The following is a 72,089-nucleotide window of genomic DNA, read 5'->3' as shown; positions in this document are numbered from 1 at the left end:
GAAATAATTAAGAGGGGCAGTTTAGGAAATAATTAATTTGAGGGGAAGTATAGGAAATAATTAATGGTTGAGAAGCGGTATAGGAAATAATTAATTTGAGGGGAAGTATAGGAAATAATTAATGGTGTAGGGGCAGTATAGGAAATAATTAATTTGAGGGGCAGTATAGGAAATAATTAATGGTGAGGGGCAGCATGGGAAATAATTAAGAATGAGGGGCAGTATAGGAGATAATTAATTTGAGGGGCAACATAGGGAATAATTATGAGGGGCAGTATAGGAAATAATTAATTTGAGGGGCAGTATAGGAAATAATTAATGGTGAGGGGCAGCATAGGAAATAATTAATGGTGGGGGCAGTATAGGAACTAATTAATGGTGGAGGGGCAGCATAGGATATATTTAATGGTGGAGGGGCAGTATAGGAAATATTTAATTTGAGGGGAAGTATAGGAAATAATTAATTTGAGGGGAAGTATAGGAAATAATTAATGGTGGAGGGGCAGTATAGGAAATAATTAATTTGAGGGGCAGTATAGGAAATAATTAATGGTGAGGGGCAGAATAGGAAATAATTAATGGTAAGGGGCAGCATAGGGAATAATTAATTATGAGGGGCAGTATAGGAAATAATTATGAGGGGCAGTATAGGAAATAATTAATTATGAGGGGCAGTATAGGAAATAATTGATGGTGTAGAGGCAGCATAGGGAATAATTAATGGTGAGTGGCAGCATAGGAAATAATTAATGGTGAGTGGCAGCATAGGAAATAATTAAGTATGAGGGGCAGTATAGGAGATAATTAATTTGAGGGGCAACATAGGGAATAATTATGAGGGGCAGTATAGGAAATAATTAATGGTGAGGGGCAGCATAGGGAATAATTAATTATGAGGGGCAGTATAGGAAATAATTAATTTGAGGGAAGTATAGGAAATAATTAATGAGGAGGGGCAGTATAGGAAATAATTAATTATGAGGGGCAGTATAGGAAATAATTAATGGTGGAGGGGAAGTATAGGAAATAATTAATTATGAGGGTCAGTAAAGGAAATAATTAATTATGAGGGGCAGTATAGGAAATAATTAATTATGAGGGGCAGTATAGGAAATAATTAATGGTGGAGGGGAAGTATAGGAAATAATTAATTATGAGGGTCAGTAAAGGAAATAATTAATTATGAGGGGCAGTATAGGAAATAATTAATTATGAGGGGCAGTATAGGAAATAATTAATGGTGGAGGGGCAGTATAGGAAATAATTAATGGTGAGGGGAAGTATAGGAAATAATTAATTTGAGGGGCAGTATAGGAAATAATTAAGTATGAGGGGCAGTATAGGAAATAATTATGAGGGGCAGTATAGGAAATAATTATGAGGGGCAGCATAGGAAATAATTAAGTATGAGGGGCAGTATAGGGAATAATTAATGGTGTAGAGGCAGTATAGGAAATAATTAATTTGAGGGGTAGTATAGGAAATAATTAATGGTGAGGGGCAGCATAGGGAATAATTAATTATGAGGGGCAGTATAGGAAATAATTATGAGGGGCAGTATAGGAAATAATTAATTTGAGGGAAGTATAGGAAATAATTAATGAGGAGGGGCAGTATAGGAAATAATGAATTATGAGGGGCAGTATAGGAAATAATTAATGGTGAGGGGCAGCATAGGGAATAATTAATGGTGAGGGGCAGCATAGGAAATAATTAATGGTGGAGGGGAAGTATAGGAAATAATTAATGGTGGAGGGGCAGTATAGGAAAGAATTAATTTCAGGGCCAACATAGGGAATAATTATGAGGGGCAGTATAGGAAATAATTAATTTGAGGGGAAGTATAGGAAATAATTAATGGTGTAGAGGCAGTATAGAAAATAATTAATTTGAGGTGCGGTATAGGAAATAATTAATGGTGAGGGGCAGCATAGGAAATAATTAATTTCAGGGCCAACATAGGGAATAATTATGAGGGGCAGTATAGGAAATAATTAATTTGAGGGAAAGTATAGGAAATAATTAACGGTGTAGAGGCAGTATAGGAAATAATTAATTTTAGGGGCAGTATAGGAAATAATTAATGGTGAGGGTCAGCATAGAAAATAATTAATTATGAGGGGCAGTATAGGAAATATTTTATTATGAGGGGCAGTATAGGAAATAATTAATTATGATGGGCAGTATAGGGAATAATTAATTATGAGGGGCAGTATAGGAAATAATTAACTATGAGGGGCAGTATAGGAAATAATTATGAGGGGCAGTATAGGAAATAATTAATTATGAGGGGCAGTATAGGAAATAATTAATGGTGAGTGGCAGCATAGGGAATAATTAATTATGAGGGGCAGTATAGGAAATAATTATGAGGGGCAGTATAGGAAATAATTAATTTGAGGGAAGTATAGGAAATAATTAATGGTGTAGGGGCAGTATAGGAAATAATTAATTTGAGGGGCAGTATAGGAAATAATTAATGGTGAGGGGCAGTATAGGAAATAATTAATGGTGAGGGTCAGCATAGGAAATAATTAATTATGAGGGGCAGTATAGGAAATAATTAATTATGAGGGGCAGTATAGGAAATAATTAATGGTAAGGGGCAGCATAGGGAATAATTAATTATGAGGGGCAGTATAGGAAATAATTATGAGGGGCAGTATAGGAAATAATTAATTATGAGGGGCAGTATAGGAAATAATTGATGGTGTAGAGGCAGCATAGGGAATAATTAATGGTGAGGGGCAGCATAGGAAATAATTAATGGTGGAGGGGAAGTATAGGAAATAATTAATGGTGGAGGGGCAGTATAAGAAATAATTAATTATGAGAGGCAGTATAGGAAATAATTATCGGAGGAGGGGCAGCTTAGGAAATAATTAATGGTGGGGGGGCAGTATAGGAAATAATTAATTTGAGGGGAAGTATAGGAAATAATTAATTTGAGGGGAAGTATAGGAAATAATTAATTTGAGGGGAAGTATAGGAAATAATTAATGGTGGGGGGCAGTATAGGAAATAATTATCGGTGGAGGGGCAGCTTAGGAAATAATTAATGGTGGGGGGGCAGTATAGGAAATAATTAATTTGAGGGGAAGTATAGTAAATACTTAATTTGAGGGGAAGTATAGGAAATAATTATGAGGGGCAGTATAGGAAATAATTATGAGGGGCAGAATAGGAAATAATTAACGGTGGAGGGGCAGCTTAGGAAATAATTAATGGTGGAGGGGCAGTATAGGAAATAATTAATTTGAGGGGAAGTATAGGAAATAATAAATGGTGTAGGGGCAGAATAGGAAATAATTAATTATGAGGGGCAGTATAAGAGATAATTAATTTGAGGGGCAACATAGGGAATAATTATGAGGGGCAGTATAGGAAATAATTAATTATGAGGGGCAGTATAGGAAATAATTAATTATGAGGGGCAGTATAGGAAATAATTAATGGTGAGGGGCAGCATAGGGAATAATTATGAGGGGCAGTATTGGAAATAATTATGAGGTGCGGTATGGGAAATAATTAATGGTGAGGGGCACCATAGGAAATAATTAATTTGAGGGGCAGCATAGGAAATAATTAATGGTGAGGGGAAGTATAGGAAATAATTAATTTGAGGGGCAGTATAGGAAATAATTAAGTATGAGGGGCAGTATAGGAGATAATTATGAGGGGCAGTATAGGAAATAATTATGAGGGGCAGCATAGGAAATAATTAAGTATGAGGGGCAGTATAGGGAATAATTATGAGGGGCAACATAGGGAATAATTATGAGGGGCAGTATAGGAAATAATTAATTTGAGGGGAAGTATAGGAAATAATTAATGGTGTAGAGGCAGTATAGGAAATAATTAATTATGAGGGGCAGTATAGGAAATAATTAATTATGAGGGCCAGTATAGGAAATAATTAATGGTGAGGGGCAGCATAGGGAATAATTAATGGTGAGGGGAAGCATAGGAAATAATTAATGGTGGAGGGGAAGTATAGGAAATAATTAATGGTGGAGGGGCAGTATAGGAAATAATTTATTTCAGGGCCAACATAGGGAATAATTATGAGGGGCAGTATAGGAAATAATTAATTTGAGGGGAAGTATAGGAAATAATTAATGGTGTAGAGGCAGTATAGGAAATAATTAATTATGAGGGGCAGTATAGGAAATAATTAATTATGAGGGCCAGTATAGGAAATAATTAATGGTGAGGGGCAGCATAGGGAATAATTAATGGTGAGGGGCAGCATAGGAAATAATTAATGGTGGAGGGGAAGTATAGGAAATAATTAATGGTGGAGGGGCAGTATAGGAAATAATTAATTTGAGGGGAAGTATAGGAAATAATTAATGGTGAGGGTCAGCATAGGAAATAATTAATTATGAGGGGCAGTATAGGAAATAATTAATTATGAGGGGCAGTATAGGAAATAATTAATTATGAGGGGCAGTATAGGGAATAATTAATTATGAGGGGCAGTATAGGAAATAATTATGAGGGGCAGTATAGGAAATAATTAATTTGAGGGGAAGTATAGGAAATAATTAATGGTTGAAAAGCGGTATAAGAAAAAAATAATTTGAGGGGAAGTATAGGAAATAATTAATGGTGTAGGGGCAGTATAGGAAATAATTAATGGTGAGGGGCAGTATAGGAAATAATTAATGGTGAGGGGCAGTATAGGAAATAATTAATGGTAAGGGGCAGCATAGGGAATAATTAATTATGAGGGGCAGTATAGGAAATAATTATGAGGGGCAGTATAGGAAATAATTAATTATGAGGGGCAGTATAGGAAATAATTGATGGTGTAGAGGCAGCATAGGGAATAATTAATGGTGAGTGGCAGCATAGGAAATACTTAATGGTGAGTGGCAGCATAGGAAATAATTAAGTATGAGGGGCAGTATAGGAGATAATTAATTTGAGGGGAAGTATAGGAAATAATTAATTTGAGCGGCAGTATAGGAAATAATTAATGGTGAGGGGCAGCATAGGAAATAATTAATGGTGGGGGGCAGTATAGGAAATAATTAATGGTGGAGGGGCAGCATAGGAAATATTTAATGGTGGAGGGGCAGTATAGGAAATAATTAATTAGAGGGGAAGTATAGGAAATAATTAATTTGAGGGGAAGTATAGGAAATAATAAATTTGAGGGGAAGTATAGGAAATAATTAATGGTGAGGGGCAGCATAGGAAATAATTAATGGTGGGGGCAGTATAGGAAATAATTAATGGTGGGGGCAGTATAGGAAATAATTAATGGTGGAGGGGCAGCATAGGATATATTTAATGGTGGAGGGGCAGTATAGGAAATATTTAATTTGAGGGGAAGTATAGGAAATAATTAATTTGAGGGGAAGTATAGGAAATAATTAATGGTGGAGGGGCAGTATAGGAAATAATTAATGGTGGAGAAGCAGTATAGGAAATAATTAATTTTAGGGGAAGTATAGGAAATAATTAATTTGAGGGGAAGAATAGGAAATAATTAATGGTGTAGGGGCAGTATAGGAAATAATTAATGGTGTAGGGGCAGTATAGGAAATAATTAATGGTGAGGGGCAGCATAGGAAATAATTAATGGTGGGGGCAGTATAGGAAATAATTAATGGTGGGGGCAGTATAGGAAATAATTAATGGTGGAGGGGCAGCATAGGATATATTTAATGGTGGAGGGGCAGTATAGGAAATATTTAATTTGAGGGGAAGTATAGGAAATAATTAATTTGAGGGGAAGTATAGGAAATAATTAATGGTGGAGGGGCAGTATAGGAAATAATTAATGGTGGAGAAGCAGTATAGGAAATAATTAATTTTAGGGGAAGTATAGGAAATAATTAATTTGAGGGGAAGAATAGGAAATAATTAATGGTGTAGGGGCAGTATAGGAAATAATTAATTTGAGGGGCAGTATAGGAAATAATTAATGGTGAGGGGCAGTATAGGAAATAATTAATGGTGAGGGGCAGTATAGGAGATAATTAATTTGAGGGGCAACATAGGGAATAATTAATTATGAGGGGCAGTATAGGAAATAATTAATGGTAAGGGGCAGCATAGGGAATAATTAATTATGAGGGGCAGTATAGGAAATAATTATGAGGGGCAGTATAGGAAATAATTAATTATGAGGGGCAGTATAGGAAATAATTGATGGTGTAGAGGCAGCATAGGGAATAATTAATGGTGAGGGGCAGCATAGGAAATAATTAATGGTGGAGGGGAAGTATAGGAAATAATTAATGGTGGAGGGGCAGTATAAGAAATAATTAATTATGAGAGGCAGTATAGGAAATAATTATCGGAGGAGGGGCAGCTTAGGAAATAATTAATGGTGGGGGGGCAGTATAGGAAATAATTAATTTGAGGGGAAGTATAGGAAATAATTAATTTGAGGGGAAGTATAGGAAATAATTAATTTGAGGGGAAGTATAGGAAATAATTAATGGTGGGGGGCAGTATAGGAAATAATTATCGGTGGAGGGGCAGCTTAGGAAATAATTAATGGTGGGGGGGCAGTATAGGAAATAATTAATTTGAGGGGAAGTATAGTAAATACTTAATTTGAGGGGAAGTATAGGAAATAATTATGAGGGGCAGTATAGGAAATAATTATGAGGGGCAGAATAGGAAATAATTAACGGTGGAGGGGCAGCTTAGGAAATAATTAATGGTGGAGGGGCAGTATAGGAAATAATTAATTTGAGGGGAAGTATAGGAAATAATAAATGGTGTAGGGGCAGAATAGGAAATAATTAATTATGAGGGGCAGTATAAGAGATAATTAATTTGAGGGGCAACATAGGGAATAATTATGAGGGGCAGTATAGGAAATAATTAATTATGAGGGGCAGTATAGGAAATAATTAATTATGAGGGGCAGTATAGGAAATAATTAATGGTGAGGGGCAGCATAGGGAATAATTATGAGGGGCAGTATTGGAAATAATTATGAGGTGCGGTATGGGAAATAATTAATGGTGAGGGGCACCATAGGAAATAATTAATTTGAGGGGCAGCATAGGAAATAATTAATGGTGAGGGGAAGTATAGGAAATAATTAATTTGAGGGGCAGTATAGGAAATAATTAAGTATGAGGGGCAGTATAGGAGATAATTATGAGGGGCAGTATAGGAAATAATTATGAGGGGCAGCATAGGAAATAATTAAGTATGAGGGGCAGTATAGGGAATAATTATGAGGGGCAACATAGGGAATAATTATGAGGGGCAGTATAGGAAATAATTAATTTGAGGGGAAGTATAGGAAATAATTAATGGTGTAGAGGCAGTATAGGAAATAATTAATTATGAGGGGCAGTATAGGAAATAATTAATTATGAGGGCCAGTATAGGAAATAATTAATGGTGAGGGGCAGCATAGGGAATAATTAATGGTGAGGGGAAGCATAGGAAATAATTAATGGTGGAGGGGAAGTATAGGAAATAATTAATGGTGGAGGGGCAGTATAGGAAATAATTTATTTCAGGGCCAACATAGGGAATAATTATGAGGGGCAGTATAGGAAATAATTAATTTGAGGGGAAGTATAGGAAATAATTAATGGTGTAGAGGCAGTATAGGAAATAATTAATTATGAGGGGCAGTATAGGAAATAATTAATTATGAGGGCCAGTATAGGAAATAATTAATGGTGAGGGGCAGCATAGGGAATAATTAATGGTGAGGGGCAGCATAGGAAATAATTAATGGTGGAGGGGAAGTATAGGAAATAATTAATGGTGGAGGGGCAGTATAGGAAATAATTAATTTGAGGGGAAGTATAGGAAATAATTAATGGTGAGGGTCAGCATAGGAAATAATTAATTATGAGGGGCAGTATAGGAAATAATTAATTATGAGGGGCAGTATAGGAAATATTTAATTATGAGGGGCAGTATAGGGAATAATTAATTATGAGGGGCAGTATAGGAAATAATTATGAGGGGCAGTATAGGAAATAATTAATTTGAGGGGAAGTATAGGAAATAATTAATGGTTGAAAAGCGGTATAAGAAAAAAATAATTTGAGGGGAAGTATAGGAAATAATTAATGGTGTAGGGGCAGTATAGGAAATAATTAATGGTGAGGGGCAGTATAGGAAATAATTAATGGTGAGGGGCAGTATAGGAAATAATTAATGGTAAGGGGCAGCATAGGGAATAATTAATTATGAGGGGCAGTATAGGAAATAATTATGAGGGGCAGTATAGGAAATAATTAATTATGAGGGGCAGTATAGGAAATAATTGATGGTGTAGAGGCAGCATAGGGAATAATTAATGGTGAGTGGCAGCATAGGAAATAATTAATGGTGAGTGGCAGCATAGGAAATAATTAAGTATGAGGGGCAGTATAGGAGATAATTAATTTGAGGGGAAGTATAGGAAATAATTAATTTGAGCGGCAGTATAGGAAATAATTAATGGTGAGGGGCAGCATAGGAAATAATTAATGGTGGGGGGCAGTATAGGAAATAATTAATGGTGGAGGGGCAGCATAGGAAATATTTAATGGTGGAGGGGCAGTATAGGAAATAATTAATTAGAGGGGAAGTATAGGAAATAATTAATTTGAGGGGAAGTATAGGAAATAATAAATTTGAGGGGAAGTATAGGAAATAATTAATGGTGAGGGGCAGCATAGGAAATAATTAATGGTGGGGGCAGTATAGGAAATAATTAATGGTGGGGGCAGTATAGGAAATAATTAATGGTGGAGGGGCAGCATAGGATATATTTAATGGTGGAGGGGCAGTATAGGAAATATTTAATTTGAGGGGAAGTATAGGAAATAATTAATTTGAGGGGAAGTATAGGAAATAATTAATGGTGGAGGGGCAGTATAGGAAATAATTAATGGTGGAGAAGCAGTATAGGAAATAATTAATTTTAGGGGAAGTATAGGAAATAATTAATTTGAGGGGAAGAATAGGAAATAATTAATGGTGTAGGGGCAGTATAGGAAATAATTAATTTGAGGGGCAGTATAGGAAATAATTAATGGTGAGGGGCAGCATAGGAAATAATTAATGGTGGGGGCAGTATAGGAAATAATTAATGGTGGGGGCAGTATAGGAAATAATTAATGGTGGAGGGGCAGCATAGGATATATTTAATGGTGGAGGGGCAGTATAGGAAATATTTAATTTGAGGGGAAGTATAGGAAATAATTAATTTGAGGGGAAGTATAGGAAATAATTAATGGTGGAGGGGCAGTATAGGAAATAATTAATGGTGGAGAAGCAGTATAGGAAATAATTAATTTTAGGGGAAGTATAGGAAATAATTAATTTGAGGGGAAGAATAGGAAATAATTAATGGTGTAGGGGCAGTATAGGAAATAATTAATTTGAGGGGCAGTATAGGAAATAATTAATGGTGAGGGGCAGCATAGGAAATAATTAAGTATGAGGGGCAGTATAGGAGATAATTAATTTGAGGGGCAACATAGGGAATAATTATGAGGGGCAGTATAGGAAATAATTAATGGTGGAGGGGCAGCATAGGAAATATTTAATGGTGGGGGGCAGTATAGGAAATAATTAATGGTGTGGAGGCAGAATAGGGAATAATTAATGGTGAGGGGCAGCATAGGAAATAATTAATGGTGAGGGGCAGTATAGGAAATAATTAATGGTGGAGGGGCAGCATAGGAAATATTAAATGGTGGAGGGGCAGTATAGGAAATAATTAATTTGAGGGGAAGTATAGGAAATAATTAATGGTGGAGGGGCAGTATAGGAAATAATTAATGGTGGAGGGGCAGTATAGGAAATAATTAATTTGAGGGGCAGTATAGGAAATAATTAATGGTGAAGGGCAGCATAGGAAATAAATAATGGTGGGGGGCAGTATAGGAAATAATTAATTATGAGGGGCAGTATAGGAAATAATTAATGGTGTAGAGGCAGCATAGGAAATAATTAATGGTGGAGGGGAAGTATAGGAAATAATTAATTTGAGGGGCAGTATAGGAAATAATTAATTTGAGGGGAAGTAAAGGAAATAAATAATTTGAGGGGAAGTATAGGAAATAATTAATGGTGGAGGGGCAGCATAGGAAATAATTAATTATGAGGGGCAGTATAGGAGATAATTAATTTGAGGGGCAACATAGGGAATAATTATGAGGGGCAGTATAGGAAATAATTAATTTGAGGGGAAGTATAGGAAATAATTAATTAGAGGGGAAGTATAGGAAATAATTAATGGTGGAGGGGCAGTATAGGAAATAATTAATTTGATGGGCAGTATAGGAAATAATTAATGGTGAGGGGCAGCATAGGGAATAATTAATTATGAGGGGCAGTATAGGAAATAATTATGAGGGGCAGTATAGGAAATAATTAATTTGAGGGGAAGTATAGGAAATAATTAATGGTTGAGAAGCAGTATAGGAAATAATTAATTATGAGGGGCAGTATAGGGAATAATTAATTATGAGGGGCAGAATAGGAAATAATTAATTATGAGGGGCAGTATAGGAAATAATTATGAGGGGCAGTATAGGAAATAATTAATTTGAGGGGAAGTATAGGAAATAATTAATGGTTGAGAAGCGGTATAGGAAATAATTAATTTGAGGGGAAGTATAGGAAATAATTAATGGTGGGGGGCAGTATAGGAAATAATTAGTTTGAGGGGAAGTATAGGAAATAATTAATTTGAGGGGAAGTATAGGAAATAATAAATGGTGTAGAGGCAGTATAGGAAATAATTAATTTGAGGGGCAGTATAGGAAATAATTAATGGTGAGGGTCAGCATAGGAAATAATTAATTATGAGGGGCAGTATAGGAAATAATTAATTATGAGGGGCAGTATAGGAAACAATTAATTATGAGGGGCAGAATAGGGAATAATTAATTATGAGGGGCAGAATAGGAAATAATTAATTATGAGGGGCAGTATAGGAAATAATTAATGGTGAGGGGCAGCATAGGAAATAATTAATTTGAGGGGCAGTATAGCAAATAATTAATGGTGAGGGGAAGTATAGGAAATAATTAATTTGAGGGGCAGTATAGGAAATAATTAAGTATGAGGGGCAGTATAGGAGATAATTATGAGGGGCAGTATAGGAAATAATTATGAGAGGCAGCATAGGAAATAATTAAGTATGAGGGGCAGTATAGGGAATAATTATGAGGGGCAACATAGGGAATAATTATGAGGGGCAGTATAGGAAATAATTAATTTGAGGGGAAGTAGAGGAAATAATTAATGGTGTAGAGGCAGTATAGGAAATAATTAATTATGAGGGGCAGTATAGGAAATAATTAATTATGAGGGCCAGTATAGGAAATAATTAATGGTGAGAGGCAGCATAGGGAATAATTAATGGTGAGGGGCAGCATAGGAAATAATTAATGGTGGAGGGGAAGTATAGGAAATAATTAATGGTGGAGGGGCAGTATAGGAAATAATTAATTTCAGGGCCAACATAGGGAATAATTATGAGGGGCAGTATAGGAAATAATTATGAGGGGCAGTATAGGAAATAATTAATTTGAGGGAAAGTATAGGAAATAATTAATGGTTGAAAAGCGGTATAAGAAAAAATTAATTTGAGGGGAAGTATAGGAAATAATTAATGGTGTAGGGGCAGTATAGGAAATAATTAATTTGAGGGGCAGTATAGGAAATAATTAATGGTGAGGGGCAGAATAGGAAATAATTAATGGTAAGGGGCAGCATAGGGAATAATTAATTATGAGGGGCAGTATAGGAAATAATTATGAGGGGCAGTATAGGAAATAATTAATTTGAGGGGAAGTATAGGAAATAATTAATGGTGTAGAGGCAGTATAGGAAATAATTAATTATGAGGGGCAGTATAGGAAATAATTAATTATGAGGGCCAGTATAGGAAATAATTAATGGTGAGGGGCAGCATAGGGAATAATTAATGGTGAGGGGCAGCATAGGAAATAATTAATGGTGGAGGGGAAGTATAGGAAATAATTAATGGTGGAGGGGCAGTATAGGAAATAATTAATTTGAGGGGAAGTATAGGAAATAATTAATGGTGAGGGTCAGCATAGGAAATAATTAATTATGAGGGGCAGTATAGGAAATAATTAATTATGAGGGGCAGTATAGGAAATAATTAATTATGAGGGGCAGTATAGGGAATAATTAATTATGAGGGGCAGTATAGGAAATAATTATGAGGGGCAGTATAGGAAATAATTAATTTGAGGGGAAGTATAGGAAATAATTAATGGTTGAAAAGCGGTATAAGAAAAAAATAATTTGAGGGGAAGTATAGGAAATAATTAATGGTGTAGGGGCAGTATAGGAAATAATTAATGGTGAGGGGCAGTATAGGAAATAATTAATGGTGAGGGGCAGTATAGGAAATAATTAATGGTAAGGGGCAGCATAGGGAATAATTAATTATGAGGGGCAGTATAGGAAATAATTATGAGGGGCAGTATAGGAAATAATTAATTATGAGGGGCAGTATAGGAAATAATTGATGGTGTAGAGGCAGCATAGGGAATAATTAATGGTGAGTGGCAGCATAGGAAATAATTAATGGTGAGTGGCAGCATAGGAAATAATTAAGTATGAGGGGCAGTATAGGAGATAATTAATTTGAGGGGAAGTATAGGAAATAATTAATTTGAGCGGCAGTATAGGAAATAATTAATGGTGAGGGGCAGCATAGGAAATAATTAATGGTGGGGGGCAGTATAGGAAATAATTAATGGTGGAGGGGCAGCATAGGAAATATTTAATGGTGGAGGGGCAGTATAGGAAATAATTAATTAGAGGGGAAGTATAGGAAATAATTAATTTGAGGGGAAGTATAGGAAATAATAAATTTGAGGGGAAGTATAGGAAATAATTAATGGTGAGGGGCAGCATAGGAAATAATTAATGGTGGGGGCAGTATAGGAAATAATTAATGGTGGGGGCAGTATAGGAAATAATTAATGGTGGAGGGGCAGCATAGGATATATTTAATGGTGGAGGGGCAGTATAGGAAATATTTAATTTGAGGGGAAGTATAGGAAATAATTAATTTGAGGGGAAGTATAGGAAATAATTAATGGTGGAGGGGCAGTATAGGAAATAATTAATGGTGGAGAAGCAGTATAGGAAATAATTAATTTTAGGGGAAGTATAGGAAATAATTAATTTGAGGGGAAGAATAGGAAATAATTAATGGTGTAGGGGCAGTATAGGAAATAATTAATTTGAGGGGCAGTATAGGAAATAATTAATGGTGAGGGGCAGCATAGGAAATAATTAATGGTGGGGGCAGTATAGGAAATAATTAATGGTGGGGGCAGTATAGGAAATAATTAATGGTGGAGGGGCAGCATAGGATATATTTAATGGTGGAGGGGCAGTATAGGAAATATTTAATTTGAGGGGAAGTATAGGAAATAATTAATTTGAGGGGAAGTATAGGAAATAATTAATGGTGGAGGGGCAGTATAGGAAATAATTAATGGTGGAGAAGCAGTATAGGAAATAATTAATTTTAGGGGAAGTATAGGAAATAATTAATTTGAGGGGAAGAATAGGAAATAATTAATGGTGTAGGGGCAGTATAGGAAATAATTAATTTGAGGGGCAGTATAGGAAATAATTAATGGTGAGGGGCAGCATAGGAAATAATTAAGTATGAGGGGCAGTATAGGAGATAATTAATTTGAGGGGCAACATAGGGAATAATTATGAGGGGCAGTATAGGAAATAATTAATGGTGGAGGGGCAGTATAGGAAATAATTAATGGTGGAGGGGCAGTATAGGAAATAATTATGAGGGGCAGTATAGGAAATAATTATGAGGTGCGGTATAGGAAATAATTAATGGTGAGGGGCAGCATAGGAAATAATTAATTTCAGGGCCAACATAGGGAATAATTATGAGGGGCAGTATAGGAAATAATTAATTTGAGGGAAAGTATAGGAAATAATTAATGGTGTAGAGGCAGTATAGGAAATAATTAATTTTAGGGGCAGTATAGGAAATAATTAATGGTGAGGGTCAGCATAGAAAATAATTAATTATGAGGGGCAGTATAGGAAATATTTTATTATTAGGGGCAGTATAGGAAATAATTAATTATGATGGGCAGTATAGGGAATAATTAATTATGAGGGGCAGTATAGGAAATAATTAACTATGAGGGGTAGTATAGGAAATAATTATGAGGGGCAGTATAGGAAATAATTAATTATGAGGGGCAGTATAGGAAATAATTAATGGTGAGTGGCAGCATAGGGAATAATTAATTATGAGGGGCAGTATAGGAAATAATTATGAGGGGCAGTATAGGAAATAATTAATTTGAGGGAAGTATAGGAAATAATTAATGGTGTAGGGGCAGTATAGGAAATAATTAATTTGAGGGGCAGTATAGGAAATAATTAATGGTGAGGGGCAGTATAGGAAATAATTAATGGTGAGGGTCAGCATAGGAAATAATTAATTATGAGGGGCAGTATAGGAAATAATTAATTATGAGGGGCAGTATAGGAAATAATTAATGGTAAGGGGCAGCATAGGGAATAATTAATTATGAGGGGCAGTATAGGAAATAATTATGAGGGGCAGTATAGGAAATAATTAATTATGAGGGGCAGTATAGGAAATAATTGATGGTGTAGAGGCAGCATAGGGAATAATTAATGGTGAGGGGCAGCATAGGAAATAATTAATGGTGGAGGGGAAGTATAGGAAATAATTAATGGTGGAGGGGCAGTATAAGAAATAATTAATTATGAGAGGCAGTATAGGAAATAATTATCGGAGGAGGGGCAGCTTAGGAAATAATTAATGGTGGGGGGGCAGTATAGGAAATAATTAATTTGAGGGGAAGTATAGGAAATAATTAATTTGAGGGGAAGTATAGGAAATAATTAATTTGAGGGGAAGTATAGGAAATAATTAATGGTGGGGGGCAGTATAGGAAATAATTATCGGTGGAGGGGCAGCTTAGGAAATAATTAATGGTGGGGGGGCAGTATAGGAAATAATTAATTTGAGGGGAAGTATAGTAAATACTTAATTTGAGGGGAAGTATAGGAAATAATTATGAGGGGCAGTATAGGAAATAATTATGAGGGGCAGAATAGGAAATAATTAACGGTGGAGGGGCAGCTTAGGAAATAATTAATGGTGGAGGGGCAGTATAGGAAATAATTAATTTGAGGGGAAGTATAGGAAATAATAAATGGTGTAGGGGCAGAATAGGAAATAATTAATTATGAGGGGCAGTATAAGAGATAATTAATTTGAGGGGCAACATAGGGAATAATTATGAGGGGCAGTATAGGAAATAATTAATTATGAGGGGCAGTATAGGAAATAATTAATTATGAGGGGCAGTATAGGAAATAATTAATGGTGAGGGGCAGCATAGGGAATAATTATGAGGGGCAGTATTGGAAATAATTATGAGGTGCGGTATGGGAAATAATTAATGGTGAGGGGCAGCATAGGAAATAATTAATTTGAGGGGCAGCATAGGAAATAATTAATGGTGAGGGGAAGTATAGGAAATAATTAATTTGAGGGGCAGTATAGGAAATAATTAAGTATGAGGGGCAGTATAGGAGATAATTATGAGGGGCAGTATAGGAAATAATTATGAGGGGCAGCATAGGAAATAATTAAGTATGAGGGGCAGTATAGGGAATAATTATGAGGGGCAACATAGGGAATAATTATGAGGGGCAGTATAGGAAATAATTAATTTGAGGGGAAGTATAGGAAATAATTAATGGTGTAGAGGCAGTATAGGAAATAATTAATTATGAGGGGCAGTATAGGAAATAATTAATTATGAGGGCCAGTATAGGAAATAATTAATGGTGAGGGGCAGCATAGGGAATAATTAATGGTGAGGGGCAGCATAGGAAATAATTAATGGTGGAGGGGAAGTATAGGAAATAATTAATGGTGGAGGGGCAGTATAGGAAATAATTTATTTCAGGGCCAACATAGGGAATAATTATGAGGGGCAGTATAGGAAATAATTAATTTGAGGGGAAGTATAGGAAATAATTAATGGTGTAGAGGCAGTATAGGAAATAATTAATTATGAGGGGCAGTATAGGAAATAATTAATTATGAGGGCCAGTATAGGAAATAATTAATGGTGAGGGGCAGCATAGGGAATAATTAATGGTGAGGGGCAGCATAGGAAATAATTAATGGTGGAGGGGAAGTATAGGAAATAATTAATGGTGGAGGGGCAGTATAGGAAATAATTTATTTCAGGGCCAACATAGGGAATAATTATGAGGGGCAGTATAGGAAATAATTAATTTGAGGGGAAGTATAGGAAATAATTAATGGTTGAAAAGCGGTATAAGAAAAAAATAATTTGAGGGGAAGTATAGGAAATAATTAATGGTGTAGGGGCAGCATAGGAAATAATTAATGGTGAGGGGCAGTATAGGAAATAATTAATGGTGAGGGGCAGTATAGGAAATAATTAATGGTAAGGGGCAGCATAGGGAATAATTAATTATGAGGGGCAGTATAGGAAATAATTATGAGGGGCAGTATAGGAAATAATTAATTATGAGGGGCAGTATAGGAAATAATTGATGGTGTAGAGGCAGCATAGGGAATAATTAATGGTGAGTGGCAGCATAGGAAATAATTAATGGTGAGTGGCAGCATAGGAAATAATTAAGTATGAGGGGCAGTATAGGAGATAATTAATTTGAGGGGAAGTATAGGAAATAATTAATTTGAGCGGCAGTATAGGAAATAATTAATGGTGAGGGGCAGCATAGGAAATAATTAATGGTGGGGGGCAGTATAGGAAATAATTAATGGTGGAGGGGCAGCATAGGAAATATTTAATGGTGGAGGGGCAGTATAGGAAATAATTAATTAGAGGGGAAGTATAGGAAATAATTAATTTGAGGGGAAGTATAGGAAATAATAAATTTGAGGGGAAGTATAGGAAATAATTAATGGTGTAGGGGCAGTATAGGAAATAATTAATTTGAGGGGCAGTATAGGAAATAATTAATGGTGAGGGGCAGCATAGGATATATTTAATGGTGGAGGGGCAGTATAGGAAATATTTAATTTGAGGGGAAGTATAGGAAATAATTAATTTGAGGAGAAGTATAGGAAATAATTAATGGTGGAGGGGCAGTATAGGAAATAATTAATGGTGGAGAAGCAGTATAGGAAATAATTAATTTTAGGGGAAGTATAGGAAATAATTAATTTGAGGGGAAGAATAGGAAATAATTAATGGTGTAGGGGCAGTATAGGAAATAATTAATTTGAGGGGCAGTATAGGAAATAATTAATGGTGAGGGGCAGCATAGGAAATAATTAAGTATGAGGGGCAGTATAGGAGATAATTAATTTGAGGGGCAACATAGGGAATAATTATGAGGGGCAGTATAGGAAATAATTAATGGTGAGGGGCAGAATAGGAAATAATTAATGGTAAGGGGCAGCATAGGGAATAATTAATTATGAGGGGAAGTATAGGAAATAATTATGAGGGGCAGTATAGGAAATAATTAATTATGAGGGGCAGTATAGGAAATAATTGATGGTGTAGAGGCAGCATAGGGAATAATTAATGGTGAGTGGCAGCATAGGAAATAATTAATGGTGAGTGGCAGCATAGGAAATAATTAAGTATGAGGGGCAGTATAGGAGATAATTAATTTGAGGGGCAACATAGGGAATAATTATGAGGGGCAGTATAGGAAATAATTAATGGTGAGGGGCAGCATAGGGAATAATTAATTATGAGGGGCAGTATAGGAAATAATTAATTTGAGGGAAGTATAGGAAATAATTAATGAGGAGGGGCAGTATAGGAAATAATTAATTATGAGGGGCAGTATAGGAAATAATTAATGGTGGAGGGGAAGTATAGGAAATAATTAATTATGAGGGTCAGTAAAGGAAATAATTAATTATGAGGGGCAGTATAGGAAATAATTAATTATGAGGGGCAGTATAGGAAATAATTAATGGTGGAGGGGAAGTATAGGAAATAATTAATTATGAGGGTCAGTAAAGGAAATAATTAATTATGAGGGGCAGTATAGGAAATAATTAATTATGAGGGGCAGTATAGGAAATAATTAATGGTGGAGGGGCAGTATAGGAAATAATTAATGGTGAGGGGAAGTATAGGAAATAATTAATTTGAGGGGCAGTATAGGAAATAATTAAGTATGAGGGGCAGTATAGGAAATAATTATGAGGGGCAGTATAGGAAATAATTATGAGGGGCAGCATAGGAAATAATTAAGTATGAGGGGCAGTATAGGGAATAATTAATGGTGTAGAGGCAGTATAGGAAATAATTAATTTGAGGGGTAGTATAGGAAATAATTAATGGTGAGGGGCAGCATAGGGAATAATTAATTATGAGGGGCAGTATAGGAAATAATTATGAGGGGCAGTATAGGAAATAATTAATTTGAGGGAAGTATAGGAAATAATTAATGAGGAGGGGCAGTATAGGAAATAATGAATTATGAGGGGCAGTATAGGAAATAATTAATGGTGAGGGGCAGCATAGGGAATAATTAATGGTGAGGGGCAGCATAGGAAATAATTAATGGTGGAGGGGAAGTATAGGAAATAATTAATGGTGGAGGGGCAGTATAGGAAAGAATTAATTTCAGGGCCAACATAGGGAATAATTATGAGGGGCAGTATAGGAAATAATTAATTTGAGGGGAAGTATAGGAAATAATTAATGGTGTAGAGGCAGTATAGAAAATAATTAATTTGAGGTGCGGTATAGGAAATAATTAATGGTGAGGGGCAGCATAGGAAATAATTAATTTCAGGGCCAACATAGGGAATAATTATGAGGGGCAGTATAGGAAATAATTAATTTGAGGGAAAGTATAGGAAATAATTAACGGTGTAGAGGCAGTATAGGAAATAATTAATTTTAGGGGCAGTATAGGAAATAATTAATGGTGAGGGTCAGCATAGAAAATAATTAATTATGAGGGGCAGTATAGGAAATATTTTATTATGAGGGGCAGTATAGGAAATAATTAATTATGATGGGCAGTATAGGGAATAATTAATTATGAGGGGCAGTATAGGAAATAATTAACTATGAGGGGCAGTATAGGAAATAATTATGAGGGGCAGTATAGGAAATAATTAATTATGAGGGGCAGTATAGGAAATAATTAATGGTGAGTGGCAGCATAGGGAATAATTAATTATGAGGGGCAGTATAGGAAATAATTATGAGGGGCAGTATAGGAAATAATTAATTTGAGGGAAGTATAGGAAATAATTAATGGTGTAGGGGCAGTATAGGAAATAATTAATTTGAGGGGCAGTATAGGAAATAATTAATGGTGAGGGGCAGTATAGGAAATAATTAATGGTGAGGGTCAGCATAGGAAATAATTAATTATGAGGGGCAGTATAGGAAATAATTAATTATGAGGGGCAGTATAGGAAATAATTAATGGTAAGGGGCAGCATAGGGAATAATTAATTATGAGGGGCAGTATAGGAAATAATTATGAGGGGCAGTATAGGAAATAATTAATTATGAGGGGCAGTATAGGAAATAATTGATGGTGTAGAGGCAGCATAGGGAATAATTAATGGTGAGGGGCAGCATAGGAAATAATTAATGGTGGAGGGGAAGTATAGGAAATAATTAATGGTGGAGGGGCAGTATAAGAAATAATTAATTATGAGAGGCAGTATAGGAAATAATTATCGGAGGAGGGGCAGCTTAGGAAATAATTAATGGTGGGGGGGCAGTATAGGAAATAATTAATTTGAGGGGAAGTATAGGAAATAATTAATTTGAGGGGAAGTATAGGAAATAATTAATTTGAGGGGAAGTATAGGAAATAATTAATGGTGGGGGGCAGTATAGGAAATAATTATCGGTGGAGGGGCAGCTTAGGAAATAATTAATGGTGGGGGGGCAGTATAGGAAATAATTAATTTGAGGGGAAGTATAGTAAATACTTAATTTGAGGGGAAGTATAGGAAATAATTATGAGGGGCAGTATAGGAAATAATTATGAGGGGCAGAATAGGAAATAATTAACGGTGGAGGGGCAGCTTAGGAAATAATTAATGGTGGAGGGGCAGTATAGGAAATAATTAATTTGAGGGGAAGTATAGGAAATAATAAATGGTGTAGGGGCAGAATAGGAAATAATTAATTATGAGGGGCAGTATAAGAGATAATTAATTTGAGGGGCAACATAGGGAATAATTATGAGGGGCAGTATAGGAAATAATTAATTATGAGGGGCAGTATAGGAAATAATTAATTATGAGGGGCAGTATAGGAAATAATTAATGGTGAGGGGCAGCATAGGGAATAATTATGAGGGGCAGTATTGGAAATAATTATGAGGTGCGGTATGGGAAATAATTAATGGTGAGGGGCACCATAGGAAATAATTAATTTGAGGGGCAGCATAGGAAATAATTAATGGTGAGGGGAAGTATAGGAAATAATTAATTTGAGGGGCAGTATAGGAAATAATTAAGTATGAGGGGCAGTATAGGAGATAATTATGAGGGGCAGTATAGGAAATAATTATGAGGGGCAGCATAGGAAATAATTAAGTATGAGGGGCAGTATAGGGAATAATTATGAGGGGCAACATAGGGAATAATTATGAGGGGCAGTATAGGAAATAATTAATTTGAGGGGAAGTATAGGAAATAATTAATGGTGTAGAGGCAGTATAGGAAATAATTAATTATGAGGGGCAGTATAGGAAATAATTAATTATGAGGGCCAGTATAGGAAATAATTAATGGTGAGGGGCAGCATAGGGAATAATTAATGGTGAGGGGAAGCATAGGAAATAATTAATGGTGGAGGGGAAGTATAGGAAATAATTAATGGTGGAGGGGCAGTATAGGAAATAATTTATTTCAGGGCCAACATAGGGAATAATTATGAGGGGCAGTATAGGAAATAATTAATTTGAGGGGAAGTATAGGAAATAATTAATGGTGTAGAGGCAGTATAGGAAATAATTAATTATGAGGGGCAGTATAGGAAATAATTAATTATGAGGGCCAGTATAGGAAATAATTAATGGTGAGGGGCAGCATAGGGAATAATTAATGGTGAGGGGCAGCATAGGAAATAATTAATGGTGGAGGGGAAGTATAGGAAATAATTAATGGTGGAGGGGCAGTATAGGAAATAATTAATTTGAGGGGAAGTATAGGAAATAATTAATGGTGAGGGTCAGCATAGGAAATAATTAATTATGAGGGGCAGTATAGGAAATAATTAATTATGAGGGGCAGTATAGGAAATATTTAATTATGAGGGGCAGTATAGGGAATAATTAATTATGAGGGGCAGTATAGGAAATAATTATGAGGGGCAGTATAGGAAATAATTAATTTGAGGGGAAGTATAGGAAATAATTAATGGTTGAAAAGCGGTATAAGAAAAAAATAATTTGAGGGGAAGTATAGGAAATAATTAATGGTGTAGGGGCAGTATAGGAAATAATTAATGGTGAGGGGCAGTATAGGAAATAATTAATGGTGAGGGGCAGTATAGGAAATAATTAATGGTAAGGGGCAGCATAGGGAATAATTAATTATGAGGGGCAGTATAGGAAATAATTATGAGGGGCAGTATAGGAAATAATTAATTATGAGGGGCAGTATAGGAAATAATTGATGGTGTAGAGGCAGCATAGGGAATAATTAATGGTGAGTGGCAGCATAGGAAATAATTAATGGTGAGTGGCAGCATAGGAAATAATTAAGTATGAGGGGCAGTATAGGAGATAATTAATTTGAGGGGAAGTATAGGAAATAATTAATTTGAGCGGCAGTATAGGAAATAATTAATGGTGAGGGGCAGCATAGGAAATAATTAATGGTGGGGGGCAGTATAGGAAATAATTAATGGTGGAGGGGCAGCATAGGAAATATTTAATGGTGGAGGGGCAGTATAGGAAATAATTAATTAGAGGGGAAGTATAGGAAATAATTAATTTGAGGGGAAGTATAGGAAATAATAAATTTGAGGGGAAGTATAGGAAATAATTAATGGTGAGGGGCAGCATAGGAAATAATTAATGGTGGGGGCAGTATAGGAAATAATTAATGGTGGGGGCAGTATAGGAAATAATTAATGGTGGAGGGGCAGCATAGGATATATTTAATGGTGGAGGGGCAGTATAGGAAATATTTAATTTGAGGGGAAGTATAGGAAATAATTAATTTGAGGGGAAGTATAGGAAATAATTAATGGTGGAGGGGCAGTATAGGAAATAATTAATGGTGGAGAAGCAGTATAGGAAATAATTAATTTTAGGGGAAGTATAGGAAATAATTAATTTGAGGGGAAGAATAGGAAATAATTAATGGTGTAGGGGCAGTATAGGAAATAATTAATTTGAGGGGCAGTATAGGAAATAATTAATGGTGAGGGGCAGCATAGGAAATAATTAATGGTGGGGGCAGTATAGGAAATAATTAATGGTGGGGGCAGTATAGGAAATAATTAATGGTGGAGGGGCAGCATAGGATATATTTAATGGTGGAGGGGCAGTATAGGAAATATTTAATTTGAGGGGAAGTATAGGAAATAATTAATTTGAGGGGAAGTATAGGAAATAATTAATGGTGGAGGGGCAGTATAGGAAATAATTAATGGTGGAGAAGCAGTATAGGAAATAATTAATTTTAGGGGAAGTATAGGAAATAATTAATTTGAGGGGAAGAATAGGAAATAATTAATGGTGTAGGGGCAGTATAGGAAATAATTAATTTGAGGGGCAGTATAGGAAATAATTAATGGTGAGGGGCAGCATAGGAAATAATTAAGTATGAGGGGCAGTATAGGAGATAATTAATTTGAGGGGCAACATAGGGAATAATTATGAGGGGCAGTATAGGAAATAATTAATGGTGGAGGGGCAGCATAGGAAATATTTAATGGTGGGGGGCAGTATAGGAAATAATTAATGGTGTGGAGGCAGAATAGGGAATAATTAATGGTGAGGGGCAGCATAGGAAATAATTAATGGTGAGGGGCAGTATAGGAAATAATTAATGGTGGAGGGGCAGCATAGGAAATATTAAATGGTGGAGGGGCAGTATAGGAAATAATTAATTTGAGGGGAAGTATAGGAAATAATTAATGGTGGAGGGGCAGTATAGGAAATAATTAATGGTGGAGGGGCAGTATAGGAAATAATTAATTTGAGGGGCAGTATAGGAAATAATTAATGGTGAAGGGCAGCATAGGAAATAAATAATGGTGGGGGGCAGTATAGGAAATAATTAATTATGAGGGGCAGTATAGGAAATAATTAATGGTGTAGAGGCAGCATAGGAAATAATTAATGGTGGAGGGGAAGTATAGGAAATAATTAATTTGAGGGGCAGTATAGGAAATAATTAATTTGAGGGGAAGTAAAGGAAATAAATAATTTGAGGGGAAGTATAGGAAATAATTAATGGTGGAGGGGCAGCATAGGAAATAATTAATTATGAGGGGCAGTATAGGAGATAATTAATTTGAGGGGCAACATAGGGAATAATTATGAGGGGCAGTATAGGAAATAATTAATTTGAGGGGAAGTATAGGAAATAATTAATTAGAGGGGAAGTATAGGAAATAATTAATGGTGGAGGGGCAGTATAGGAAATAATTAATTTGATGGGCAGTATAGGAAATAATTAATGGTGAGGGGCAGCATAGGGAATAATTAATTATGAGGGGCAGTATAGGAAATAATTATGAGGGGCAGTATAGGAAATAATTAATTTGAGGGGAAGTATAGGAAATAATTAATGGTTGAGAAGCAGTATAGGAAATAATTAATTATGAGGGGCAGTATAGGGAATAATTAATTATGAGGGGCAGAATAGGAAATAATTAATTATGAGGGGCAGTATAGGAAATAATTATGAGGGGCAGTATAGGAAATAATTAATTTGAGGGGAAGTATAGGAAATAATTAATGGTTGAGAAGCGGTATAGGAAATAATTAATTTGAGGGGAAGTATAGGAAATAATTAATGGTGGGGGGCAGTATAGGAAATAATTAATTTGAGGGGAAGTATAGGAAATAATTAATTTGAGGGGAAGTATAGGAAATAATAAATGGTGTAGAGGCAGTATAGGAAATAATTAATTTGAGGGGCAGTATAGGAAATAATTAATGGTGAGGGTCAGCATAGGAAATAATTAATTATGAGGGGCAGTATAGGAAATAATTAATTATGAGGGGCAGTATAGGAAACAATTAATTATGAGGGGCAGAATAGGGAATAATTAATTATGAGGGGCAGAATAGGAAATAATTAATTATGAGGGGCAGTATAGGAAATAATTAATGGTGAGGGGCAGCATAGGAAATAATTAATTTGAGGGGCAGTATAGCAAATAATTAATGGTGAGGGGAAGTATAGGAAATAATTAATTTGAGGGGCAGTATAGGAAATAATTAAGTATGAGGGGCAGTATAGGAGATAATTATGAGGGGCAGTATAGGAAATAATTATGAGAGGCAGCATAGGAAATAATTAAGTATGAGGGGCAGTATAGGGAATAATTATGAGGGGCAACATAGGGAATAATTATGAGGGGCAGTATAGGAAATAATTAATTTGAGGGGAAGTAGAGGAAATAATTAATGGTGTAGAGGCAGTATAGGAAATAATTAATTATGAGGGGCAGTATAGGAAATAATTAATTATGAGGGCCAGTATAGGAAATAATTAATGGTGAGAGGCAGCATAGGGAATAATTAATGGTGAGGGGCAGCATAGGAAATAATTAATGGTGGAGGGGAAGTATAGGAAATAATTAATGGTGGAGGGGCAGTATAGGAAATAATTAATTTCAGGGCCAACATAGGGAATAATTATGAGGGGCAGTATAGGAAATAATTATGAGGGGCAGTATAGGAAATAATTAATTTGAGGGAAAGTATAGGAAATAATTAATGGTTGAAAAGCGGTATAAGAAAAAATTAATTTGAGGGGAAGTATAGGAAATAATTAATGGTGTAGGGGCAGTATAGGAAATAATTAATTTGAGGGGCAGTATAGGAAATAATTAATGGTGAGGGGCAGAATAGGAAATAATTAATGGTAAGGGGCAGCATAGGGAATAATTAATTATGAGGGGCAGTATAGGAAATAATTATGAGGGGCAGTATAGGAAATAATTAATTTGAGGGGAAGTATAGGAAATAATTAATGGTGTAGAGGCAGTATAGGAAATAATTAATTATGAGGGGCAGTATAGGAAATAATTAATTATGAGGGCCAGTATAGGAAATAATTAATGGTGAGGGGCAGCATAGGGAATAATTAATGGTGAGGGGAAGCATAGGAAATAATTAATGGTGGAGGGGAAGTATAGGAAATAATTAATGGTGGAGGGGCAGTATAGGAAATAATTTATTTCAGGGCCAACATAGGGAATAATTATGAGGGGCAGTATAGGAAATAATTAATTTGAGGGGAAGTATAGGAAATAATTAATGGTGTAGAGGCAGTATAGGAAATAATTAATTATGAGGGGCAGTATAGGAAATAATTAATTATGAGGGCCAGTATAGGAAATAATTAATGGTGAGGGGCAGCATAGGGAATAATTAATGGTGAGGGGCAGCATAGGAAATAATTAATGGTGGAGGGGAAGTATAGGAAATAATTAATGGTGGAGGGGCAGTATAGGAAATAATTAATTTGAGGGGAAGTATAGGAAATAATTAATGGTGAGGGTCAGCATAGGAAATAATTAATTATGAGGGGCAGTATAGGAAATAATTAATTATGAGGGGCAGTATAGGAAATAATTAATTATGAGGGGCAGTATAGGGAATAATTAATTATGAGGGGCAGTATAGGAAATAATTATGAGGGGCAGTATAGGAAATAATTAATTTGAGGGGAAGTATAGGAAATAATTAATGGTTGAAAAGCGGTATAAGAAAAAAATAATTTGAGGGGAAGTATAGGAAATAATTAATGGTGTAGGGGCAGTATAGGAAATAATTAATGGTGAGGGGCAGTATAGGAAATAATTAATGGTGAGGGGCAGTATAGGAAATAATTAATGGTAAGGGGCAGCATAGGGAATAATTAATTATGAGGGGCAGTATAGGAAATAATTATGAGGGGCAGTATAGGAAATAATTAATTATGAGGGGCAGTATAGGAAATAATTGATGGTGTAGAGGCAGCATAGGGAATAATTAATGGTGAGTGGCAGCATAGGAAATAATTAATGGTGAGTGGCAGCATAGGAAATAATTAAGTATGAGGGGCAGTATAGGAGATAATTAATTTGAGGGGAAGTATAGGAAATAATTAATTTGAGCGGCAGTATAGGAAATAATTAATGGTGAGGGGCAGCATAGGAAATAATTAATGGTGGGGGGCAGTATAGGAAATAATTAATGGTGGAGGGGCAGCATAGGAAATATTTAATGGTGGAGGGGCAGTATAGGAAATAATTAATTAGAGGGGAAGTATAGGAAATAATTAATTTGAGGGGAAGTATAGGAAATAATAAATTTGAGGGGAAGTATAGGAAATAATTAATGGTGAGGGGCAGCATAGGAAATAATTAATGGTGGGGGCAGTATAGGAAATAATTAATGGTGGGGGCAGTATAGGAAATAATTAATGGTGGAGGGGCAGCATAGGATATATTTAATGGTGGAGGGGCAGTATAGGAAATATTTAATTTGAGGGGAAGTATAGGAAATAATTAATTTGAGGGGAAGTATAGGAAATAATTAATGGTGGAGGGGCAGTATAGGAAATAATTAATGGTGGAGAAGCAGTATAGGAAATAATTAATTTTAGGGGAAGTATAGGAAATAATTAATTTGAGGGGAAGAATAGGAAATAATTAATGGTGTAGGGGCAGTATAGGAAATAATTAATTTGAGGGGCAGTATAGGAAATAATTAATGGTGAGGGGCAGCATAGGAAATAATTAATGGTGGGGGCAGTATAGGAAATAATTAATGGTGGGGGCAGTATAGGAAATAATTAATGGTGGAGGGGCAGCATAGGATATATTTAATGGTGGAGGGGCAGTATAGGAAATATTTAATTTGAGGGGAAGTATAGGAAATAATTAATTTGAGGGGAAGTATAGGAAATAATTAATGGTGGAGGGGCAGTATAGGAAATAATTAATGGTGGAGAAGCAGTATAGGAAATAATTAATTTTAGGGGAAGTATAGGAAATAATTAATTTGAGGGGAAGAATAGGAAATAATTAATGGTGTAGGGGCAGTATAGGAAATAATTAATTTGAGGGGCAGTATAGGAAATAATTAATGGTGAGGGGCAGCATAGGAAATAATTAAGTATGAGGGGCAGTATAGGAGATAATTAATTTGAGGGGCAACATAGGGAATAATTATGAGGGGCAGTATAGGAAATAATTAATGGTGGAGGGGCAGTATAGGAAATAATTAATGGTGGAGGGGCAGTATAGGAAATAATTATGAGGGGCAGTATAGGAAATAATTATGAGGTGCGGTATAGGAAATAATTAATGGTGAGGGGCAGCATAGGAAATAATTAATTTCAGGGCCAACATAGGGAATAATTATGAGGGGCAGTATAGGAAATAATTAATTTGAGGGAAAGTATAGGAAATAATTAATGGTGTAGAGGCAGTATAGGAAATAATTAATTTTAGGGGCAGTATAGGAAATAATTAATGGTGAGGGTCAGCATAGAAAATAATTAATTATGAGGGGCAGTATAGGAAATATTTTATTATTAGGGGCAGTATAGGAAATAATTAATTATGATGGGCAGTATAGGGAATAATTAATTATGAGGGGCAGTATAGGAAATAATTAACTATGAGGGGTAGTATAGGAAATAATTATGAGGGGCAGTATAGGAAATAATTAATTATGAGGGGCAGTATAGGAAATAATTAATGGTGAGTGGCAGCATAGGGAATAATTAATTATGAGGGGCAGTATAGGAAATAATTATGAGGGGCAGTATAGGAAATAATTAATTTGAGGGAAGTATAGGAAATAATTAATGGTGTAGGGGCAGTATAGGAAATAATTAATTTGAGGGGCAGTATAGGAAATAATTAATGGTGAGGGGCAGTATAGGAAATAATTAATGGTGAGGGTCAGCATAGGAAATAATTAATTATGAGGGGCAGTATAGGAAATAATTAATTATGAGGGGCAGTATAGGAAATAATTAATGGTAAGGGGCAGCATAGGGAATAATTAATTATGAGGGGCAGTATAGGAAATAATTATGAGGGGCAGTATAGGAAATAATTAATTATGAGGGGCAGTATAGGAAATAATTGATGGTGTAGAGGCAGCATAGGGAATAATTAATGGTGAGGGGCAGCATAGGAAATAATTAATGGTGGAGGGGAAGTATAGGAAATAATTAATGGTGGAGGGGCAGTATAAGAAATAATTAATTATGAGAGGCAGTATAGGAAATAATTATCGGAGGAGGGGCAGCTTAGGAAATAATTAATGGTGGGGGGGCAGTATAGGAAATAATTAATTTGAGGGGAAGTATAGGAAATAATTAATTTGAGGGGAAGTATAGGAAATAATTAATTTGAGGGGAAGTATAGGAAATAATTAATGGTGGGGGGCAGTATAGGAAATAATTATCGGTGGAGGGGCAGCTTAGGAAATAATTAATGGTGGGGGGGCAGTATAGGAAATAATTAATTTGAGGGGAAGTATAGTAAATACTTAATTTGAGGGGAAGTATAGGAAATAATTATGAGGGGCAGTATAGGAAATAATTATGAGGGGCAGAATAGGAAATAATTAACGGTGGAGGGGCAGCTTAGGAAATAATTAATGGTGGAGGGGCAGTATAGGAAATAATTAATTTGAGGGGAAGTATAGGAAATAATAAATGGTGTAGGGGCAGAATAGGAAATAATTAATTATGAGGGGCAGTATAAGAGATAATTAATTTGAGGGGCAACATAGGGAATAATTATGAGGGGCAGTATAGGAAATAATTAATTATGAGGGGCAGTATAGGAAATAATTAATTATGAGGGGCAGTATAGGAAATAATTAATGGTGAGGGGCAGCATAGGGAATAATTATGAGGGGCAGTATTGGAAATAATTATGAGGTGCGGTATGGGAAATAATTAATGGTGAGGGGCAGCATAGGAAATAATTAATTTGAGGGGCAGCATAGGAAATAATTAATGGTGAGGGGAAGTATAGGAAATAATTAATTTGAGGGGCAGTATAGGAAATAATTAAGTATGAGGGGCAGTATAGGAGATAATTATGAGGGGCAGTATAGGAAATAATTATGAGGGGCAGCATAGGAAATAATTAAGTATGAGGGGCAGTATAGGGAATAATTATGAGGGGCAACATAGGGAATAATTATGAGGGGCAGTATAGGAAATAATTAATTTGAGGGGAAGTATAGGAAATAATTAATGGTGTAGAGGCAGTATAGGAAATAATTAATTATGAGGGGCAGTATAGGAAATAATTAATTATGAGGGCCAGTATAGGAAATAATTAATGGTGAGGGGCAGCATAGGGAATAATTAATGGTGAGGGGCAGCATAGGAAATAATTAATGGTGGAGGGGAAGTATAGGAAATAATTAATGGTGGAGGGGCAGTATAGGAAATAATTTATTTCAGGGCCAACATAGGGAATAATTATGAGGGGCAGTATAGGAAATAATTAATTTGAGGGGAAGTATAGGAAATAATTAATGGTGTAGAGGCAGTATAGGAAATAATTAATTATGAGGGGCAGTATAGGAAATAATTAATTATGAGGGCCAGTATAGGAAATAATTAATGGTGAGGGGCAGCATAGGGAATAATTAATGGTGAGGGGCAGCATAGGAAATAATTAATGGTGGAGGGGAAGTATAGGAAATAATTAATGGTGGAGGGGCAGTATAGGAAATAATTTATTTCAGGGCCAACATAGGGAATAATTATGAGGGGCAGTATAGGAAATAATTAATTTGAGGGGAAGTATAGGAAATAATTAATGGTTGAAAAGCGGTATAAGAAAAAAATAATTTGAGGGGAAGTATAGGAAATAATTAATGGTGTAGGGGCAGCATAGGAAATAATTAATGGTGAGGGGCAGTATAGGAAATAATTAATGGTGAGGGGCAGTATAGGAAATAATTAATGGTAAGGGGCAGCATAGGGAATAATTAATTATGAGGGGCAGTATAGGAAATAATTATGAGGGGCAGTATAGGAAATAATTAATTATGAGGGGCAGTATAGGAAATAATTGATGGTGTAGAGGCAGCATAGGGAATAATTAATGGTGAGTGGCAGCATAGGAAATAATTAATGGTGAGTGGCAGCATAGGAAATAATTAAGTATGAGGGGCAGTATAGGAGATAATTAATTTGAGGGGAAGTATAGGAAATAATTAATTTGAGCGGCAGTATAGGAAATAATTAATGGTGAGGGGCAGCATAGGAAATAATTAATGGTGGGGGGCAGTATAGGAAATAATTAATGGTGGAGGGGCAGCATAGGAAATATTTAATGGTGGAGGGGCAGTATAGGAAATAATTAATTAGAGGGGAAGTATAGGAAATAATTAATTTGAGGGGAAGTATAGGAAATAATAAATTTGAGGGGAAGTATAGGAAATAATTAATGGTGTAGGGGCAGTATAGGAAATAATTAATTTGAGGGGCAGTATAGGAAATAATTAATGGTGAGGGGCAGCATAGGATATATTTAATGGTGGAGGGGCAGTATAGGAAATATTTAATTTGAGGGGAAGTATAGGAAATAATTAATTTGAGGAGAAGTATAGGAAATAATTAATGGTGGAGGGGCAGTATAGGAAATAATTAATGGTGGAGAAGCAGTATAGGAAATAATTAATTTTAGGGGAAGTATAGGAAATAATTAATTTGAGGGGAAGAATAGGAAATAATTAATGGTGTAGGGGCAGTATAGGAAATAATTAATTTGAGGGGCAGTATAGGAAATAATTAATGGTGAGGGGCAGCATAGGAAATAATTAAGTATGAGGGGCAGTATAGGAGATAATTAATTTGAGGGGCAACATAGGGAATAATTATGAGGGGCAGTATAGGAAATAATTAATGGTGGAGGGGCAGCATAGGAAATATTTAATGGTGGGGGGCAGTATAGGAAATAATTAATGGTGTGGAGGCAGAATAGGGAATAATTAATGGTGAGGGGCAGCATAGGAAATAATTAATGGTGAGGGGCAGTATAGGAAATAATTAATGGTGGAGGGGCAGCATAGGAAATATTAAATGGTGGAGGGGCAGTATAGGAAATAATTAATTTGAGGGGAAGTATAGGAAATAATTAATGGTGGAGGGGCAGTATAGGAAATAATTAATGGTGGAGGGGCAGTATAGGAAATAATTAATGGTGAAGGGCAGCATAGGAAATAAATAATGGTGGGGGGCAGTATAGGAAATAATTAATTATGAGGGGCAGTATAGGAAATAATTAATGGTGTAGAGGCAGCATAGGAAATAATTAATGGTGGAGGGGAAGTATAGGAAATAATTAATTTGAGGGGCAGTATAGGAAATAATTAATTTGAGGGGAAGTATAGGAAATAAATAATTTGAGGGGAAGTATAGGAAATAATTAATGGTGGAGGGGCAGCATAGGAAATAATTAATTATGAGGGGCAGTATAGGAGATAATTAATTTGAGGGGCAACATAGGGAATAATTATGAGGGGCAGTATAGGAAATAATTAATTTGAGTGGAAGTATAGGAAATAATTAATTAGAGGGGAAGTATAGGAAATAATTAATGGTGGAGGGGCAGTATAGGAAATAATTAATTTGATGGGCAGTATAGTAAATAATTAATGGTGAGGGGCAGCATAGGGAATAATTAATTATGAGGGGCAGTATAGGAAATAATTATGAGGGGCAGTATAGGAAATAATTAATTTGAGGGGAAGTATAGGAAATAATTAATGGTTGAGAAGCAGTATAGGAAATAATTAATTATGAGGGGCAGTATAGGGAATAATTAATTATGAGGGGCAGAATAGGAAATAATTAATTATGAGGGGCAGTATAGGAAATAATTATGAGGGGCAGTATAGGAAATAATTAATTTGAGGGGAAGTATAGGAAATAATTAATGGTTGAGAAGCGGTATAGGAAATAATTAATTTGAGGGGAAGTATAGGAAATAATTAATGGTGGGGGGCAGTATAGGAAATAATTAATTTGAGGGGAAGTATAGGAAATAATTAATTTGAGGGGAAGTATAGGAAATAATAAATGGTGTAGAGGCAGTATAGGAAATAATTAATTTGAGGGGCAGTATAGGAAATAATTAATGGTGAGGGTCAGCATAGGAAATAATTAATTATGAGGGGCAGTATAGGAAATAATTAATTATGAGGGGCAGTATAGGAAACAATTAATTATGAGGGGCAGAATAGGGAATAATTAATTATGAGGGGCAGAATAGGAAATAATTAATTATGAGGGGCAGTATAGGAAATAATTAAGAGGGGCAGTTTAGGAAATAATTAATTTGAGGGGAAGTATAGGAAATAATTAATGGTTGAGAAGCGGTATAGGAAATAATTAATTTGAGGGGAAGTATAGGAAATAATTAATGGTGTAGGGGCAGTATAGGAAATAATTAATTTGAGGGGCAGTATAGGAAATAATTAATGGTGAGGGGCAGCATGGGAAATAATTAAGAATGAGGGGCAGTATAGGAGATAATTAATTTGAGGGGCAACATAGGGAATAATTATGAGGGGCAGTATAGGAAATAATTAATTTGAGGGGCAGTATAGGAAATAATTAATGGTGGGGGGAAACATAGGAAATAATTAATGGTGGGGGCAGTATAGGAACTAATTAATGGTGGAGGGGCAGCATAGGATATATTTAATGGTGGAGGGGCAGTATAGGAAATATTTAATTTGAGGGGAAGTATAGGAAATAATTAATTTGAGGGGAATTATAGGAAATAATTAATGGTGGAGGGGCAGTATAAGAAATAATTAATGGTGGAGAAGCAGTATAGGAAATAATTAATTTTAGGGGAAGTATAGGAAATAATTAATTTGAGGGGAAGTATAGGAAATAATTAATGGTGTAGGGGCAGTATAGGAAATAATTAATTTGAGGGGCAGTATAGGAAATAATTAATTATGAGGGGCAGTATAGGAAATAATTAATGGTGAGGGGCAGCATAGGGAATAATTAATGGTGGAGGGGAAGTATAGGAAATAATTAATGGTGGGGGGCAGTATAGGAAATAATTAATTTGAGGGGAAGTATAGGAAATAATTAATTTGAGGGGAAGCATAGGAAATAATAAATGGTGTAGAGGCAGTATAGGAAATAATTAATTTGAGGGGCAGTATAGGAAATAATTAATGGTGAGGGTCAGCATAGGAAATAATTAATTATGAGGGGCAGTATAGGAAATAATTAATTATGAGGGGCAGTATAGGAAACAATTAATTATGAGGGGCAGAATAGGGAATAATTAATTATGAGGGGCAGAATAGGAAATAATTAATTATGAGGGGCAGTATAGGAAATAATTAAGAGGGGCAGTTTAGGAAATAATTAATTTGAGGGGAAGTATAGGAAATAATTAATGGTTGAGAAGCGGTATAGGAAATAATTAATTTGAGGGGAAGTATAGGAAATAATTAATGGTGTAGGGGCAGTATAGGAAATAATTAATTTGAGGGGCAGTATAGGAAATAATTAATGGTGAGGGGCAGCATGGGAAATAATTAAGAATGAGGGGCAGTATAGGAGATAATTAATTTGAGGGGCAACATAGGGAATAATTATGAGGGGCAGTATAGGAAATAATTAATTTGAGGGGCAGTATAGGAAATAATTAATGGTGGGGGGAAACATAGGAAATAATTAATGGTGGGGGCAGTATAGGAACTAATTAATGGTGGAGGGGCAGCATAGGATATATTTAATGGTGGAGGGGCAGTATAGGAAATATTTAATTTGAGGGGAAGTATAGGAAATAATTAATTTAAGGGGAAGTATAGGAAATAATTAATGGTGGAGGGGCAGTATAAGAAATAATTAATGGTGGAGAAGCAGTATAGGAAATAATTAATTTTAGGGGAAGTATAGGAAATAATTAATTTGAGGGGAAGTATAGGAAATAATTAATGGTGTAGGGGCAGTATAGGAAATAATTAATTATGAGGGGCAGTATAGGAAATAATTAATGGTGAGGGGCAGCATAGGGAATAATTAATTGTGGAGGGGAAGTATAGGAAATAATTAATGGTGGAGGGGCAGTATAGGAAATAATTAATTATGAGGGGCAGTATAGGAAATAATTAATTATGAGGGGCAGTATAGGAAATAATTAATTATGACGGGCAGTATAGGAAATAATTAATGGTGAGGGGCAGCATAGGGAATCATTAATGGTGGAGGGGAAGTATGGGAAATAAATAATGGTGGAGGGGCAGTATAGGAAATAATTAATGGTGGAGGGGCAGTATAGGAAATAATTAATGGTGGAGGGGCAGTATAGGAAATAATTATCGGTGGAGGGGCAGCTTAGGAAATAATTAATGGTGGAGGGGCAGTATAGTAAATACTTAATTTGAGGGGAAGTATAGGAAATAATTAATTTGAGGGGCAGTATAGGAAATGATTAATGGTGGAGGGGCAATATAGGAAATAATTAATTTGAGGGGCAGTACAGGAAATGATTAATGGTGAGGGGCAGCATAGGAAATAATTAATGGTGGGGGGCAGTATAGGAATTAATTAATTTGAGGGGCAGTATAGGAAATAATTAATTTGAGGGGAAGTATAGGAAATAATTAATTATGAGGGGCAGTATAGGAAATAATTAATGGTGAGGGGCAGCATAGGGAATAATTAATTATGAGGGGCAGTATATGAAATAATTATGAGGGGCAGTATAGGAAATAATTAATTTGAGGGGAAGTATAGGAAATAATTAATGGTTGAGAAGCAGTATAGGAAATAATTAATTTGAGGGGAAGTATAGGAAATAATTAATTAGAGGGGAAGTATAGGAAATAATTAATGGTGTAGGGGCAGTATAGGAAATAATTAATGGTGAGTGGCAGCATAGGAAATAATTAATGGTGAGTGGCAGCATAGGAAATAATTAAGTATGAGGGGCAGTATAGGAGATAATTAATTTGAGGGGCAACATAGGGAATAATTATGAGGGGCAGTGTAGGAAATAATTAATTTGAGCGGCAGTATAGGAAATAATTAATGGTGGGGGGCAGCATAGGAAATAATTAATGGTGGAGGGGAAGTATAGGAAATAATTAATGGTGGAGGGGCAGTATAGGAAATAATTAATGGTGGAGGGGCAGTAAAGGAAATAATTATGAGGGGCAGTATAGGAAATAAATTATGAGGTGCGGTATAGGAAATAATTAATGGTGAGGGGCAGCATAGGAAATAATTAATTTGAGGGGCAGTATAGGAAATAATTAATGGTGAGGGGAAGTATAGGAAATAATAAATTTGAGGGGCAGTATAGGAAATAATTAAGTATGAGGGGCAGTATAGGAGATAATTATGAGGGGCAGTATAGGAAATAATTATGAGGGGCAGCATAGGAAATAATTAAGTATGAGGGGCAGTATAGGGAATAATTATGAGGGGCAACATAGGGAATAATTATGAGGGGCAGTATAGGAAATAATTAATTTGAGGGGAAGTATAGGAAATAATTAATGGTGTAGAGGCAGTATAGGAAATAATTAATTATGAGGGGCAGTATAGGAAATAATTAATTATGAGCGACAGTATAGGAAATAATTAATGGTAAGGGGCAGCATAGGGAATAATTAATGGTGAGGGGCAGCATAGGAAATAATTAATGGTGGAGGGGAAGTATAGGAAATAATTAATGGTGGAGGGGCAGTATAGGAAATAATTAATTTCAGGGCCAACATAGGGAATAATTATGAGGGGCAGTATAGGAAATACTTAATTTGAGGGGAAGTATAGGAAATAATTAATGGTGTAGAGGCAGTATAGGAAATAATTAATTTGAGGGGCAGTATAGGAAATAATTAATGGTGAGGGTCAGCATAGGAAATAATTAATTATGAGGGGCAGTATAGGAAATAATTAATTATGAGGGGCAGTATAGGAAATAATTAATTATGAGGGGCAGTATAGGAAATAATTAATTATGAGGGGCAGTATAGGAAATAATTAATGGTGTAGGGGCAGTATAGGAAATAATTAATGGTGTAGGGGCAGTATAGGAAATAATTAATGGTGAGGGGCAGTATAGGAAATAATTAATTATGAGGGGCAGTATAGGAAATAATTAATTATGAGGGGCAGTATAGGAAATAATTAATTATGAGGGGCAGTATAGGAAATAATTAATGGTGAGGGGCAGCATAGGGAATAATTAATGGTGGAGGGGAAGTATGGGAAATAATTAATGGTGGAGAGGCAGTATAGGAAATAATTAATGGTGGAGGGGCAGTATAGGAAATAATTATGAGGGGCAGTATAGGAAATAATTATGAGGTGCGGTATAGGAAATAATTAATGGTGAGGGGCAGCATAGGAAATAATTAATTTGAGGGGCAGTATAGGAAATAATTAATGGTGAGGGGAAGTATAGAAAATAATTAATTTGAGGGGCAGTATAGGAAATAATTAAGTATGAGGGGCAGTATAGGAGATAATTATGAGGGGCAGTATAGGAAATAATTATGAGAGGCAGCATAGGAAATAATTAAGTATGAGGGGCAGTATAGGGAATAATTATGAGGGGCAACATAGGGAATAATTATGAGGGGCAGTATAGGAAATAATTAATTTGAGGGGAAGTAGAGGAAATAATTAATGGTGTAGAGGCAGTATAGGAAATAATTAATTATGAGGGGCAGTATAGGAAATAATTAATTATGAGGGCCAGTATAGGAAATAATTAATGGTGAGAGGCAGCATAGGGAATAATTAATGGTGAGGGGCAGCATAGGAAATAATTAATGGTGGAGGGGAAGTATAGGAAATAATTAATGGTGGAGGGGCAGTATAGGAAATAATTAATTTCAGGGCCAACATAGGGAATAATTATGAGGGGCAGTATAGGAAATAATTATGAGGGGCAGTATAGGAAATAATTAATTTGAGGGGAAGTATAGGAAATAATTAATGGTTGAAAAGCGGTATAAGAAAAAATTAATTTGAGGGGAAGTATAGGAAATAATTAATGGTGTAGGGGCAGTATAGGAAATAATTAATTTGAGGGGCAGTATAGGAAATAATTAATGGTGAGGGGCAGAATAGGAAATAATTAATGGTAAGGGGCAGCATAGGGAATAATTAATTATGAGGGGCAGTATAGGAAATAATTATGAGGGGCAGTATAGGAAATAATTAATTATGAGGGGCAGTATAGGAAATAATTGATGGTGTAGAGGCAGCATAGGGAATAATTAATGGTGAGTGGCAGCATAGGAAATAATTAATGGTGAGTGGCAGCATAGGAAATAATTAAGTATGAGGGGCAGTATAGGAGATAATTAATTTGAGGGGCAACATAGGGAATAATTATGAGGGGCAGTATAGGAAATAATTAATGGTGAGGGGCAGCATAGGGAATAATTAATTATGAGGGGCAGTATAGGAAATAATTAATTTGAGGGAAGTATAGGAAATAATTAATTTGAGGGGCAGTATAGGAAATAATTAAGTATGAGGGGCAGTATAGGAGATAATTATGAGGGGCAGTATAGGAAATAATTATGAGAGGCAGCATAGGAAATAATTAAGTATGAGGGGCAGTATAGGGAATAATTATGAGGGGCAACATAGGGAATAATTATGAGGGGCAGTATAGGAAATAATTAATTTGAGGGGAAGTAGAGGAAATAATTAATGGTGTAGAGGCAGTATAGGAAATAATTAATTATGAGGGGCAGTATAGGAAATAATTAATTATGAGGGCCAGTATAGGAAATAATTAATGGTGAGAGGCAGCATAGGGAATAATTAATGGTGAGGGGCAGCATAGGAAATAATTAATGGTGGAGGGGAAGTATAGGAAATAATTAATGGTGGAGGGGCAGTATAGGAAATAATTAATTTCAGGGCCAACATAGGGAATAATTATGAGGGGCAGTATAGGAAATAATTATGAGGGGCAGTATAGGAAATAATTAATTTGAGGGGAAGTATAGGAAATAATTAATGGTTGAAAAGCGGTATAAGAAAAAATTAATTTGAGGGGAAGTATAGGAAATAATTAATGGTGTAGGGGCAGTATAGGAAATAATTAATTTGAGGGGCAGTATAGGAAATAATTAATGGTGAGGGGCAGAATAGGAAATAATTAATGGTAAGGGGCAGCATAGGAAATAATTAATTATGAGGGGCAGTATAGGAAATAATTATGAGGGGCAGTATAGGAAATAATTAATTATGAGGGGCAGTATAGGAAATAATTGATGGTGTAGAGGCAGCATAGGGAATAATTAATGGTGAGTGGCAGCATAGGAAATAATTAATGGTGAGTGGCAGCATAGGAAATAATTAAGTATGAGGGGCAGTATAGGAGATAATTAATTTGAGGGGCAACATAGGGAATAATTATGAGGGGCAGTATAGGAAATAATTAATGGTGAGGGGCAGCATAGGGAATAATTAATTATGAGGGGCAGTATAGGAAATAATTAATTTGAGGGAAGTATAGGAAATAATTAATGAGGAGGGGCAGTATAGGAAATAATTAATTATGAGGGGCAGTATAGGAAATAATTAATGGTGGAGGGGAAGTATAGGAAATAATTAATTATGAGGGTCAGTAAAGGAAATAATTAATTATGAGGGGCAGTATAGGAAATAATTAATTATGAGGGGCAGTATAGGAAATAATTAATGGTGGAGGGGCAGTATAGGAAATAATTAATGGTGGAGGGGCAGTAAAGGAAATAATTATGAGGGGCAGTATAGGAAATAATTATAAGGTGCGGTATAGGAAATAATTAATGGTGAGGGGCAGCATAGGAAATAATTAATTTGAGGGGCAGTATAGGAAATAATTAATGGTGAGGGGAAGTATAGGAAATAATTAATTTGAGGGGCAGTATAGGAAATAATTAAGTATGAGGGGCAGTATAGGAAATAATTATGAGGGGCAGTATAGGAAATAATTAATTTGAGGGGAAGTATAGGAAATAATTAATGGTGTAGAGGCAGTATAGGAAATAATTAATTTGAGGGGTAGTATAGGAAATAATTAATGGTGAGGGGCAGCATAGGGAATAATTAATTATGAGGGGCAGTATAGGAAATAATTATGAGGGGCAGTATAGGAAATAATTAATTTGAGGGGAAGTATAGGAAATAATTAATGGTGTAGAGGCAGTATAGAAAATAATTAATTTGAGGGACAGTATAGGAAATAATTAATGGTGAGGGGCAGCATATGGAATAATTAATTTGAGGGGCAGTATAGGAAATAATTAATGGTGAGGGGCAGTATAGGAAATAATTAATGGTGAGGGTCAGCATAGGAAATAATTAATTATGAGGGGCAGTATAGGAAATAATTAATTATGAGGGGCAGTATAGGAAATAATTAATGGTAAGGGGCAGCATAGGGAATAATTAATTATGATGGGCAGTATAGGAAATAATTATGAGGGGCAGTATAGGAAATAATTAATTATGAGGGGCAGTATAGGAAATAATTGATGGTGTAGAGGCAGCATAGGGAATAATTAATGGTGAGGGGCAGCATAGGAAATAATTAATGGTGGAGGGGAAGTATAGGAAATAATTAATGGTGGAGGGGCAGTATAGGAAATAATTAATTATGAGGGGCAGTATAGGAAATAATTATCGGAGCAGGGGCAGCTTAGGAAATAATTAATGGTGGGGGGGGCAGTATAGGAAATAATTAATTTGAGGGGAAGTATAGGAAATAATTAATTTGAGGGGAAGTATAGGAAATAATTAATTTGAGGGGAAGTATAGGAAATAATTAATGGTGGGGGGCAGTATAGGAAATAATTATCGGTGGAGGGGCAGCTTAGGAAATATTTAATGGTGGGGGGGCAGTATAGGAAATAATTAATTTGAGGGGAAGTATAGTAAATACTTAATTTGAGGGGAAGTATAGGAAATAATTATGAGGGGCAGTATAGGAAATAATTATGAGGGGCAGAATAGGAAATAATTAACGGTGGAGGGGCAGCTTAGGAAATAATTAATGGTGGAGGGGCAGTATAGGAAATAATTAATTTGAGGGGAAGTATAGGAAATAATAAATGGTGTAGGGGCAGAATAGGAAATAATTAATTATGAGGGGCAGTATAGGAGATAATTAATTTGAGGGGCAACATAGGGAATAATTATGAGGGGCAGTATAGGAAATAATTAATTTGAGGGGAAGTATAGGAAATAATTAATTATGAGGGGCAAGTATAGGAAATAATTAATTATGAGGGGCAGTATAGGAAATAATTAATTATGAGGGGCAGTATAGGAAATAATTAATGGTGAGGGGCAGCATAGGGAATAATTAATGGTGGAGGGGCAGTATAGGAAATAATTAATGGTGGAGGGGCAGTATAGGAAATAATTATGAGGGGCAGTATAGGAAATAATTATGAGGTGCGGTATAGGAAATAATTAATGGTGAGGGGCAGCATAGGAAATAATTAATTTGAGGGGCAGCATAGGAAATAATTAATGGTGAGGGGAAGTATAGGAAATAATTAATTTGAGGGGCAGTATAGGAAATAATTAAGTATGAGGGGCAGTATAGGAGATAATTATGAGGGGCAGTATAGGAAATAATTATGAGGGGCAGCATAGGAAATAATTAAGTATGAGGGGCAGTATAGGGAATAATTATGAGGGGCAACATAGGGAATAATTATGAGGGGCAGTATAGGAAATAATTAATTTGAGGGGAAGTATAGGTAATAATTAATGGTGTAGAGGCAGTATAGGAAATAATTAATTGTGAGGGGCAGTATAGGAAATAATTAATTATGAGGGCCAGTATAGGAAATAATTAATGGTGAGGGGCAGCATAGGGAATAATTAATGGTGAGGGGCAGCATAGGAAATAATTAATGGTGGAGGGGAAGTATAGGAAATAATTAATGGTGGAGGGGCAGTATAGGAAATAATTAATTTCAGGGCCAACATAGGGAATAATTATGAGGGGCAGTATAGGAAATAATTAATTTGAGGGGAAGTATAGGAAATAATTAATGGTGTAGGGGCAGTATAGGAAATAATTAATGGTGAGTGGCAGCATAGGAAATAATTAATGGTGAGAGGCAGCATAGGAAATAATTAAGTTTGAGGGGCAGTATAGGAGATAATTAATTTGAGGGGCAACATAGGGAATAATTATGAGGGGCAGTATAGGAGATAATTATGAGGGGCAGTATAGGAAATAATTATGAGGGGCAGCATAGGAAATAATTATGAGGGGCAGTATAGGAAATAATTATGAGGGACAGTATAGGAAATAATTAATGGTGGAGGGGCAGTATAGGAAATAATTAATTTGAGGGGCAGTATAGGAAATAATCAATGGTGAGGGGCAGCATAGGAAATAATTAATGGTGGAGGGGCAGCATAGGAAATATTTAATGGTGGAGGGGCAGTATAGGAAATAAATAATTTGAGAGGAAGTATAGGAAATAATTAATTTGAGGGGAAGTATAGGAAATAATTAATTTGAGGGGCAGTATAGGAAATAATTAATGGTGAGGGTCAGCACAGGAAATAATTAATTATGAGGGGCAGTATAGGAAATAATTAATTATGAGGGGCAGTATAGGAAATAATTAATTATGAGGGGCAGTATAGGAAATAATTAATTATGAGGGGCAGTATAGGGAATAATTAATTATGAGGGGCAGTATAGGAAATAATTAATTATGAGGGGCAGTATAGGAAATAATTAATTTGAGGGGAAGTATAGGAAATAATTAATGGTGTAGGGGCAGTATAGGAAATATTTAATTTGAGGGGCAGTATAGGAAATAATTAATGGTGAGGGGCAGCATAGGAAATAATTAAGTATGAGGGGCAGTATAGGAGATAATTAATTTGAGGGGCAGCATAGGGAATAATTAATGGTGGAGGGGAAGTATAGGAAATAATGAATGGTGGAGGGGCAGTATAGGAAATAATTAATGGCGGAGGGGCAGTATAGGAAATAATTAATGGTGGAGGGGCAGTATAGGAAATAATTATGAGGGGCAGTATAGGAAATAATTATGAGGTGCGGTATAGGAAATAATTAATGGTGAGGGGCAGCATAGGAAATAATTAATTTCAGGGCCAACATAGGGAATAATTATGAGGGGCAGTATAGGAAATAATTAATTTGAGGGAAAGTATAGGAAATAATTAATGGTGTAGAGGCAGTATAGGAAATAATTAATTTTAGGGGCAGTATAGGAAATAATTAATGGTGAGGGTCAGCATAGAAAATAATTAATTATGAGGGGCAGTATAGGAAATATTTTATTATGAGGGGCAGTATAGGAAATAATTAATTATGATGGCCAGTATAGGGAATAATTAATTATGAGGGGCAGTATAGGAAATAATTAACTATGAGGGGCAGTATAGGAAATAATTATGAGGGGCAGTATAGGAAATAATTAATTATGAGGGGCAGTATAGGAAATAATTAATGGTGAGGGGCAGCATAGGGAATAATTAATTATGAGGGGCAGTATAGGAAATAATTATGAGGGGCAGTATAGGAAATAATTTATTTGAGGGAAGTATAGGAAATAATTAATGGTGTAGGGGCAGTATAGGAAATAATTAATTATGAGGGGCAGTATAGGAAATAATTAATTATGAGGGGCAGTATAGGAAATAATTATGAGGGGCAGTATAGGAAATAATTAATTATGAGGGGCAGTATAGGAAATAATTGATGGTGTAGAGGCAGCATAGGGAATAATTAATGGTGAGGGGCAGCATAGGAAATAATTAATGGTGGAGGGGAAGTATAGGAAATAATTAATGGTGGAGGGGCAGTATAAGAAATAATTAATTATGAGAGGCAGTATAGGAAATAATTATCGGAGGAGGGGCAGCTTAGGAAATAATTAATGGTGGGGGGGCAGTATAGGAAATAATTAATTTGAGGGGAAGTATAGTAAATACTTAATTTGAGGGGAAGTATAGGAAATAATAAATTTGAGGGGAAGTATAGGAAATAATTAATGGTGTAGGGGCAGTATAGGAAATAATTAATTTGAGGGACAGTATAGGAAATAATTAATGGCGAGGGGCAGCATAGGAAATAATTAATGGTGGGGGCAGTATAGGAAATAATTAATGAGGAGGGGCAGTATAGGAAATAATTAATTATGAGGGGCAGTATAGGAAATAATTAATTTGAGGGGAAGTATAGGAAATAATTAATGGCTGAGAAGCGGTATAGAAAATAATTAATTTGAGGGGAAGTATAGGAAATAATTAATGGTGTAGGGGCAGTATAGGAAATAATTAATGGTGGGGGCAGTATAGGAAATAATTAATGGTGGGGTCAGTATAGGAAATAATTAATGGTGGAGGGGCAGCATAGGATATATTTAATGGTGGAGGGGCAGTATAGGAAATATTTAATTTGAGGGGAAGTATAGGAAATAATTAATTTGAGGGGAAGTATAGGAAATAATTAATGGTGGAGGGGCAGTATAGGAAATAATTAATGGTGGAGAAGCAGTATAGGAAATAATTAATTTTAGGGCCAACATAGGGAATAATTATGAGGGGCAGTATAGGAAATAATTAATTTGAGGGAAAGTATAGGAAATAATTAACGGTGTAGAGGCAGTATAGGAAATAATTAATTTTAGGGGCAGTATAGGAAATAATTAATGGTGAGGGTCAGCATAGAAAATAATTAATTATGAGGGGCAGTATAGGAAATATTTTATTATGAGGGGCAGTATAGGAAATAATTAATTATGATGGGCAGTATAGGGAATAATTAATTATGAGGGGCAGTATAGGAAATAATTAACTATGAGGGGCAGTATAGGAAATAATTATGAGGGGCAGTATAGGAAATAATTAATTATGAGGGGCAGTATAGGAAATAATTAATGGTGAGTGGCAGCATAGGGAATAATTAATTATGAGGGGCAGTATAGGAAATAATTATGAGGGGCAGTATAGGAAATAATTAATTTGAGGGAAGTATAGGAAATAATTAATGGTGTAGGGGCAGTATAGGAAATAATTAATTTGAGGGGCAGTATAGGAAATAATTAATGGTGAGGGGCAGTATAGGAAATAATTAATGGTGAGGGTCAGCATAGGAAATAATTAATTATGAGGGGCAGTATAGGAAATAATTAATTATGAGGGGCAGTATAGGAAATAATTAATGGTGAGGTGCAGCATAGGGAATAATTAATTATGAGGGGCAGTATAGGAAATAATTATGAGGGGCAGTATAGGAAATAATTAATTTGAGGGGAAGTATAGGAAATAATTAATGGTGTAGAGGCAGTATAGGAAATAATTAATTATGAGGGGCAGTATAGGAAATAATTAATTATGAGGGCCAGTATAGGAAATAATTAATGGTGAGGGGCAGCATAGGAAATAATTAATGGTGGAGGGGAAGTATAGGAAATAATTAATGGTGGAGGGGCAGTATAAGAAATAATTAATTATGAGAGGCAGTATAGGAAATAATTATCGGAGGAGGGGCAGCTTAGGAAATAATTAATGGTGGGGGGGCAGTATAGGAAATAATTAATTTGAGGGGAAGTATAGGAAATAATTAATTTGAGGGGAAGTATAGGAAATAATTAATTTGAGGGGAAGTATAGGAAATAATTAATGGTGGGGGGCAGTATAGGAAATAATTATCGGTGGAGGGGCAGCTTAGGAAATAATTAATGGTGGGGGGGCAGTATAGGAAATAATTAATTTGAGGGGAAGTATAGTAAATACTTAATTTGAGGGGAAGTATAGGAAATAATTATGAGGGGCAGTATAGGAAATAATTATGAGGGGCAGAATAGGAAATAATTAACGGTGGAGGGGCAGCTTAGGAAATAATTAATGGTGGAGGGGCAGTATAGGAAATAATTAATTTGAGGGGAAGTATAGGAAATAATAAATGGTGTAGGGGCAGAATAGGAAATAATTAATTATGAGGGGCAGTATAAGAGATAATTAATTTGAGGGGCAACATAGGGAATAATTATGAGGGGCAGTATAGGAAATAATTAATTATGAGGGGCAGTATAGGAAATAATTAATTATGAGGGGCAGTATAGGAAATAATTAATGGTGAGGGGCAGCATAGGGAATAATTATGAGGGGCAGTATTGGAAATAATTATGAGGTGCGGTATGGGAAATAATTAATGGTGAGGGGCACCATAGGAAATAATTAATTTGAGGGGCAGCATAGGAAATAATTAATGGTGAGGGGAAGTATAGGAAATAATTAATTTGAGGGGCAGTATAGGAAATAATTAAGTATGAGGGGCAGTATAGGAGATAATTATGAGGGGCAGTATAGGAAATAATTATGAGGGGCAGCATAGGAAATAATTAAGTATGAGGGGCAGTATAGGGAATAATTATGAGGGGCAACATAGGGAATAATTATGAGGGGCAGTATAGGAAATAATTAATTTGAGGGGAAGTATAGGAAATAATTAATGGTGTAGAGGCAGTATAGGAAATAATTAATTATGAGGGGCAGTATAGGAAATAATTAATTATGAGGGCCAGTATAGGAAATAATTAATGGTGAGGGGCAGCATAGGGAATAATTAATGGTGAGGGGAAGCATAGGAAATAATTAATGGTGGAGGGGAAGTATAGGAAATAATTAATGGTGGAGGGGCAGTATAGGAAATAATTTATTTCAGGGCCAACATAGGGAATAATTATGAGGGGCAGTATAGGAAATAATTAATTTGAGGGGAAGTATAGGAAATAATTAATGGTGTAGAGGCAGTATAGGAAATAATTAATTATGAGGGGCAGTATAGGAAATAATTAATTATGAGGGCCAGTATAGGAAATAATTAATGGTGAGGGGCAGCATAGGGAATAATTAATGGTGAGGGGCAGCATAGGAAATAATTAATGGTGGAGGGGAAGTATAGGAAATAATTAATGGTGGAGGGGCAGTATAGGAAATAATTAATTTGAGGGGAAGTATAGGAAATAATTAATGGTGAGGGTCAGCATAGGAAATAATTAATTATGAGGGGCAGTATAGGAAATAATTAATTATGAGGGGCAGTATAGGAAATAATTAATTATGAGGGGCAGTATAGGGAATAATTAATTATGAGGGGCAGTATAGGAAATAATTATGAGGGGCAGTATAGGAAATAATTAATTTGAGGGGAAGTATAGGAAATAATTAATGGTTGAAAAGCGGTATAAGAAAAAAATAATTTGAGGGGAAGTATAGGAAATAATTAATGGTGTAGGGGCAGTATAGGAAATAATTAATGGTGAGGGGCAGTATAGGAAATAATTAATGGTGAGGGGCAGTATAGGAAATAATTAATGGTAAGGGGCAGCATAGGGAATAATTAATTATGAGGGGCAGTATAGGAAATAATTATGAGGGGCAGTATAGGAAATAATTAATTATGAGGGGCAGTATAGGAAATAATTGATGGTGTAGAGGCAGCATAGGGAATAATTAATGGTGAGTGGCAGCATAGGAAATAATTAATGGTGAGTGGCAGCATAGGAAATAATTAAGTATGAGGGGCAGTATAGGAGATAATTAATTTGAGGGGAAGTATAGGAAATAATTAATTTGAGCGGCAGTATAGGAAATAATTAATGGTGAGGGGCAGCATAGGAAATAATTAATGGTGGGGGGCAGTATAGGAAATAATTAATGGTGGAGGGGCAGCATAGGAAATATTTAATGGTGGAGGGGCAGTATAGGAAATAATTAATTAGAGGGGAAGTATAGGAAATAATTAATTTGAGGGGAAGTATAGGAAATAATAAATTTGAGGGGAAGTATAGGAAATAATTAATGGTGAGGGGCAGCATAGGAAATAATTAATGGTGGGGGCAGTATAGGAAATAATTAATGGTGGGGGCAGTATAGGAAATAATTAATGGTGGAGGGGCAGCATAGGATATATTTAATGGTGGAGGGGCAGTATAGGAAATATTTAATTTGAGGGGAAGTATAGGAAATAATTAATTTGAGGGGAAGTATAGGAAATAATTAATGGTGGAGGGGCAGTATAGGAAATAATTAATGGTGGAGAAGCAGTATAGGAAATAATTAATTTTAGGGGAAGTATAGGAAATAATTAATTTGAGGGGAAGAATAGGAAATAATTAATGGTGTAGGGGCAGTATAGGAAATAATTAATTTGAGGGGCAGTATAGGAAATAATTAATGGTGAGGGGCAGTATAGGAAATAATTAATGGTGAGGGGCAGTATAGGAGATAATTAATTTGAGGGGCAACATAGGGAATAATTAATTATGAGGGGCAGTATAGGAAATAATTAATGGTAAGGGGCAGCATAGGGAATAATTAATTATGAGGGGCAGTATAGGAAATAATTATGAGGGGCAGTATAGGAAATAATTAATTATGAGGGGCAGTATAGGAAATAATTGATGGTGTAGAGGCAGCATAGGGAATAATTAATGGTGAGGGGCAGCATAGGAAATAATTAATGGTGGAGGGGAAGTATAGGAAATAATTAATGGTGGAGGGGCAGTATAAGAAATAATTAATTATGAGAGGCAGTATAGGAAATAATTATCGGAGGAGGGGCAGCTTAGGAAATAATTAATGGTGGGGGGGCAGTATAGGAAATAATTAATTTGAGGGGAAGTATAGGAAATAATTAATTTGAGGGGAAGTATAGGAAATAATTAATTTGAGGGGAAGTATAGGAAATAATTAATGGTGGGGGGCAGTATAGGAAATAATTATCGGTGGAGGGGCAGCTTAGGAAATAATTAATGGTGGGGGGGCAGTATAGGAAATAATTAATTTGAGGGGAAGTATAGTAAATACTTAATTTGAGGGGAAGTATAGGAAATAATTATGAGGGGCAGTATAGGAAATAATTATGAGGGGCAGAATAGGAAATAATTAACGGTGGAGGGGCAGCTTAGGAAATAATTAATGGTGGAGGGGCAGTATAGGAAATAATTAATTTGAGGGGAAGTATAGGAAATAATAAATGGTGTAGGGGCAGAATAGGAAATAATTAATTATGAGGGGCAGTATAAGAGATAATTAATTTGAGGGGCAACATAGGGAATAATTATGAGGGGCAGTATAGGAAATAATTAATTATGAGGGGCAGTATAGGAAATAATTAATTATGAGGGGCAGTATAGGAAATAATTAATGGTGAGGGGCAGCATAGGGAATAATTATGAGGGGCAGTATTGGAAATAATTATGAGGTGCGGTATGGGAAATAATTAATGGTGAGGGGCACCATAGGAAATAATTAATTTGAGGGGCAGCATAGGAAATAATTAATGGTGAGGGGAAGTATAGGAAATAATTAATTTGAGGGGCAGTATAGGAAATAATTAAGTATGAGGGGCAGTATAGGAGATAATTATGAGGGGCAGTATAGGAAATAATTATGAGGGGCAGCATAGGAAATAATTAAGTATGAGGGGCAGTATAGGGAATAATTATGAGGGGCAACATAGGGAATAATTATGAGGGGCAGTATAGGAAATAATTAATTTGAGGGGAAGTATAGGAAATAATTAATGGTGTAGAGGCAGTATAGGAAATAATTAATTATGAGGGGCAGTATAGGAAATAATTAATTATGAGGGCCAGTATAGGAAATAATTAATGGTGAGGGGCAGCATAGGGAATAATTAATGGTGAGGGGAAGCATAGGAAATAATTAATGGTGGAGGGGAAGTATAGGAAATAATTAATGGTGGAGGGGCAGTATAGGAAATAATTTATTTCAGGGCCAACATAGGGAATAATTATGAGGGGCAGTATAGGAAATAATTAATTTGAGGGGAAGTATAGGAAATAATTAATGGTGTAGAGGCAGTATAGGAAATAATTAATTATGAGGGGCAGTATAGGAAATAATTAATTATGAGGGCCAGTATAGGAAATAATTAATGGTGAGGGGCAGCATAGGGAATAATTAATGGTGAGGGGCAGCATAGGAAATAATTAATGGTGGAGGGGAAGTATAGGAAATAATTAATGGTGGAGGGGCAGTATAGGAAATAATTAATTTGAGGGGAAGTATAGGAAATAATTAATGGTGAGGGTCAGCATAGGAAATAATTAATTATGAGGGGCAGTATAGGAAATAATTAATTATGAGGGGCAGTATAGGAAATATTTAATTATGAGGGGCAGTATAGGGAATAATTAATTATGAGGGGCAGTATAGGAAATAATTATGAGGGGCAGTATAGGAAATAATTAATTTGAGGGGAAGTATAGGAAATAATTAATGGTTGAAAAGCGGTATAAGAAAAAAATAATTTGAGGGGAAGTATAGGAAATAATTAATGGTGTAGGGGCAGTATAGGAAATAATTAATGGTGAGGGGCAGTATAGGAAATAATTAATGGTGAGGGGCAGTATAGGAAATAATTAATGGTAAGGGGCAGCATAGGGAATAATTAATTATGAGGGGCAGTATAGGAAATAATTATGAGGGGCAGTATAGGAAATAATTAATTATGAGGGGCAGTATAGGAAATAATTGATGGTGTAGAGGCAGCATAGGGAATAATTAATGGTGAGTGGCAGCATAGGAAATAATTAATGGTGAGTGGCAGCATAGGAAATAATTAAGTATGAGGGGCAGTATAGGAGATAATTAATTTGAGGGGAAGTATAGGAAATAATTAATTTGAGCGGCAGTATAGGAAATAATTAATGGTGAGGGGCAGCATAGGAAATAATTAATGGTGGGGGGCAGTATAGGAAATAATTAATGGTGGAGGGGCAGCATAGGAAATATTTAATGGTGGAGGGGCAGTATAGGAAATAATTAATTAGAGGGGAAGTATAGGAAATAATTAATTTGAGGGGAAGTATAGGAAATAATAAATTTGAGGGGAAGTATAGGAAATAATTAATGGTGAGGGGCAGCATAGGAAATAATTAATGGTGGGGGCAGTATAGGAAATAATTAATGGTGGGGGCAGTATAGGAAATAATTAATGGTGGAGGGGCAGCATAGGATATATTTAATGGTGGAGGGGCAGTATAGGAAATATTTAATTTGAGGGGAAGTATAGGAAATAATTAATTTGAGGGGAAGTATAGGAAATAATTAATGGTGGAGGGGCAGTATAGGAAATAATTAATGGTGGAGAAGCAGTATAGGAAATAATTAATTTTAGGGGAAGTATAGGAAATAATTAATTTGAGGGGAAGAATAGGAAATAATTAATGGTGTAGGGGCAGTATAGGAAATAATTAATTTGAGGGGCAGTATAGGAAATAATTAATGGTGAGGGGCAGCATAGGAAATAATTAATGGTGGGGGCAGTATAGGAAATAATTAATGGTGGGGGCAGTATAGGAAATAATTAATGGTGGAGGGGCAGCATAGGATATATTTAATGGTGAAGGGGCAGTATAGGAAATATTTAATTTGAGGGGAAGTATAGGAAATAATTAATTTGAGGGGAAGTATAGGAAATAATTAATGGTGGAGGGGCAGTATAGGAAATAATTAATGGTGGAGAAGCAGTATAGGAAATAATTAATTTTAGGGGAAGTATAGGAAATAATTAATTTGAGGGGAAGAATAGGAAATAATTAATGGTGTAGGGGCAGTATAGGAAATAATTAATTTGAGGGGCAGTATAGGAAATAATTAATGGTGAGGGGCAGCATAGGAAATAATTAAGTATGAGGGGCAGTATAGGAGATAATTAATTTGAGGGGCAACATAGGGAATAATTATGAGGGGCAGTATAGGAAATAATTAATGGTGGAGGGGCAGCATAGGAAATATTTAATGGTGGGGGGCAGTATAGGAAATAATTAATGGTGTGGAGGCAGAATAGGGAATAATTAATGGTGAGGGGCAGCATAGGAAATAATTAATGGTGAGGGGCAGTATAGGAAATAATTAATGGTGGAGGGGCAGCATAGGAAATATTAAATGGTGGAGGGGCAGTATAGGAAATAATTAATTTGAGGGGAAGTATAGGAAATAATTAATGGTGGAGGGGCAGTATAGGAAATAATTAATGGTGGAGGGGCAGTATAGGAAATAATTAATTTGAGGGGCAGTATAGGAAATAATTAATGGTGAAGGGCAGCATAGGAAATAAATAATGGTGGGGGGCAGTATAGGAAATAATTAATTATGAGGGGCAGTATAGGAAATAATTAATGGTGTAGAGGCAGCATAGGAAATAATTAATGGTGGAGGGGAAGTATAGGAAATAATTAATTTGAGGGGCAGTATAGGAAATAATTAATTTGAGGGGAAGTAAAGGAAATAAATAATTTGAGGGGAAGTATAGGAAATAATTAATGGTGGAGGGGCAGCATAGGAAATAATTAATTATGAGGGGCAGTATAGGAGATAATTAATTTGAGGGGCAACATAGGGAATAATTATGAGGGGCAGTATAGGAAATAATTAATTTGAGGGGAAGTATAGGAAATAATTAATTAGAGGGGAAGTATAGGAAATAATTAATGGTGGAGGGGCAGTATAGGAAATAATTAATTTGATGGGCAGTATAGGAAATAATTAATGGTGAGGGGCAGCATAGGGAATAATTAATTATGAGGGGCAGTATAGGAAATAATTATGAGGGGCAGTATAGGAAATAATTAATTTGAGGGGAAGTATAGGAAATAATTAATGGTTGAGAAGCAGTATAGGAAATAATTAATTATGAGGGGCAGTATAGGGAATAATTAATTATGAGGGGCAGAATAGGAAATAATTAATTATGAGGGGCAGTATAGGAAATAATTATGAGGGGCAGTATAGGAAATAATTAATTTGAGGGGAAGTATAGGAAATAATTAATGGTTGAGAAGCGGTATAGGAAATAATTAATTTGAGGGGAAGTATAGGAAATAATTAATGGTGGGGGGCAGTATAGGAAATAATTAATTTGAGGGGAAGTATAGGAAATAATTAATTTGAGGGGAAGTATAGGAAATAATAAATGGTGTAGAGGCAGTATAGGAAATAATTAATTTGAGGGGCAGTATAGGAAATAATTAATGGTGAGGGTCAGCATAGGAAATAATTAATTATGAGGGGCAGTATAGGAAATAATTAATTATGAGGGGCAGTATAGGAAACAATTAATTATGAGGGGCAGAATAGGGAATAATTAATTATGAGGGGCAGAATAGGAAATAATTAATTATGAGGGGCAGTATAGGAAATAATTAATGGTGAGGGGCAGCATAGGAAATGATTAATTTGAGGGGCAGTATAGCAAATAATTAATGGTGAGGGGAAGTATAGGAAATAATTAATTTGAGGGGCAGTATAGGAAATAATTAAGTATGAGGGGCAGTATAGGAGATAATTATGAGGGGCAGTATAGGAAATAATTATGAGAGGCAGCATAGGAAATAATTAAGTATGAGGGGCAGTATAGGGAATAATTATGAGGGGCAACATAGGGAATAATTATGAGGGGCAGTATAGGAAATAATTAATTTGAGGGGAAGTAGAGGAAATAATTAATGGTGTAGAGGCAGTATAGGAAATAATTAATTATGAGGGGCAGTATAGGAAATAATTAATTATGAGGGCCAGTATAGGAAATAATTAATGGTGAGAGGCAGCATAGGGAATAATTAATGGTGAGGGGCAGCATAGGAAATAATTAATGGTGGAGGGGAAGTATAGGAAATAATTAATGGTGGAGGGGCAGTATAGGAAATAATTAATTTCAGGGCCAACATAGGGAATAATTATGAGGGGCAGTATAGGAAATAATTATGAGGGGCAGTATAGGAAATAATTAATTTGAGGGAAAGTATAGGAAATAATTAATGGTTGAAAAGCGGTATAAGAAAAAATTAATTTGAGGGGAAGTATAGGAAATAATTAATGGTGTAGGGGCAGTATAGGAAATAATTAATTTGAGGGGCAGTATAGGAAATAATTAATGGTGAGGGGCAGAATAGGAAATAATTAATGGTAAGGGGCAGCATAGGGAATAATTAATTATGAGGGGCAGTATAGGAAATAATTATGAGGGGCAGTATAGGAAATAATTAATTTGAGGGGAAGTATAGGAAATAATTAATGGTGTAGAGGCAGTATAGGAAATAATTAATTATGAGGGGCAGTATAGGAAATAATTAATTATGAGGGCCAGTATAGGAAATAATTAATGGTGAGGGGCAGCATAGGGAATAATTAATGGTGAGGGGAAGCATAGGAAATAATTAATGGTGGAGGGGAAGTATAGGAAATAATTAATGGTGGAGGGGCAGTATAGGAAATAATTTATTTCAGGGCCAACATAGGGAATAATTATGAGGGGCAGTATAGGAAATAATTAATTTGAGGGGAAGTATAGGAAATAATTAATGGTGTAGAGGCAGTATAGGAAATAATTAATTATGAGGGGCAGTATAGGAAATAATTAATTATGAGGGCCAGTATAGGAAATAATTAATGGTGAGGGGCAGCATAGGGAATAATTAATGGTGAGGGGCAGCATAGGAAATAATTAATGGTGGAGGGGAAGTATAGGAAATAATTAATGGTGGAGGGGCAGTATAGGAAATAATTAATTTGAGGGGAAGTATAGGAAATAATTAATGGTGAGGGTCAGCATTGGAAATAATTAATTATGAGGGGCAGTATAGGAAATAATTAATTATGAGGGGCAGTATAGGAAATAATTAATTATGAGGGGCAGTATAGGGAATAATTAATTATGAGGGGCAGTATAGGAAATAATTATGAGGGGCAGTATAGGAAATAATTAATTTGAGGGGAAGTATAGGAAATAATTAATGGTTGAAAAGCGGTATAAGAAAAAAATAATTTGAGGGGAAGTATAGGAAATAATTAATGGTGTAGGGGCAGTATAGGAAATAATTAATGGTGAGGGGCAGTATAGGAAATAATTAATGGTGAGGGGCAGTATAGGAAATAATTAATGGTAAGGGGCAGCATAGGGAATAATTAATTATGAGGGGCAGTATAGGAAATAATTATGAGGGGCAGTATAGGAAATAATTAATTATGAGGGGCAGTATAGGAAATAATTGATGGTGTAGAGGCAGCATAGGGAATAATTAATGGTGAGTGGCAGCATAGGAAATAATTAATGGTGAGTGGCAGCATAGGAAATAATTAAGTATGAGGGGCAGTATAGGAGATAATTAATTTGAGGGGAAGTATAGGAAATAATTAATTTGAGCGGCAGTATAGGAAATAATTAATGGTGAGGGGCAGCATAGGAAATAATTAATGGTGGGGGGCAGTATAGGAAATAATTAATGGTGGAGGGGCAGCATAGGAAATATTTAATGGTGGAGGGGCAGTATAGGAAATAATTAATTAGAGGGGAAGTATAGGAAATAATTAATTTGAGGGGAAGTATAGGAAATAATAAATTTGAGGGGAAGTATAGGAAATAATTAATGGTGAGGGGCAGCATAGGAAATAATTAATGGTGGGGGCAGTATAGGAAATAATTAATGGTGGGGGCAGTATAGGAAATAATTAATGGTGGAGGGGCAGCATAGGATATATTTAATGGTGGAGGGGCAGTATAGGAAATATTTAATTTGAGGGGAAGTATAGGAAATAATTAATTTGAGGGGAAGTATAGGAAATAATTAATGGTGGAGGGGCAGTATAGGAAATAATTAATGGTGGAGAAGCAGTATAGGAAATAATTAATTTTAGGGGAAGTATAGGAAATAATTAATTTGAGGGGAAGAATAGGAAATAATTAATGGTGTAGGGGCAGTATAGGAAATAATTAATTTGAGGGGCAGTATAGGAAATAATTAATGGTGAGGGGCAGCATAGGAAATAATTAATGGTGGGGGCAGTATAGGAAATAATTAATGGTGGGGGCAGTATAGGAAATAATTAATGGTGGAGGGGCAGCATAGGATATATTTAATGGTGGAGGGGCAGTATAGGAAATATTTAATTTGAGGGGAAGTATAGGAAATAATTAATTTGAGGGGAAGTATAGGAAATAATTAATGGTGGAGGGGCAGTATAGGAAATAATTAATGGTGGAGAAGCAGTATAGGAAATAATTAATTTTAGGGGAAGTATAGGAAATAATTAATTTGAGGGGAAGAATAGGAAATAATTAATGGTGTAGGGGCAGTATAGGAAATAATTAATTTGAGGGGCAGTATAGGAAATAATTAATGGTGAGGGGCAGCATAGGAAATAATTAAGTATGAGGGGCAGTATAGGAGATAATTAATTTGAGGGGCAACATAGGGAATAATTATGAGGGGCAGTATAGGAAATAATTAATGGTGGAGGGGCAGTATAGGAAATAATTAATGGTGGAGGGGCAGTATAGGAAATAATTATGAGGGGCAGTATAGGAAATAATTATGAGGTGCGGTATAGGAAATAATTAATGGTGAGGGGCAGCATAGGAAATAATTAATTTCAGGGCCAACATAGGGAATAATTATGAGGGGCAGTATAGGAAATAATTAATTTGAGGGAAAGTATAGGAAATAATTAATGGTGTAGAGGCAGTATAGGAAATAATTAATTTTAGGGGCAGTATAGGAAATAATTAATGGTGAGGGTCAGCATAGAAAATAATTAATTATGAGGGGCAGTATAGGAAATATTTTATTATTAGGGGCAGTATAGGAAATAATTAATTATGATGGGCAGTATAGGGAATAATTAATTATGAGGGGCAGTATAGGAAATAATTAACTATGAGGGGTAGTATAGGAAATAATTATGAGGGGCAGTATAGGAAATAATTAATTATGAGGGGCAGTATAGGAAATAATTAATGGTGAGTGGCAGCATAGGGAATAATTAATTATGAGGGGCAGTATAGGAAATAATTATGAGGGGCAGTATAGGAAATAATTAATTTGAGGGAAGTATAGGAAATAATTAATGGTGTAGGGGCAGTATAGGAAATAATTAATTTGAGGGGCAGTATAGGAAATAATTAATGGTGAGGGGCAGTATAGGAAATAATTAATGGTGAGGGTCAGCATAGGAAATAATTAATTATGAGGGGCAGTATAGGAAATAATTAATTATGAGGGGCAGTATAGGAAATAATTAATGGTAAGGGGCAGCATAGGGAATAATTAATTATGAGGGGCAGTATAGGAAATAATTATGAGGGGCAGTATAGGAAATAATTAATTATGAGGGGCAGTATAGGAAATAATTGATGGTGTAGAGGCAGCATAGGGAATAATTAATGGTGAGGGGCAGCATAGGAAATAATTAATGGTGGAGGGGAAGTATAGGAAATAATTAATGGTGGAGGGGCAGTATAAGAAATAATTAATTATGAGAGGCAGTATAGGAAATAATTATCGGAGGAGGGGCAGCTTAGGAAATAATTAATGGTGGGGGGGCAGTATAGGAAATAATTAATTTGAGGGGAAGTATAGGAAATAATTAATTTGAGGGGAAGTATAGGAAATAATTAATTTGAGGGGAAGTATAGGAAATAATTAATGGTGGGGGGCAGTATAGGAAATAATTATCGGTGGAGGGGCAGCTTAGGAAATAATTAATGGTGGGGGGGCAGTATAGGAAATAATTAATTTGAGGGGAAGTATAGTAAATACTTAATTTGAGGGGAAGTATAGGAAATAATTATGAGGGGCAGTATAGGAAATAATTATGAGGGGCAGAATAGGAAATAATTAACGGTGGAGGGGCAGCTTAGGAAATAATTAATGGTGGAGGGGCAGTATAGGAAATAATTAATTTGAGGGGAAGTATAGGAAATAATAAATGGTGTAGGGGCAGAATAGGAAATAATTAATTATGAGGGGCAGTATAAGAGATAATTAATTTGAGGGGCAACATAGGGAATAATTATGAGGGGCAGTATAGGAAATAATTAATTATGAGGGGCAGTATAGGAAATAATTAATTATGAGGGGCAGTATAGGAAATAATTAATGGTGAGGGGCAGCATAGGGAATAATTATGAGGGGCAGTATTGGAAATAATTATGAGGTGCGGTATGGGAAATAATTAATGGTGAGGGGCAGCATAGGAAATAATTAATTTGAGGGGCAGCATAGGAAATAATTAATGGTGAGGGGAAGTATAGGAAATAATTAATTTGAGGGGCAGTATAGGAAATAATTAAGTATGAGGGGCAGTATAGGAGATAATTATGAGGGGCAGTATAGGAAATAATTATGAGGGGCAGCATAGGAAATAATTAAGTATGAGGGGCAGTATAGGGAATAATTATGAGGGGCAACATAGGGAATAATTATGAGGGGCAGTATAGGAAATAATTAATTTGAGGGGAAGTATAGGAAATAATTAATGGTGTAGAGGCAGTATAGGAAATAATTAATTATGAGGGGCAGTATAGGAAATAATTAATTATGAGGGCCAGTATAGGAAATAATTAATGGTGAGGGGCAGCATAGGGAATAATTAATGGTGAGGGGCAGCATAGGAAATAATTAATGGTGGAGGGGAAGTATAGGAAATAATTAATGGTGGAGGGGCAGTATAGGAAATAATTTATTTCAGGGCCAACATAGGGAATAATTATGAGGGGCAGTATAGGAAATAATTAATTTGAGGGGAAGTATAGGAAATAATTAATGGTGTAGAGGCAGTATAGGAAATAATTAATTATGAGGGGCAGTATAGGAAATAATTAATTATGAGGGCCAGTATAGGAAATAATTAATGGTGAGGGGCAGCATAGGGAATAATTAATGGTGAGGGGCAGCATAGGAAATAATTAATGGTGGAGGGGAAGTATAGGAAATAATTAATGGTGGAGGGGCAGTATAGGAAATAATTTATTTCAGGGCCAACATAGGGAATAATTATGAGGGGCAGTATAGGAAATAATTAATTTGAGGGGAAGTATAGGAAATAATTAATGGTTGAAAAGCGGTATAAGAAAAAAATAATTTGAGGGGAAGTATAGGAAATAATTAATGGTGTAGGGGCAGCATAGGAAATAATTAATGGTGAGGGGCAGTATAGGAAATAATTAATGGTGAGGGGCAGTATAGGAAATAATTAATGGTAAGGGGCAGCATAGGGAATAATTAATTATGAGGGGCAGTATAGGAAATAATTATGAGGGGCAGTATAGGAAATAATTAATTATGAGGGGCAGTATAGGAAATAATTGATGGTGTAGAGGCAGCATAGGGAATAATTAATGGTGAGTGGCAGCATAGGAAATAATTAATGGTGAGTGGCAGCATAGGAAATAATTAAGTATGAGGGGCAGTATAGGAGATAATTAATTTGAGGGGAAGTATAGGAAATAATTAATTTGAGCGGCAGTATAGGAAATAATTAATGGTGAGGGGCAGCATAGGAAATAATTAATGGTGGGGGGCAGTATAGGAAATAATTAATGGTGGAGGGGCAGCATAGGAAATATTTAATGGTGGAGGGGCAGTATAGGAAATAATTAATTAGAGGGGAAGTATAGGAAATAATTAATTTGAGGGGAAGTATAGGAAATAATAAATTTGAGGGGAAGTATAGGAAATAATTAATGGTGTAGGGGCAGTATAGGAAATAATTAATTTGAGGGGCAGTATAGGAAATAATTAATGGTGAGGGGCAGCATAGGATATATTTAATGGTGGAGGGGCAGTATAGGAAATATTTAATTTGAGGGGAAGTATAGGAAATAATTAATTTGAGGAGAAGTATAGGAAATAATTAATGGTGGAGGGGCAGTATAGGAAATAATTAATGGTGGAGAAGCAGTATAGGAAATAATTAATTTTAGGGGAAGTATAGGAAATAATTAATTTGAGGGGAAGAATAGGAAATAATTAATGGTGTAGGGGCAGTATAGGAAATAATTAATTTGAGGGGCAGTATAGGAAATAATTAATGGTGAGGGGCAGCATAGGAAATAATTAAGTATGAGGGGCAGTATAGGAGATAATTAATTTGAGGGGCAACATAGGGAATAATTATGAGGGGCAGTATAGGAAATAATTAATGGTGGAGGGGCAGCATAGGAAATATTTAATGGTGGGGGGCAGTATAGGAAATAATTAATGGTGTGGAGGCAGAATAGGGAATAATTAATGGTGAGGGGCAGCATAGGAAATAATTAATGGTGAGGGGCAGTATAGGAAATAATTAATGGTGGAGGGGCAGCATAGGAAATATTAAATGGTGGAGGGGCAGTATAGGAAATAATTAATTTGAGGGGAAGTATAGGAAATAATTAATGGTGGAGGGGCAGTATAGGAAATAATTAATGGTGGAGGGGCAGTATAGGAAATAATTAATGGTGAAGGGCAGCATAGGAAATAAATAATGGTGGGGGGCAGTATAGGAAATAATTAATTATGAGGGGCAGTATAGGAAATAATTAATGGTGTAGAGGCAGCATAGGAAATAATTAATGGTGGAGGGGAAGTATAGGAAATAATTAATTTGAGGGGCAGTATAGGAAATAATTAATTTGAGGGGAAGTATAGGAAATAAATAATTTGAGGGGAAGTATAGGAAATAATTAATGGTGGAGGGGCAGCATAGGAAATAATTAATTATGAGGGGCAGTATAGGAGATAATTAATTTGAGGGGCAACATAGGGAATAATTATGAGGGGCAGTATAGGAAATAATTAATTTGAGTGGAAGTATAGGAAATAATTAATTAGAGGGGAAGTATAGGAAATAATTAATGGTGGAGGGGCAGTATAGGAAATAATTAATTTGATGGGCAGTATAGTAAATAATTAATGGTGAGGGGCAGCATAGGGAATAATTAATTATGAGGGGCAGTATAGGAAATAATTATGAGGGGCAGTATAGGAAATAATTAATTTGAGGGGAAGTATAGGAAATAATTAATGGTTGAGAAGCAGTATAGGAAATAATTAATTATGAGGGGCAGTATAGGGAATAATTAATTATGAGGGGCAGAATAGGAAATAATTAATTATGAGGGGCAGTATAGGAAATAATTATGAGGGGCAGTATAGGAAATAATTAATTTGAGGGGAAGTATAGGAAATAATTAATGGTTGAGAAGCGGTATAGGAAATAATTAATTTGAGGGGAAGTATAGGAAATAATTAATGGTGGGGGGCAGTATAGGAAATAATTAATTTGAGGGGAAGTATAGGAAATAATTAATTTGAGGGGAAGTATAGGAAATAATAAATGGTGTAGAGGCAGTATAGGAAATAATTAATTTGAGGGGCAGTATAGGAAATAATTAATGGTGAGGGTCAGCATAGGAAATAATTAATTATGAGGGGCAGTATAGGAAATAATTAATTATGAGGGGCAGTATAGGAAACAATTAATTATGAGGGGCAGAATAGGGAATAATTAATTATGAGGAGCAGAATAGGAAATAATTAATTATGAGGGGCAGTATAGGAAATAATTAAGAGGGGCAGTTTAGGAAATAATTAATTTGAGGGGAAGTATAGGAAATAATTAATGGTTGAGAAGCGGTATAGGAAATAATTAATTTGAGGGGAAGTATAGGAAATAATTAATGGTGTAGGGGCAGTATAGGAAATAATTAATTTGAGGGGCAGTATAGGAAATAATTAATGGTGAGGGGCAGCATGGGAAATAATTAAGAATGAGGGGCAGTATAGGAGATAATTAATTTGAGGGGCAACATAGGGAATAATTATGAGGGGCAGTATAGGAAATAATTAATTTGAGGGGCAGTATAGGAAATAATTAATGGTGGGGGGAAACATAGGAAATAATTAATGGTGGGGGCAGTATAGGAACTAATTAATGGTGGAGGGGCAGCATAGGATATATTTAATGGTGGAGGGGCAGTATAGGAAATATTTAATTTGAGGGGAAGTATAGGAAATAATTAATTTGAGGGGAATTATAGGAAATAATTAATGGTGGAGGGGCAGTATAAGAAATAATTAATGGTGGAGAAGCAGTATAGGAAATAATTAATTTTAGGGGAAGTATAGGAAATAATTAATTTGAGGGGAAGTATAGGAAATAATTAATGGTGTAGGGGCAGTATAGGAAATAATTAATTTGAGGGGCAGTATAGGAAATAATTAATTATGAGGGGCAGTATAGGAAATAATTAATGGTGAGGGGCAGCATAGGGAATAATTAATGGTGGAGGGGAAGTATAGGAAATAATTAATGGTGGGGGGCAGTATAGGAAATAATTAATTTGAGGGGAAGTATAGGAAATAATTAATTTGAGGGGAAGCATAGGAAATAATAAATGGTGTAGAGGCAGTATAGGAAATAATTAATTTGAGGGGCAGTATAGGAAATAATTAATGGTGAGGGTCAGCATAGGAAATAATTAATTATGAGGGGCAGTATAGGAAATAATTAATTATGAGGGGCAGTATAGGAAACAATTAATTATGAGGGGCAGAATAGGGAATAATTAATTATGAGGGGCAGAATAGGAAATAATTAATTATGAGGGGCAGTATAGGAAATAATTAAGAGGGGCAGTTTAGGAAATAATTAATTTGAGGGGAAGTATAGGAAATAATTAATGGTTGAGAAGCGGTATAGGAAATAATTAATTTGAGGGGAAGTATAGGAAATAATTAATGGTGTAGGGGCAGTATAGGAAATAATTAATTTGAGGGGCAGTATAGGAAATAATTAATGGTGAGGGGCAGCATGGGAAATAATTAAGAATGAGGGGCAGTATAGGAGATAATTAATTTGAGGGGCAACATAGGGAATAATTATGAGGGGCAGTATAGGAAATAATTAATTTGAGGGGCAGTATAGGAAATAATTAATGGTGGGGGGAAACATAGGAAATAATTAATGGTGGGGGCAGTATAGGAACTAATTAATGGTGGAGGGGCAGCATAGGATATATTTAATGGTGGAGGGGCAGTATAGGAAATATTTAATTTGAGGGGAAGTATAGGAAATAATTAATTTAAGGGGAAGTATAGGAAATAATTAATTTGAGCGGCAGTATAGGAAATAATTAATGGTGAGGGGCAGCATAGGAAATAATTAATGGTGGGGGCAGTATAGGAAATAATTAATGGTGGAGGGGCAGCATAGGAAATATTTAATGGTGGAGGGGCAGTATAGGAAATAATTAATTAGAGGGGAAGTATAGGAAATAATTAATTTGAGGGGAAGTATAGGAAATAATAAATTTGAGGGGAAGTATAGGAAATAATTAATGGTGAGGGGCAGCATAGGAAATAATTAATGGTGGGGGCAGTATAGGAAATAATTAATGGTGGGGGCAGTATAGGAAATAATTAATGGTGGAGGGGCAGCATAGGATATATTTAATGGTGGAGGGGCAGTATAGGAAATATTTAATTTGAGGGGAAGTATAGGAAATAATTAATTTGAGGGGAAGTATAGGAAATAATTAATGGTGGAGGGGCAGTATAGGAAATAATTAATGGTGGAGAAGCAGTATAGGAAATAATTAATTTTAGGGGAAGTATAGGAAATAATTAATTTGAGGGGAAGAATAGGAAATAATTAATGGTGTAGGGGCAGTATAGGAAATAATTAATTTGAGGGGCAGTATAGGAAATAATTAATGGTGAGGGGCAGCATAGGAAATAATTAATGGTGGGGGCAGTATAGGAAATAATTAATGGTGGGGGCAGTATAGGAAATAATTAATGGTGGAGGGGCAGCATAGGATATATTTAATGGTGGAGGGGCAGTATAGGAAATATTTAATTTGAGGGGAAGTATAGGAAATAATTAATTTGAGGGGAAGTATAGGAAATAATTAATGGTGGAGGGGCAGTATAGGAAATAATTAATGGTGGAGAAGCAGTATAGGAAATAATTAATTTTAGGGGAAGTATAGGAAATAATTAATTTGAGGGGAAGAATAGGAAATAATTAATGGTGTAGGGGCAGTATAGGAAATAATTAATTTGAGGGGCAGTATAGGAAATAATTAATGGTGAGGGGCAGCATAGGAAATAATTAAGTATGAGGGGCAGTATAGGAGATAATTAATTTGAGGGGCAACATAGGGAATAATTATGAGGGGCAGTATAGGAAATAATTAATGGTGGAGGGGCAGCATAGGAAATATTTAATGGTGGGGGGCAGTATAGGAAATAATTAATGGTGTGGAGGCAGAATAGGGAATAATTAATGGTGAGGGGCAGCATAGGAAATAATTAATGGTGAGGGGCAGTATAGGAAATAATTAATGGTGGAGGGGCAGCATAGGAAATATTAAATGGTGGAGGGGCAGTATAGGAAATAATTAATTTGAGGGGAAGTATAGGAAATAATTAATGGTGGAGGGGCAGTATAGGAAATAATTAATGGTGGAGGGGCAGTATAGGAAATAATTAATTTGAGGGGCAGTATAGGAAATAATTAATGGTGAAGGGCAGCATAGGAAATAAATAATGGTGGGGGGCAGTATAGGAAATAATTAATTATGAGGGGCAGTATAGGAAATAATTAATGGTGTAGAGGCAGCATAGGAAATAATTAATGGTGGAGGGGAAGTATAGGAAATAATTAATTTGAGGGGCAGTATAGGAAATAATTAATTTGAGGGGAAGTAAAGGAAATAAATAATTTGAGGGGAAGTATAGGAAATAATTAATGGTGGAGGGGCAGCATAGGAAATAATTAATTATGAGGGGCAGTATAGGAGATAATTAATTTGAGGGGCAACATAGGGAATAATTATGAGGGGCAGTATAGGAAATAATTAATTTGAGGGGAAGTATAGGAAATAATTAATTAGAGGGGAAGTATAGGAAATAATTAATGGTGGAGGGGCAGTATAGGAAATAATTAATTTGATGGGCAGTATAGGAAATAATTAATGGTGAGGGGCAGCATAGGGAATAATTAATTATGAGGGGCAGTATAGGAAATAATTATGAGGGGCAGTATAGGAAATAATTAATTTGAGGGGAAGTATAGGAAATAATTAATGGTTGAGAAGCAGTATAGGAAATAATTAATTATGAGGGGCAGTATAGGGAATAATTAATTATGAGGGGCAGAATAGGAAATAATTAATTATGAGGGGCAGTATAGGAAATAATTATGAGGGGCAGTATAGGAAATAATTAATTTGAGGGGAAGTATAGGAAATAATTAATGGTTGAGAAGCGGTATAGGAAATAATTAATTTGAGGGGAAGTATAGGAAATAATTAATGGTGGGGGGCAGTATAGGAAATAATTAATTTGAGGGGAAGTATAGGAAATAATTAATTTGAGGGGAAGTATAGGAAATAATAAATGGTGTAGAGGCAGTATAGGAAATAATTAATTTGAGGGGCAGTATAGGAAATAATTAATGGTGAGGGTCAGCATAGGAAATAATTAATTATGAGGGGCAGTATAGGAAATAATTAATTATGAGGGGCAGTATAGGAAACAATTAATTATGAGGGGCAGAATAGGGAATAATTAATTATGAGGGGCAGAATAGGAAATAATTAATTATGAGGGGCAGTATAGGAAATAATTAATGGTGAGGGGCAGCATAGGAAATGATTAATTTGAGGGGCAGTATAGCAAATAATTAATGGTGAGGGGAAGTATAGGAAATAATTAATTTGAGGGGCAGTATAGGAAATAATTAAGTATGAGGGGCAGTATAGGAGATAATTATGAGGGGCAGTATAGGAAATAATTATGAGAGGCAGCATAGGAAATAATTAAGTATGAGGGGCAGTATAGGGAATAATTATGAGGGGCAACATAGGGAATAATTATGAGGGGCAGTATAGGAAATAATTAATTTGAGGGGAAGTAGAGGAAATAATTAATGGTGTAGAGGCAGTATAGGAAATAATTAATTATGAGGGGCAGTATAGGAAATAATTAATTATGAGGGCCAGTATAGGAAATAATTAATGGTGAGAGGCAGCATAGGGAATAATTAATGGTGAGGGGCAGCATAGGAAATAATTAATGGTGGAGGGGAAGTATAGGAAATAATTAATGGTGGAGGGGCAGTATAGGAAATAATTAATTTCAGGGCCAACATAGGGAATAATTATGAGGGGCAGTATAGGAAATAATTATGAGGGGCAGTATAGGAAATAATTAATTTGAGGGAAAGTATAGGAAATAATTAATGGTTGAAAAGCGGTATAAGAAAAAATTAATTTGAGGGGAAGTATAGGAAATAATTAATGGTGTAGGGGCAGTATAGGAAATAATTAATTTGAGGGGCAGTATAGGAAATAATTAATGGTGAGGGGCAGAATAGGAAATAATTAATGGTAAGGGGCAGCATAGGGAATAATTAATTATGAGGGGCAGTATAGGAAATAATTATGAGGGGCAGTATAGGAAATAATTAATTTGAGGGGAAGTATAGGAAATAATTAATGGTGTAGAGGCAGTATAGGAAATAATTAATTATGAGGGGCAGTATAGGAAATAATTAATTATGAGGGCCAGTATAGGAAATAATTAATGGTGAGGGGCAGCATAGGGAATAATTAATGGTGAGGGGAAGCATAGGAAATAATTAATGGTGGAGGGGAAGTATAGGAAATAATTAATGGTGGAGGGGCAGTATAGGAAATAATTTATTTCAGGGCCAACATAGGGAATAATTATGAGGGGCAGTATAGGAAATAATTAATTTGAGGGGAAGTATAGGAAATAATTAATGGTGTAGAGGCAGTATAGGAAATAATTAATTATGAGGGGCAGTATAGGAAATAATTAATTATGAGGGCCAGTATAGGAAATAATTAATGGTGAGGGGCAGCATAGGGAATAATTAATGGTGAGGGGCAGCATAGGAAATAATTAATGGTGGAGGGGAAGTATAGGAAATAATTAATGGTGGAGGGGCAGTATAGGAAATAATTAATTTGAGGGGAAGTATAGGAAATAATTAATGGTGAGGGTCAGCATTGGAAATAATTAATTATGAGGGGCAGTATAGGAAATAATTAATTATGAGGGGCAGTATAGGAAATAATTAATTATGAGGGGCAGTATAGGGAATAATTAATTATGAGGGGCAGTATAGGAAATAATTATGAGGGGCAGTATAGGAAATAATTAATTTGAGGGGAAGTATAGGAAATAATTAATGGTTGAAAAGCGGTATAAGAAAAAAATAATTTGAGGGGAAGTATAGGAAATAATTAATGGTGTAGGGGCAGTATAGGAAATAATTAATGGTGAGGGGCAGTATAGGAAATAATTAATGGTGAGGGGCAGTATAGGAAATAATTAATGGTAAGGGGCAGCATAGGGAATAATTAATTATGAGGGGCAGTATAGGAAATAATTATGAGGGGCAGTATAGGAAATAATTAATTATGAGGGGCAGTATAGGAAATAATTGATGGTGTAGAGGCAGCATAGGGAATAATTAATGGTGAGTGGCAGCATAGGAAATAATTAATGGTGAGTGGCAGCATAGGAAATAATTAAGTATGAGGGGCAGTATAGGAGATAATTAATTTGAGGGGAAGTATAGGAAATAATTAATTTGAGCGGCAGTATAGGAAATAATTAATGGTGAGGGGCAGCATAGGAAATAATTAATGGTGGGGGGCAGTATAGGAAATAATTAATGGTGGAGGGGCAGCATAGGAAATATTTAATGGTGGAGGGGCAGTATAGGAAATAATTAATTAGAGGGGAAGTATAGGAAATAATTAATTTGAGGGGAAGTATAGGAAATAATAAATTTGAGGGGAAGTATAGGAAATAATTAATGGTGAGGGGCAGCATAGGAAATAATTAATGGTGGGGGCAGTATAGGAAATAATTAATGGTGGGGGCAGTATAGGAAATAATTAATGGTGGAGGGGCAGCATAGGATATATTTAATGGTGGAGGGGCAGTATAGGAAATATTTAATTTGAGGGGAAGTATAGGAAATAATTAATTTGAGGGGAAGTATAGGAAATAATTAATGGTGGAGGGGCAGTATAGGAAATAATTAATGGTGGAGAAGCAGTATAGGAAATAATTAATTTTAGGGGAAGTATAGGAAATAATTAATTTGAGGGGAAGAATAGGAAATAATTAATGGTGTAGGGGCAGTATAGGAAATAATTAATTTGAGGGGCAGTATAGGAAATAATTAATGGTGAGGGGCAGCATAGGAAATAATTAATGGTGGGGGCAGTATAGGAAATAATTAATGGTGGGGGCAGTATAGGAAATAATTAATGGTGGAGGGGCAGCATAGGATATATTTAATGGTGGAGGGGCAGTATAGGAAATATTTAATTTGAGGGGAAGTATAGGAAATAATTAATTTGAGGGGAAGTATAGGAAATAATTAATGGTGGAGGGGCAGTATAGGAAATAATTAATGGTGGAGAAGCAGTATAGGAAATAATTAATTTTAGGGGAAGTATAGGAAATAATTAATTTGAGGGGAAGAATAGGAAATAATTAATGGTGTAGGGGCAGTATAGGAAATAATTAATTTGAGGGGCAGTATAGGAAATAATTAATGGTGAGGGGCAGCATAGGAAATAATTAAGTATGAGGGGCAGTATAGGAGATAATTAATTTGAGGGGCAACATAGGGAATAATTATGAGGGGCAGTATAGGAAATAATTAATGGTGGAGGGGCAGTATAGGAAATAATTAATGGTGGAGGGGCAGTATAGGAAATAATTATGAGGGGCAGTATAGGAAATAATTATGAGGTGCGGTATAGGAAATAATTAATGGTGAGGGGCAGCATAGGAAATAATTAATTTCAGGGCCAACATAGGGAATAATTATGAGGGGCAGTATAGGAAATAATTAATTTGAGGGAAAGTATAGGAAATAATTAATGGTGTAGAGGCAGTATAGGAAATAATTAATTTTAGGGGCAGTATAGGAAATAATTAATGGTGAGGGTCAGCATAGAAAATAATTAATTATGAGGGGCAGTATAGGAAATATTTTATTATTAGGGGCAGTATAGGAAATAATTAATTATGATGGGCAGTATAGGGAATAATTAATTATGAGGGGCAGTATAGGAAATAATTAACTATGAGGGGTAGTATAGGAAATAATTATGAGGGGCAGTATAGGAAATAATTAATTATGAGGGGCAGTATAGGAAATAATTAATGGTGAGTGGCAGCATAGGGAATAATTAATTATGAGGGGCAGTATAGGAAATAATTATGAGGGGCAGTATAGGAAATAATTAATTTGAGGGAAGTATAGGAAATAATTAATGGTGTAGGGGCAGTATAGGAAATAATTAATTTGAGGGGCAGTATAGGAAATAATTAATGGTGAGGGGCAGTATAGGAAATAATTAATGGTGAGGGTCAGCATAGGAAATAATTAATTATGAGGGGCAGTATAGGAAATAATTAATTATGAGGGGCAGTATAGGAAATAATTAATGGTAAGGGGCAGCATAGGGAATAATTAATTATGAGGGGCAGTATAGGAAATAATTATGAGGGGCAGTATAGGAAATAATTAATTATGAGGGGCAGTATAGGAAATAATTGATGGTGTAGAGGCAGCATAGGGAATAATTAATGGTGAGGGGCAGCATAGGAAATAATTAATGGTGGAGGGGAAGTATAGGAAATAATTAATGGTGGAGGGGCAGTATAAGAAATAATTAATTATGAGAGGCAGTATAGGAAATAATTATCGGAGGAGGGGCAGCTTAGGAAATAATTAATGGTGGGGGGGCAGTATAGGAAATAATTAATTTGAGGGGAAGTATAGGAAATAATTAATTTGAGGGGAAGTATAGGAAATAATTAATTTGAGGGGAAGTATAGGAAATAATTAATGGTGGGGGGCAGTATAGGAAATAATTATCGGTGGAGGGGCAGCTTAGGAAATAATTAATGGTGGGGGGGCAGTATAGGAAATAATTAATTTGAGGGGAAGTATAGTAAATACTTAATTTGAGGGGAAGTATAGGAAATAATTATGAGGGGCAGTATAGGAAATAATTATGAGGGGCAGAATAGGAAATAATTAACGGTGGAGGGGCAGCTTAGGAAATAATTAATGGTGGAGGGGCAGTATAGGAAATAATTAATTTGAGGGGAAGTATAGGAAATAATAAATGGTGTAGGGGCAGAATAGGAAATAATTAATTATGAGGGGCAGTATAAGAGATAATTAATTTGAGGGGCAACATAGGGAATAATTATGAGGGGCAGTATAGGAAATAATTAATTATGAGGGGCAGTATAGGAAATAATTAATTATGAGGGGCAGTATAGGAAATAATTAATGGTGAGGGGCAGCATAGGGAATAATTATGAGGGGCAGTATTGGAAATAATTATGAGGTGCGGTATGGGAAATAATTAATGGTGAGGGGCAGCATAGGAAATAATTAATTTGAGGGGCAGCATAGGAAATAATTAATGGTGAGGGGAAGTATAGGAAATAATTAATTTGAGGGGCAGTATAGGAAATAATTAAGTATGAGGGGCAGTATAGGAGATAATTATGAGGGGCAGTATAGGAAATAATTATGAGGGGCAGCATAGGAAATAATTAAGTATGAGGGGCAGTATAGGGAATAATTATGAGGGGCAACATAGGGAATAATTATGAGGGGCAGTATAGGAAATAATTAATTTGAGGGGAAGTATAGGAAATAATTAATGGTGTAGAGGCAGTATAGGAAATAATTAATTATGAGGGGCAGTATAGGAAATAATTAATTATGAGGGCCAGTATAGGAAATAATTAATGGTGAGGGGCAGCATAGGGAATAATTAATGGTGAGGGGCAGCATAGGAAATAATTAATGGTGGAGGGGAAGTATAGGAAATAATTAATGGTGGAGGGGCAGTATAGGAAATAATTTATTTCAGGGCCAACATAGGGAATAATTATGAGGGGCAGTATAGGAAATAATTAATTTGAGGGGAAGTATAGGAAATAATTAATGGTGTAGAGGCAGTATAGGAAATAATTAATTATGAGGGGCAGTATAGGAAATAATTAATTATGAGGGCCAGTATAGGAAATAATTAATGGTGAGGGGCAGCATAGGGAATAATTAATGGTGAGGGGCAGCATAGGAAATAATTAATGGTGGAGGGGAAGTATAGGAAATAATTAATGGTGGAGGGGCAGTATAGGAAATAATTTATTTCAGGGCCAACATAGGGAATAATTATGAGGGGCAGTATAGGAAATAATTAATTTGAGGGGAAGTATAGGAAATAATTAATGGTTGAAAAGCGGTATAAGAAAAAAATAATTTGAGGGGAAGTATAGGAAATAATTAATGGTGTAGGGGCAGCATAGGAAATAATTAATGGTGAGGGGCAGTATAGGAAATAATTAATGGTGAGGGGCAGTATAGGAAATAATTAATGGTAAGGGGCAGCATAGGGAATAATTAATTATGAGGGGCAGTATAGGAAATAATTATGAGGGGCAGTATAGGAAATAATTAATTATGAGGGGCAGTATAGGAAATAATTGATGGTGTAGAGGCAGCATAGGGAATAATTAATGGTGAGTGGCAGCATAGGAAATAATTAATGGTGAGTGGCAGCATAGGAAATAATTAAGTATGAGGGGCAGTATAGGAGATAATTAATTTGAGGGGAAGTATAGGAAATAATTAATTTGAGCGGCAGTATAGGAAATAATTAATGGTGAGGGGCAGCATAGGAAATAATTAATGGTGGGGGGCAGTATAGGAAATAATTAATGGTGGAGGGGCAGCATAGGAAATATTTAATGGTGGAGGGGCAGTATAGGAAATAATTAATTAGAGGGGAAGTATAGGAAATAATTAATTTGAGGGGAAGTATAGGAAATAATAAATTTGAGGGGAAGTATAGGAAATAATTAATGGTGTAGGGGCAGTATAGGAAATAATTAATTTGAGGGGCAGTATAGGAAATAATTAATGGTGAGGGGCAGCATAGGATATATTTAATGGTGGAGGGGCAGTATAGGAAATATTTAATTTGAGGGGAAGTATAGGAAATAATTAATTTGAGGAGAAGTATAGGAAATAATTAATGGTGGAGGGGCAGTATAGGAAATAATTAATGGTGGAGAAGCAGTATAGGAAATAATTAATTTTAGGGGAAGTATAGGAAATAATTAATTTGAGGGGAAGAATAGGAAATAATTAATGGTGTAGGGGCAGTATAGGAAATAATTAATTTGAGGGGCAGTATAGGAAATAATTAATGGTGAGGGGCAGCATAGGAAATAATTAAGTATGAGGGGCAGTATAGGAGATAATTAATTTGAGGGGCAACATAGGGAATAATTATGAGGGGCAGTATAGGAAATAATTAATGGTGGAGGGGCAGCATAGGAAATATTTAATGGTGGGGGGCAGTATAGGAAATAATTAATGGTGTGGAGGCAGAATAGGGAATAATTAATGGTGAGGGGCAGCATAGGAAATAATTAATGGTGAGGGGCAGTATAGGAAATAATTAATGGTGGAGGGGCAGCATAGGAAATATTAAATGGTGGAGGGGCAGTATAGGAAATAATTAATTTGAGGGGAAGTATAGGAAATAATTAATGGTGGAGGGGCAGTATAGGAAATAATTAATGGTGGAGGGGCAGTATAGGAAATAATTAATGGTGAAGGGCAGCATAGGAAATAAATAATGGTGGGGGGCAGTATAGGAAATAATTAATTATGAGGGGCAGTATAGGAAATAATTAATGGTGTAGAGGCAGCATAGGAAATAATTAATGGTGGAGGGGAAGTATAGGAAATAATTAATTTGAGGGGCAGTATAGGAAATAATTAATTTGAGGGGAAGTATAGGAAATAAATAATTTGAGGGGAAGTATAGGAAATAATTAATGGTGGAGGGGCAGCATAGGAAATAATTAATTATGAGGGGCAGTATAGGAGATAATTAATTTGAGGGGCAACATAGGGAATAATTATGAGG

The sequence above is a fragment of the Engystomops pustulosus genome, chromosome 8 (assembly GCF_040894005.1).
Source record: "Engystomops pustulosus chromosome 8, aEngPut4.maternal, whole genome shotgun sequence".
NCBI classification, from domain to species: Eukaryota; Metazoa; Chordata; class Amphibia; order Anura; family Leptodactylidae; genus Engystomops; species Engystomops pustulosus.
Note: the sequence above shows the minus strand (reverse complement) of the source record.